The sequence below is a fragment of the Schistocerca serialis genome, chromosome 10 (assembly GCF_023864345.2).
Source record: "Schistocerca serialis cubense isolate TAMUIC-IGC-003099 chromosome 10, iqSchSeri2.2, whole genome shotgun sequence".
NCBI classification, from domain to species: domain Eukaryota; kingdom Metazoa; phylum Arthropoda; class Insecta; order Orthoptera; family Acrididae; genus Schistocerca; species Schistocerca serialis.
Genome location: NC_064647.1, coordinates 134,182,215 through 134,254,303, shown reverse-complemented (window position 1 = coordinate 134,254,303; position 72,089 = coordinate 134,182,215).

Here is a 72,089-nt window from a genome sequence, read left to right as displayed (position 1 = left end):
AATGAGTGCAAAATATCTGAAGCGTCACTAGGCAGTGCAAAAATGTGCAATATTGATCAAAAGTGCCTCCTGAGGTCCGTTAAGAAGCTTTTTGGTTCGGACGAGGCAAACTGCGTGCTTCCAGAGGGTAATGATCCGAAATATCGCAGTCGTCCCTGTACAGCGGGCCGGCCGTGTTGGCCGAGCGGTTCTAGGCGCTACAGTCTGGAACCGCGCGACCGCAACGGTCGCAGGTTCGAATCCTGCCTCGGGCGTGGGTGTTTAGGTTAGTTAGGTCTAAGTAGTTCTAAATTCTGGGGGACTGATGACCTCAGAAGTTAAGGCCCATAGTGCTCAGAGCCATTTGAACCAACCTGTACAGCGTGGAAACAAGACAACGCAGCGTCCACAATAGGTTGGTCTGCAATGTCTCCGGATGCAAATCCGGTCTAAAATTTTTGGTCCTATATTAAGATTATATATTAAGATGAAGCTTAAAGGAAAGCCAATATATACTTTGAAGGAGCGATATGCGTATATCAAAGAACTGAGAATAGGGAATTAGTCTTCAGTATATACATACTATCACTTCCACAATAAAGTGTAGGCTCACAAGCTGCGACATTGTCGCGAATAAATCAGTGACCCGTATATACAATAAGTTTTCTTTAATTTACGTCTGTGGTCACAAACTTTTTGCTAACAGATCACCGGTTTCGGTCTATAATGACCATCATCAGATCTTTTTTATAAAAACAAAGTCCTAATGTACTGTAGCCATTGTAGTCAAATATTTGACGATGCCACTATGGCTACAGTGCATTAGGACTTTGTTTTTATAAAACTGATCTGATGATAGTCATTATAGACCGAAACCGATAATCCGTTAACAAAACGTTTGTGACCATAGACGTAGCTGGACGAAGTGGCCGAGGGGTTCCATGTTATTACTAATTGCGCAATTACGTAATAGTTACTCCAATCGCCGCCATTATGGATATAGCTTGGCACCTTATTGGCATGCTTTTCACGAGATTTTCTGCATATTGTCTCGGTAACGATCTCCATATCGTCCTGATTTTATATGACAATAAAACCGTTCTGTGCTCTGTTTCCAGTTCAAAACAAATAAGAAAAATTCTTCTTGAAAATAGAGGAGTGACTTCTTTGGCAACTTGATGGTCTTGAGAAACGACATAAATAACTTCTTGGGCGAGACTATGCTCTGAAAAGTTCTCTTGAAAACAAAAACCACTATCTTCTAAGGTCTGCCCATCTCACGGGCAATAAAAGGAATTCCAGCTTCATAATCCACCGCCGGAGTAGCGAATCGCGATGCGTGGTGGTCGTGGGTGGTAAGGCCGTTGTCGGGTCCGGGCTGTGCGTGGTGCTGGCGAACTTCTGTTTCTGCTGGCGGAAACCGAAAACCACCTGCTGCTCGCCGGGCGAGGTATACGCTCGTGGCTTTGATGACTACTAGGTAGCTACAGCTATGTGGGCTCGAATTAGCTGAGGAAAATGGCGCGGTGGATGCACCAAAAGTGCCGTATATGTGGCGGCCTCAACTGCTTTTGTGCACGCCCTCCGAACTAGGCTACTTCCTGCAGGCCACCCGAAGTCCGGCCGATTTCGGCCGGTGCGCCTGCTGGGGGCGCAGCGATGACCCGCATAGCGGTGCGACGTTGCGGGTTCGTAGCGTTGTAGGTGACGCACAAATACACCAACGTGTCTGGCAAGACCGTAGAAAACTCATTAAAAAAAAAAAGGTTCAAATGGCTCTCAGCACAATGGGACTTAACTTCTGAGGTCTTAAGTCCCCTAGAACTTAGAACTAATTAAACCTAACTAACGCAAGGACATCACACACATCCATGCCCGAGGCAGGATTCGAACCTGCGACCGTAGCATCCCTAGCTGTCGAGCGGTTCCAGACTGTAACGCCTAGAACCGCTCGGCTACTCCGGCCGGCTAAACTCATTTTAAAGACACAACCAACATTTAAATGTGCGTAGCAGAATAGAAGGGGTAGATCTTGGGCACTGCTAAGCCAGAAAGTAAAGTAATTCAATCACAACGTGGCCGGGTTTCAACAGAAAAATAACTGCCAACAGCTTGGCATTTCGGTGCACGGAACTTAAAACGGCTCACCCGCGAGAAATGACGCCGCCTGTTAACTGCAGCATGAGCGGTGGAGATATTGCGTGATGCCACAGGACAGGACAGGCTGAACCTCTCACGGACAGCAACGGCTGGCTACCACTGCGGGCGCTGACAACCCCAGTTCCGCCACGACGTATTGGCCCACCTTTACCACTGATGACAGCTTCTACTCTCGCAGGCATACGTTCAATCAGGTGCTGGAAGATGGCAATGGCAGCCCATTCTTCGCGGTGTGCTGCACTGAGGAGAGGTATCGTCGGTCGGTGAAGTCTGGCACGAAGTCGCCGTTCCAAAACATCCCAAGGGTGTTCTGTAGGATTCAGGTCAGGACTCTGTGCAGGCCAGTCCATTACAGGGATGCTATTGTCTTGTAACCATTCCACCACAGGCCATGCCTTACGGAAAGGTGCTCGATCGTGTTTTAAGATGTAATCGCCATCCCCGAATGGCACTTCAACAATGGAAAGCAAGAAGGTGCTTCAAAGTAGGCCTTTGCTGTGATAGTGCCACGGAAAACAACAAGGGGTGCAAGCCACCTCTGTGAAAATCACGACCACACCATAACACCACCGCCTCCGAATTTTACTGTTGACACTACATCCGCTGCTAGAGGACGTTCACCGGGCATTCGCCATACCCACACCTTGCCACCGGATCGCCACATTGTTTACCGTGATTCGTCACTCCACACAACGCGTTTCCACTGTTCAGTTGTCCAATGTTTACGCTCCTCGCACCAAGCGAGGCGTCGTTTGGCATTTACCGGCGTGATCTGTGGGTTATGAGCAGCCGCTCAACCATGGTATCCAAGTTTTCTCACCTCCCACCTAACTGTCATAGTATTTGCTATGGATCCTGATGCAGTTTGGAATTCCTGTGTGATGATCTGGATTGATGTCTGCTTATTGCACATTACGACCCCCTTCAACTGTCGGCGGTCTCTGTCAGTCAACAGACGAGGTCGGCCTGTACGCTTTTGTGCTGTACGTGCCCCTTCACGTTTCCACTTCACTATCACACCGTAAACAGTGGATCTAGGGATGATTAGAAGAGTGGAAATCTCGAATACAGACGCATGACACAAGCGACACCCAATCACCCGACCATACTCGTCGTCCGTGAGTTCCGCGGAGCGCCCCATTCTGCTCTCTCACGATGTCTAATGACTACTGAGGCAGTACGTGGTAGCACAATGCACCTAATATGAAAGACGTATGTTTTTGGGGTTGTCAGGATACTTTTGATCACATAGTGTAATTAAGACGAAGTCGTTTTTCGTGGCTGCGGAATATTCTCAGGAAATTTCAGTCACCAATTTTCTCCTCCGCATGCGAAAATATTTTGCTGACGCAGACCTACGTAGAGATAACGGTCATCATAGTAAAAGAAGGGAAATAAGAGCTCGCACGGAAAGACATAGGTGTTCGTTTTTTCCGCGCGCTGTACAAGATTGAAATAATAGAGGATTATTATGAAGGTGGTTCGATGAACCCTCTGCCGGGCACTTAAATGTGATTTGCAGAGTAGCCATGTAGATGTAGACGTAGATGTAACTGAAGGCGCGACCGGTTAGTCCTTTTTGCTTCTTTCGTCTCCAGTTACCGTAAACCCTAAATAATTATATAATGCTGCTTGTTTTATTTTATTTCCTGTAATTTTAATATTCACGTCTTCAAATTCCTCGGAACACACGAGTATTTCTGCCCTCTTTTTAGCTGATTGCTATTTTGCACTTTTCTAAGTAGAGGCGAAATGCATGCAGCTTGAAATAGACATTGCTGTCAAGTGGGATCGGAAAACCCAGTACATTTAATGTATGTTAAACTCGTATGTATTCATATCGAGGCAGTTTCCTCCGCTGAACAGGTCGCCAAAGAGACACCTCAGTGACCCTGTCCATTCAGATTTTTGTTGTTTTAAATCCTATCGGCAGCTGTGTTAAATCGGTGTTTTTCATGTATGTAATCTGGAAATAGCTTTTAATATAAATTTATTAAGGTCAACAAATTTTAAATTATTAAAATTTCAAGATTTTTAATTAAACGCTTGGTTTAATATCCTTCGTAATAAATATCTAATTGTGCATTCATATTTATTCAAATACGTGGAGTGAAAGGATGGGACAGTAAAAATATTCTGCTCTCCAGTCACGTGAAACGTAATATTTTAGTTGCAAGATTTCTATTGAAAACATAATCTGTAATTGACGAAAGCTATTGCTCGTCTTCGGATGAGTCTTCCTGGGATGCATCTAAGGTAACATTTACGCATCGTTCTGTTTTATGGTGAGTTATCGGACAGATGGCTCTAGAAAAGCAGTTTCGTAACATTCATAATTAATAAAATGAAATGTAAGGTTAGACTATTATCGTATTGCTGATAGAAGCTTATAAATTTCATATGCAGCTGCTGTTTATCTCTAGCCCAACACGCTGCGTGGAAAAAGTTTCACTTAATTTGTAACACACGGAATAATGAGTGCTTTCGACAGAGGACGTCGAGTTCATTCCATATTTCTGGATTTCTAGAAGACTTTTGATGCTGGTTCTCAGAAGGGGTTGTTAATAAGATTGCGCGTCTGTGGAGTATCGTTTCAGGTGAGCGACTGGATTTGAGTCTTTCTGTCAGAAACATAACAGTTAATAGTAATACGCAGCTACGTCTCGGATTTCTTGAGAAAGCGTTATAAGTTGTAAATGGTTCAAATGGCTCTGAGCACTATGGGACTTAACTTCCGAGGTCATCAGTCCCCAAGAACTTAGAACTACTTAAACCTAACTAATCTAAGGACATCACACACATCCATGCCCGAGGCAGGATTCGAACCTGCGACCGTAGCGGTCGCGCGGATCCAGACTGTAGCGCCTAGAACCGCTCGGCCACTCCGGCCGGCTCGTTATAAGTGCTCTGCGGTTCTTGATCTACACAGTCTGATGGAAAGTAACCGGACACCGCTGTGTAATGAGAAATTGGCCATTAGACGTCACGATAGGCGGACCCTCCAGTATAAGAGGAGAATTGTGTTGCCAGTAGAGAAGGAGTATCAGCAAATGGGTTTGTTAGGAGAGCTCAGTCACTTCGAACATGGAGTGGTCACTAGATGTCATCTGAGTTACAGATTCTTCACGGACATTTCAACCATTGTAAAACTGTCAAAGTCGACTGTTGGTGATGTGATAGTGAAGTGGAAACGGGAAGGGAGAACGACAGATAAACCAAGACGTACCATACTTCATATTGTGACGGACAAGAAGCAGCGAGCATGGCGGATGGTGGTTGTAAAAGATTACTTGAAATCGGCAGAAAGAATAACTTGTGAGATTCAAATTGCTACGGGCAGACCAGCTAGCGCTAAGGCTGTGCGTATGGATTTAATAAGTATGGGGCACAATGGTCGAGCACTTCCTCGTAAGCCACGTACATTGAAGAGGCAAAGAAACTGGTACACCTGCCTAATATCGTGTAGGATCCCCGCGAGAGCGCAGAAGTGCCGCAACACGACTGGCATAGACTCCGATAATGTCTGTCGTAGTGCTGGAGGGAACTGACACCTTGAATCATGCATGGTTGTCCATAAGTACGTAAGAGCAGAAGGGAGTGGAGATCTCTTCTAAAAAACACGTTGCAAGGCATCCCAGAGATGCTCATTAATGTTCATGTGTGGGGAGTTCGGTGGCCAGCGGAAGCGTTTAAACTCAGAAAAGTGTTCCTGGAGCCACTCTGTAGCAATTGCCTCTGTGTAGCAACTCTGGCCGTTTTGGGTGTCGCATTGTCCTGCTGAAATTGCCCAAGTCCGTTGGAATGCACAGTGGACATGAATGTATGCAGGTGATCAGACAGGATGCTGTCACGTGTCAGATTCGTATCTGGGCGTATCAGGGATCCCATATGACACCAACTGCACACGCCCCACAGCATTACAGAGCCTCCACCATCCACCAGCTTGAACAGTCCCCCTGCTGACATGCAGAGTTCACGGATTCATGAGGCTGTCTCCATACCCGCATACGTCCATCCGCCCGATACAATTTGAAACGAGACTCGTCCGACCAGGCAACATGTTTCCAGCCATCAGCAGTCCTATGTCGGAGTTGACGGGTACACGTGTGGGCCTTCGGCTCCGAAAACCCATATCCAAGACGTTTCGTTGAATGGTTCGCACGCTGACACATGTTGATAGCCCAGCATTGAAATCTGCAGCAATTTGCGGAAGGGTTGCACTTCACGTTGAACGATTCTCTTCAGTCGTGATTGGTCACGTTCTTGCAGACTCTTTTTCCGGCCGCAGCGACGTCGGAGACTTGATGTTTTACCGGATTCCTCATATTCACGGTACACTCGTGAAATGTGTGGTGTCACCGCCAGACACCACACTTGCTAGGTGGTAGCCTTTAAATCGGCCGCGGTCCGTTAGTATACGTCGGACCCGCGTGTCGCCACTATCAGTGATTGCAGACCGAGCGCCGCCACACGGCAGGTCTAGAGAGACTTCCTAGCACTCGCCCCAGTTCTACAACCGACTTTGCTAGCAATGATTCACTGACAAAATACGCTCTCGTTTGCCGAAACGATAGTTAGCATAGCCTTCAGCTATGTCATTTGCTACGACCTAGCAAGGCGCCATTACCAGTTACTATCATGTACAGTCAAGAGCGACGTTCACCATTAATGGATTAAAGTTAAGTATTCCACCAGCTACGTCCGTTTTTTCTAAATTCTAATTTCCTTGTCCCGTTCCAGGCGTCACGCCAGCCTGCGTGAGCTAAAACGCGTGCCTTTCGGCTTCCTCTAGTAACACGGTGTTGGCTCTCCTGCCAACCACAACAAAATGGACGTACGGGAAAACCCCCACTTCATCGCTTCCTCGGAGATGCTGTGCCCCATCGCTCGTGCGCCGGCTATAACACGACGTAATCTTGAAAACCTGCCATTGTAGCACTAGTAACCGATGTAACAGCTACGCCATATAGGCGCTGCCGACCGCAGCGTCGTATTCTGACTGTAAAATATATCCATATTTAAATACGCATGTCTATACCATTTTCTTTGGCGCTTTAGCGTATTTGTATAGTCGTTCCTAAGCAACGCTTGAGGTTATGTAAAGAGCGACGCCACTGAGCAGTGGATGACTGGAAACGAGGTATTTGGAGTGATGAATCATGCTGTACCGTGTGTCAGTTCTGTGGAAAGCTTTAGAGTTTGGTAAATCTAGGGAGAACGTTAGCTGCCACCGTATGCAGTGTCAATACTGAAGTGCGGAGAAGGCAGCGTTACCGTATTTGAGTGATGTTTTGGTTAGGGCGTGGACCCCTAGCTGCGTTTAGGAAAACGCTAAATGCGGAAAGAGCTGTAACAGTTCACAACATTCTATACTGCGAACAGTAGTGAACGATTCGGGGACGATGGTTATTTGTATCAGCAAGGAAATGCATCCTGTCATAAAGCAACTTCTGTGAGGCTATGGATTGTCGACAATAACGTTCCTGAAATGGACTAGCCTGCTTACAGTCCGGACCTGAAACCATTGGAACACCTTTGGGATGATTTTCGCCCAAGGTCTTAGCGTTCAGCGTCATTGCCTTGTCTAGTTTCGGCTCTTGAGCAACAATGTGCTGATATTCATAGGCACAATTGAAAATGTATTGTGCAAAGTTCAAGCTGTCATAAAGGCGAAGAGTGCACACCCCATGTAGGGATTTGTCCAAATACTGTGTGTAAACAATGTTGGAGGCAGTTGTGGCAGCCGTCTTGGCTTTTTAGCTAACTTTTTACCGTCTAGTAAAACCATGAAAAGATTAAAACGAATCACAAAATGATGTAGACGAGGTAACTTCAAGGTTTAAAAGCAAACTAAAAGAGACTTAAATTACGTGCTTCTCAAGCCTATCCTGCTATTAGACAGTGGCCCTCTGGAGGACATCCGGTGTGTGAGGTGTGTTCCAAGCACAACTACCTTCCAATAGCATGCTAAACTGAGTTCGTGTCGGCGCAGAGGTGAAACGGATCACCAACGACAAAATTTCGCAAGTTTTCTCACGGATGTTGTCTGAGTATTTCTGCACCCGGAAAAGTTCGGCGCGTGAATTGTGAGTTTTTAAAGTCTTATTTCTACCGCGACCAGGCGGTAGTGAGCGGCCCGGCCGTGCTAACAAGTCAGCCACTGGACAGTATTGTTGACATTACTCTGGGCAGACGGGGGTTTGCAACACTGGTCAGCGGTCGACAACGTGAAACAACTAACATAGTGTGACCAGGAGCGAAGCAATATTTCGTAACTCGGGCACATGCGGCCTAGCGAGAAACTAGCACGTTGCAAATGTAACCGGGCGTAGCAACCTGGGCTCGGGGCAGAGCGAACTAGCAAAAAGTGACAGGACATGCCGTAATCCAGTAGGATTAGGTCAGAATCGCATGTATAAGCGTATAAATACTCGAGCTTAGGGGCAGCATTCAGTCGTGTCGCCGTTCTGTTTGTGTGTCTCCTCGGAATCTTCCGCGGCGGCTTGACTGAATAAAATCTGCCGAAGATACGAGGGCAGTTCAATAAGTAATGCAACACATTTTTTTTTTCTGAAACAGGCGTTGTTTTATTCAGCATTGAAATACACCAGGTTATTCCCCAATCTTTTAGCTACACAACACTATTTTTCAACGTAATCTCCATTCAATGCTACGGCCTTACGCCACCTTGAAATGAGGGCCTGTATGCCTGCACGGTACCATTCCACTGGTCGATGTCGGAGCCAACGTCGTACTGCATCAATAACTTCTTCATCATCCGCGTAGTGCCTCCCACGGATTGCGTCCTTCATTGGGCCAAACATATGGAAATCCGACGGTGCGAGATCGGGGCTGTAGGGTGCATGAGGAAGAACAGTCCACTGAAGTTTTGTGAGCTCCTCTCGGGTGCGAAGACTTGTGTGAGGTCTTGCGTTGTCATGAAGAAGGAGAAGTTCGTTCAGATTTTTGTGCCTACGAACACGCTGAAGTCGTTTCTTCAATTTCTGAAGAGTAGCACAATACACTTCAGAGTTGATCGTTTGACCATGGGGAAGGACATCGAACAGAATAACCCCTTCAGCGTCCCAGAAGACTGTAACCATGACTTTACCGGCTGAGGGTATGGCTTTAAACTTTTTCTTGGTAGGGGAGTGGGTATGGCGCCACTCCATTGATTGCCGTTTTGTTTCAGGTTCGAAGTGATGAACCCATGTTTCATCGCCTGTAACAATCTTTGACAAGAAATTGTCACCCTCAGCCACATGACGAGCAAGCAGTTCCGCACAGATGGTTCTCCTTTGGTCTTTATGGTGTTCGGTTAGACAACGAGGGACCCAGCGGGAACAAACCTTTGAATATCCCAACTGGTGAACAATTGTGACAGCACTACCAACAGAGATGTCAAGTTGAGCACTGAGTTGTTTGATGGTGATCCGTCGATCATCTCGAACGAGTGTGTTCGCACGCTCCGCCATTGCAGGAGTCACAGCTGTGCACGGCCGGCCCGCACGCGGGAGATCAGACAGTCTTGCTTGACCTTGCGGCAATGATGACACACGCTTTGCCCAACGACTCACCGTGCTTTTGTCCACTGCCAGATCACCGAAGACATTCTACAAGCGCCTATGAATATCTGAGATGCCCTGGTTTTCCGCCAAAAGAAACTCGATCACTGCCCGTTGTTTGCAACGCACATCCGTTACAGACGCCATTTTAACAGCTCCGTACAGCGCTGCCACCTGTCGGAAGTCAATGAAACTATACGAGACGAAGCGGGAATGTTTGAAAATATTCCACAAGAAATTTCCGGTTTTTTCAACCAAAATTGGCCGAGAAAAAAAATGTGTTGCATTACTTATTGAACTGCCCTCGTACATAAGGAAAACGTTCCTCTTAGCCCCATTGTTAGTACAATCAGCTCGCCCACCTACAGACTGAATTGCAGGGTTATTAGCCCTAAAACTGGATCATCGTGAGCACCATGTTATAAACTTGCACCATGTTATAAACTTGCGGACATTTGTTGAAAAGCCCAAGAAAATGAAAACAGGTCGAAACGACGTAACGGTTAGTGTGGACGTGGTGCCACTTTTTACGAGGGTACCAAACAGAACACGCTGACTCCTTTGGAGCGACAGTTTCCACCTAGAATCGTCAAGTTGTTCCGTCGTATTCTAACGACAACGTACTTCGTGTACCGCGGCGAATATTATGAAATAATGGATGGCACAGCAATGGGCTCGCCACTGTCTCCGGCAGTCGCGAATTTCTTCATGGGGCGGTTTGAGGAGCAGGCTCCGAACTCTGCGGTGTTGCGTCCGCCTTGCTTCCGCAGGTACGTCAGTGACACCTTCCTGATATGGCATCACGGTGAAAATGCACTGCAGCAGATCGTGGATCACATGAACGGCATCCATCCTAGCATCAAATTTTCCATCGAGATGGAGAAGGAGGGCAAGCTACCGTTGTCAGATGTTTTAGTTCGTAAGGCAGGAGGCCGGCTTGATCATTCAGTGTACAGGAAACCGACGCACACTGACCGATAATCGAGTGCCGGTAGTTTTCACCACTCTGTACACAAGAATGCGGTCCCGAACATGTTAATATACAAAGTTATTTCTCACCACGGCCACCTACAGTCTGAATTACAGCACTCGAGGCACGTGTTCAGGGAGAATGGCTGCAACAAAAGATAAACTGCAAACGCTTTCAGGTGTCACCGAAGAAGGACGCCTTTGTGAATCGGCAGAAGAAGCCAAGCCGGTGGCTTTCCTTCCATACTGTGAGGCAACGGGCAGGAAGTTAGGACCTGTAGTGCCGCGCGGGATTAGCCGAGCGGTCTAGGGCGCTGCAGTCATGGCAGTCATGGACTATGCGGCTGGTCCCGGCGGAGGTTCGAGTCCTCCCTCGGGCATGGGTGTGTGTGTTTGTCCTTAGGATAATTTAGGTTAAGTAGTGTGTAAGCTTAGAGCCTGATGACCTTAGCAGTTAAGTCCCATAAGATTTAAAAAAAAAAGACCTATAGTGCAGAGAGATGGATTGAGACGAGTGTTCTGGCCCGTCCCCAAGATACGAGATACGTTGCACCCTGTTAAAGACGATACAGCTCTTGGTGTGCCCTGTGTGTATGGTGTCTCTTGCGGGTGCGGCAGCATCTGTACAGGCCAGTCGGTTCGCACGGTTGCAGAGCGTTGTGCATGTTAAGCATAGGGAGCTCGAAAAGTTGGCCGCAGTTGCGCATTACCTCGAAAACGGTCACAAAATATAGTTTGAGAACAGAAGAATCTTGGCTCATGCGTCAACATACTGGGACTCCGTTATAAAAGAGGCGGCTGAGATTAGAATGATCAGCAGCGATTTCAACAGAGACTAGGGCTACACACTGAGTAGAGCGTGAGGGCGGGCTTTGGATGTCAAAAGGAAGCAACGACGGATGATTAATGCGGAGGGAGGCGGGAGCGGCAGTCTCAAATGTGGCGCTGGCTCTCGCGCCATCTGGAGTCATTTGGTCCCGCATCAGGCTGGAGCTGCTATGAGCTACCCGGTGCCAGCGACCGAAACCGTTGGTATATAAGCAGGAAATAGTGCCAGCCGTGGCAGTTTTACCTTGACGACGATGGCGGAGCTAGGCACGGAAAGCTTGAGAATTTTATTTGAATTGATGCGGCTTGAAAACTGAGAAGATTTTATTCAAACGTCCCGCCGCGAAAGACTCCGAGGACAAGCACTCATATTGTTCACAAATGAGCTATTAGAAAGAATCAACAGCTCCACATTTTAAAAATGAAAAGATGGATCCGATTCATTCTGTTATTGAAAACTGAAATATACATAAAAATAATAATTTAAAAAAATGTACATATTACCCTTTGACCATCTGGTGCACAGATACCTGTCCATATAGGATACAGAAGGCAAGTGCTATTGGTCTACTGTGCTATGCTGCATCAAATTTTTTTTTATTTTGTAATTGTGAGCTACACTACTGTTGTGTTGGCAGAAGAGCCAACACCGTGTTACTAGTGGAGGCCGAAATGCACGCGTTTTAGCTCACGCAGGCAGGCCTGAGGAGGGAAGGACTATACTGACGTGAGGTCTGGAACATGACAAGGAATTAGAATTCAGAAAGAGGACGTAATTAGTTTGATACTTAACTTTAATCCACTAATGATGAACATCGCCCTTGACGGTACATTTCACAATATTATCTGCTCAGAATAGTAACTGAATATGGCGCCTTGCTAGGTCGTAGCAAATGACGTAGCTGAAGGCTATGCTAAACTGTCGTCTCTGCAAATGTGAGCGTATGTAGACAGTGAAGCATCGCTAGCAAAGTCGGCTGTACAACTGGGGCGAGTGCTAGGGAGTCTCTCTAGACTAGACCTGCCGTGTGGCGGCGCTCAGGTCTGCAATCACTGATAGTGGCGACACGCGGGTCCGACGTATACTAACGGACCGCGGCCGATTTAAAGGCTACCACCTAGTAAGTGTGGTGTCTGGCTGTGACACCACAGCTACCATACACCACTACACTACACAGCACTACTCTTTACCACACTACTGTACTTTGTCTCAGAACCAGGCTAGATTTCCTCATTTGCCAGGAAAGTTAGCGGTTGTTGCGTCGAGGCACAACTCGGGATTCACAGGGTCTGTGCTGCTACGCCACCGAATGTGAAAAGAGTGGGGGACGGCTGTCAGGGTCTCAGGAAGTCCTTCCCGACGCTCATCTTCTCGCTGCGGCCGGAAGGTTGTTGAAGGTGGATGTTCAGCCGTGATGCGTCTCGTTGTCATGGTGTATGGCCTCTTCTTGTTTGTCTCTCAGCCATGTAGGCTTTCAGTTTGTAAACTGATATTTTGGCTGTCAGCGACTTCAGCTTGTGCTACAGTACCTCAATTCTTATTATGTTATATACCGTTGTATTGCCGAAGACGTTCCTGTCCTGGTCAGTAACGTCTAATGGCACACTCCCAGGCGATGTGGTCCGGGGATGTCCATTGCTCCACATTCACAAATGTCTATGGGGCGTTGTTCTATGAACAGCTATGATTGCTTCATTGTTTTGTGCACGAAGAGTAGCAGTGGCATTGATTGGTGTTATGTATATGCGATCCCCAGAAAAAAAAAAAGTTTAGTGGCACGAGATCGGGAGAGCACGGGGCCCTGCGATGGCACCATCGCTACCCACCCACCTCTCAGGAAATGTGTCATTCAGCACATCCTGCACGTTCCGCAGGACCGTTATCACCAATTTTGATTCTGCATACCAGATGATGATTTGTTTCTTATTGATTGGGTGGCTGGGGGGAGGGGGGGTCGCTCAACTGCGCGGTCTTCAGCGACCGTATTAAGTCCCAATTTTTACACAGTCCAATTTCTTTTTACATAGTCCAATCTAGCCACTGTCGCGAATGATGATGATGACAACACGAACACCCAGTTCCTGGGCAGAGAAAATCCCCAACCCAGCCGGGAATGGAACCCGGGACGTGTGATCCAGAGGCACCAACGCCAACCACTAGACCACGAGCTACGGACCTGCATACAAGACGACAGCTGCGCCTTCTCGTGGTGTTGTCGCCGTTTCGACGCACTGCTAGTCAAATCTGCAACAAAGGGTAAAGGAAAAGAAACATTGAGAGCTGCTAAACATTTTATAGCAAACCAAAATTTTCTGTCTCTCATAGTTTCCAAGTTATGATTTTTTGAAGTGATGAAGGGCTTTATGGACACACTGCATTTTGTCCACACTATATTAAGATGTCGTCGGTGTTTTTCCATTGTAAGGCGGACACGAAAAATGATGGCACTAAAATATCGGACAGCACATACGTACTCATTGGTGACAGTACAGGTCCTGCAGCGATGAGAATTGGTGTGAATTCCAGAAAGGGTTCATGGTTCGGACAGAAAGCAGTTACCGCCTTCATTTGAATCTTAAATTGTCTGCTGTCATAACACCGAGAGGCTATTAAGTGGTGAAAGCTGATTGATGTGGATGTAATTAACTCTCGATCGATGATGACGCATTCAGCGGTAATTAGATGGCGATGTCCGTGGCATGTATTGCGGCCATTGAACCGGGATGGACGCTGTATAATGGATTTCTACGAAGAATGAATGACTTGTGCAGCGATTTTTGATGTGCGTACCGTAATATCGTGAATAACAGGAAAACATATTGGGCCCATACATAATAAAAAAGTAAAAGACAACACTACTATCGCAAAACTCGTCGGGAGTGAGCCACGGTTTTTTACAAAGCAGTCATTCTTTCGTCTGTACTGCAGTAACATTTTACGTGATGCAACAACTCGGGTTGAGTGGCCGCACAAGAAACTAGGCCCAGCATTCTGCTGCGACGCTATGTAATATACCTGTAGACATTTCACCTGCGATCCAGGCAGAGAGCTGTTTCGGATACACACGAATACCCACGTGCCGAAATAGAACAACGGTGTCTGATTTCGGACTTACGCTTTGGTGGGGCGACTGACGAAGAAACGAGAATCAAATGAAACCTAATAGAAGCACATTCCGTAATGATACAATATGTGGTGAACTGTGGTGATATTTTGTGTAAAACAGAACGTCGCAGGAATAAATAGTCAATCTATATGTTTCAGAAGCGGGAGCGGTGTAGTCAGCAAAGTGCTGAAATGAAAAAAAAAATTGTTAGCATTTATTTCTGCTTGCCTCAATTTTATTGAAACATTGTATTGATACGTGGGATTCTACCTCGAAGAGGCCTTTTTAAAGCTGGCCGCTGTGGCCGAGCTGTTCTAGGCGCTTCAGTCCGGAACTACGCGGCTGCTACGGTCGCAGGTTCGAATCCTGCCTTGATGTTAAAATTTCGTTTCGTATCAACGAATGAATTCTGGCTTCACTATCGTTGTGGAATTTCGTACTCCGGAAAACGCAATATGCTATTTGTAAATTACATAGTTTCGTTCGAAAAGAAAAGATTATCTTCTCAAGGGAATTAGAAAATATTGAGTTCACTGTCTAAGTATTGCAGGTTGGATGTCGCGCCGTGTACTGTTTCTCGTGTGTATCAGTTTATCTTATTCGGCTGCTCTACCTGTTATGTATGTGCGTTATCTGCGACTATCAGGTGTGTAAGGCATATTTAGTATGAGTCTTATGAGCGTATTCTCAATGGTCTTGTCGTCGTTTGGGTCTTTTGGGGACTTCCAAAATTCGTACAGGATACAAGCAAGGAAGTCATTGGTATTCGCTTGTCTGTTTTCTGTTCGTATTCTGCTGTGTGTCCACTCGTTCATCTGGTAATGGTGTTTTTTGCCAATAGAAATCTGAGTTTGATCGAAGCATTTCCCGAGTGGTTATGTCGTCGCTGAACTACAGAAGTGGGCTACTGAAGTAACCACACATTCCCAGTTATCTCTCTAACGGCTCCACAGAACGACCCTGTTGACCGGATTGTTCTTGCTTCTGTCATCGTACAGTTTTCCCTAGTAATTATGCTACACCTTGAATAGGTCAACCTGTGAGACATGTGCCTGCTGCTTGCATTACTACGTCGCATAGCTGCCTGACGACGCCTCCGATGCTGAGTCTGTTGTTTGTTTTGTTGCAGAAGGTGTCCAGCCGTCGAGAAATGGAATGAAGGAGCCGGGACCCTTCGCTGACACGGTGAGTACAGCTGCCCGCATGTCACCCGTAATACCGACCACGGCACTTCATTCCTCAGGTCTGCCAAGGCATGTCACACAAGTCGTCTCATCATTAATGGAGGAGGACGGGAGGCGGATGTTATTAAGAACTAAAGCTGAGTTATCGTAAAAGTAATACCGATTTTACAGAATGCAGAGACGATCCGAATGGACGTTATTTGACTCTGGTAGTACGAGTGCACAAAATCCTATCGAACTGTGACTCTAGCAAACTGAGGGGGAGAAATTTTAAATATAGTCCTCTCGATAAAAGTATAAATGCATTTGCAGTAACAGATACGCTTTTCATGATCCGCATCTTAAATTACATGCACTGGTCTCGTTTTATACAGGAACAATTTCGATGTCTGCCTAACCGCTTCATGCATAGTTCAAGGCCAATATTTTTTTCTTCTACCAACTTACGTAATGATTTTGCTGGGCTCTGCTGCATCGAGTTACAGACATCCAAGAATTTCTCTTCTTGTACGTACTTGGCTACGTTGGTAGAAGACGAGTATTTTTGGGCAGGGGAAAAGAGAGAGAGGGAGAGAGATGGAATTAATTTGACATTTTATACATAAGGTTCCATTAATAATTTTGTGTATAAGTAAATACAAATCATACAGATAATTGAGATTTGAGTTTCAATGTGGGAAACTAATTTATCAATATCAGATTCGATCGAAGTGGGTGTAAATATCAGGTTGCTCATCTCACATTTTGGTTCGATTTTTATCCTTTGTGTGCTTTATCTTTGAAAGTAGGTGTTCACAAACGTACGTGCTTTCAACAAAAATACATGACCAAACTTTTCAATTGGATGTCAGACTGTAACTCTATGCGTTCCATCTGAAAATATTCTGGTAACTTATATGTATGGTTTGTAAAAGGTATCACATAAATTAAAAAAATTGATTATCTTATCGAAAATCCTGAAAACGACTGTCGAAAAGTATGACTGCGTATTTCATCCTGTTTCCAGGATTATGTTTGGGCAAAGTGCTGAAATGAAAAAAAAATTGTTAGCATTTATTTCTGCTTGCCTCAATTTTATTGAAACATTGTATTGATACGTGGGATTCTACCTCGAAGAGGCCTTTTTAAAGCTGGCCGCTGTGGCCGAGCGGTTCTAGGCGCTTCAGTCCGGAACCACGCGGCTGCTACGGTCGCAGGTTCGAATCCTGCCTCGGGCATGGATATGTGTAGTATCCTTAGGTTAGTTAGATTTAAATAATTCAAAGTCTAGGGGACTGATGACCTCAGATGTTAAGTCCCATGGTGCTCAGAGCCATTTGAACCATTTTGAACTATCGATGGTTCAGTCCGATATGAGGTCTGTGAGCCGTCGAATGAGGAAACTGAATTGAATTAAAGATCATTTCTTTGTATCGATCATTTCCGCACGATAGTAAAACAAATTCGTGAAAGTCGGTTATGGAGACGTACATGTTTAAACTTGGTTTTTATTTGTAGCAATGAATATGATATCAAATTAAACCGGTTGTAACAAAATTAAGGATGCGTTAGATAGCAAAAATTGAGAGTAATTGCTACCCACATTGAGGTTTTTAACTTCTACTAACTTATAGTGATTGGGACTATGTTTTTGGATGTTCACAGAAGATGACTTTCAAGCCCGTAACGTGACAGAAGTGGTATTCTGGAACTGACAGCAGCGTACGACACTGTCAACCACCAGTTACTACTAAACGAGGTCTATAACCTAACCAAGGATTTCAGCTTTATTAGGTACGTCGCCAATCTTCTGCAGAATCGAAGATTCTTCGCCAAGGACAACGCAGCCTGTTGAGGCTACAGAAAAATTGGCTTCTCCAGTGAAGTGTGTTGGCTCCAGTTCTGTTCAATATATACACTAACGACCAGCCTGTAGCCCCAACGCCGGCCGCTGTGACCGAGTGGTGATATTGTCGTGTACCAGTGTCCCACAGGTAAATTGAAGCCTTTTAATGATTTACAGAATTCTTATAATACAGATTGCACCTGCAGGTTATGCTGTCTTCGAGTTTCACTGTTAACGCTCCGCTCAGTACTGTCCCATCGAGCCGGCCGATGTGGCCGAGCGGTTCTAGGCGCTTCAGTCCGGAACCGTGCTGCTGCTACGGTCGCAGGTTCGAATCCTGCCTCGGGCATGGATGTGTGTGATGTCCTTAGGTTAGTTAGGTTTAAGTAGGTCTAAGTCTAGGGGACTGATGACCTCAGATGCTAAGTCCCATAGTGCTTAGAGCCATTTGAACCATTTTTTCGGAGCCCCTAACTGCAGGAGTTTCTTGTGTGATGATGACGTCGCTTTGGCAACCCAAAGCAAAAAGTTCGATTCAACAGAAATCACCCTAATGAGTGCTCTTGAAGATCTGTCAAAATTCTACTGAATAAACCAGCTTAAACTGAATCGTGTGCTTTCCATCTGAGAAATAGGGAAACCACCCGCAAGTTAGAGAGGGAATGGTCAGGCTAAATTGGAACACTGTGAGACTCCAAACTACCTATACACTCGACAGATCTCTAACGTTCAAAAAACACTGCATGAAGTTCAAATCAAAAGTCTCCACCAGGAACAGCCTACCGAGAAAGCTGGCCGGATCACAGTGGGGCAGCCAAGCTGAAACCATACGAACTTCTGCAATGGCATTATGATGCCACGCTGCAGAGTGTGTTTGTCCTGTGTGGTGTAAGTCAACAAATGCTACAAATACTATACTAACTTCATTAATTTGGAACAATTATTTATGTATATACCACATTGAATAAAGTACCATACTAGCTTGTTTTAGTGAAAACGAACTTTCCACAGAGGCATTTTAACGTGCTTCACACATTTTTCACCAACTCACCTGGTTATAATAAGTAAACGTGATTGTGGAAATCCTATTTCAAAATAAATATAAATAAATGAAACGTATATATTTTTGTTTCTTGTTGTCGCTTATTTGGAATGGTAACAGCACCAATACGGCAGTGTTATCCTTTGTCACATATACACGTTCTACTTGTGTCAAGAGAGTTATGCGACATGCTCTCGTATACCGAATTCCGGCTCTTGTACAAACACTGCCGTTCACATTGTGAAGAGGCACGCGTGTGTGTGTTGGGGTGTTGAGCCCGTCGCCAGATCTTCCTTGAGTGTATCCGCCCTCACTCCCGTTTCCGTCGTAATCTGCATGCCTTTGAAAAGCGCCGCAGGCAGCGGGAAGCCAGCGGTATTTCATAGCCGGGATCTCCTCACACCTGTTCCCCCATCCCTTTTCTGTTATCGGCTTACCGGCGAGAGGATTTGGCGGTCCCTCCGGCCGTACCATTAGCGGGCAGGCGGCTAAATTACAGGCCGACCCGCTAAAGGCGCCTCTGCCCGCCTTGGAACACTCGCGAGGAAACACCGGCTAAATGCCACTTCCATCGTTACGCCGAAGCACTGGCCCTGCGTGCGGCGAGCAACTCTGAGGGCCACGTCACGCCCACTGACCTTTGACCCCCATTTCGCCTCCGTTTGCATTGGCCAACTGCAGTGCTATTTATTTAGCATACAGAGCAGACAAAAGCTGGAAGAAATGTTTTTACGTGTCTACAATGTGGCTGAAACGTTCCTCTCTCTCTGCCTCTGCGTGAAATTAGACGCGCGACCGCCGCTGGAATGCATGCACTGTTTTACCGATTTGCGGCGCGCCAGACAAATTACACAAAATACCGCTCTACAGATTTAATCGGAAATATTGGTGAACCTGGATTGATTATGTACACTGGCAATAATTAATGCAACACACTTTTTTCTGTAAGCAGGTTGATTTTATTCAGGATTCCACTACACCGTATTGGTCCCCACTCATTTGGCTGCAAAATCATGTATTTCTTACGGAACTAGGTACCTATCGGGCACAAACCTGTGAGTATTCCAACTGGTGGACGAGTGTGTCAGCAGTACCAACAGAGACGTCCATTTCAGCAGAGAGGTGTTTGTGATCCGTCGATCACCTCGAACGAGAGTGTCCGCACGCTTCAACGTTGCAGGAGTCACAGCTGTACGCGGCCGTTCGGCGCGCGGGAGATCGGACAGGTTTGCGCGAACTTGTTGCGATGATGACACACGCCTCGCCCAACGACTCGCCGTGCTTTTGTTCAGTGCCAGCTCTCTGTAGACATTCTTCAAATGGTTCAAATGGCCTGAGCACTATGGGACTTAACATCTGTGGTCATCAGTCCCCTAGAACTTAGAACTACTTAAACCTAACTAACCTAAGGACATCACACACATCCATGCCCGAGGCAGGATTCGAACCTGCGACCGTAGCAGTCGCGCGGTTCCGGACTGTGTAGACATTATACAAGCGCCTGCGAATAGCTGCGATGCTCTAATTCTCCCCCAAAGGAAACTCATTAGCAGCTCTCTGTTTGGAACGCACTTTCGTTCCAGACGCCACTTTGAAGGCTATTTACAGCACCGCCTCCTATGAAACTGCAGGAGTTGAGGCGTAAATATTCCATGATGTGCCACAACAAATACTGAATTTTTCAACCGAAATTGGTCGAGAAAACAATGTATGCATTATTTTGACACGCGGGACAGCTGTTAAACTTCTGACCACTCTAATGTCAATAGTTGTGCCAGCCGGCCGGCCGCGGTGGCCGTGCGGTTCTGGCGCTGCAGTCCGGAACCGCGAGGCTGCTACGGTCGCAGGTTCGAATCCTGCCTCGGGCATGGGTGTGGGTGATGTCCTTAGGTTAGTTAGGTTTAAGTAGTTTTAAGTTCTAGGGGACTTATGACCTAAGATGTTGAGTCCCATAGTGCTCAGAGCCATTTGAACCATTTGTGCCAGCCCGGTTGGCCGTGCGGTCTAACGCACGGCTTTCCGGGCGGGAAGGAGCGCCTGGTCCCCGGCATGAATCCGCCCGGTGGATTTGTGTCGAGGTCCGGTGCACCGGCCAGTCAGTAGATGGTTTTTAGGCGGTTTTCCATCTGCCTCGGCGAATGCGGACTGGTTCCCCTTATTCCGCCTCAGCTACACTATGTCGGCGATTGCTGCGCAAGCACGTTCTCCACGTACGCATGCACCACCATTACTCTACCACGCAAACATAGGGGTTACACTCGTCTGGTGTGAGACGTTCGCTGGGAGGGAGGGGGGGGGGCTCCAGCGGGGGCCGAACCGCACAATAACCCTGGGTTCGGTGTGGGGCGGCGGAGGGGTGAAGTGGACTGCGGTAGTCGTCGTGGGGTTGTCGACCACTGCGGCTGCGGCGGGAACGGAGCCTCTCCGTCGTTTCTACGTCCCTGGTTAACATACAATACAAATGTCAATAGTTTATAGCTAAAGCTCCATTTACTATCCCTGTCGAGGCAGTCAATACCGACCGGGCGGCGTGTCATCTACCGTCATTGTCTTCATTACGATGGTGCGTGGAAGGGCATGGTGTCAGCACAGCGCTCTCCCGGCCGTTGTCAGCTTCGGAGACCCGGAACTTCTCAGTTACGCAGCTCTTCTATTGCCAACACGGAACTCACGCCACCATTTCCAGACTTCCCACTAGAGAAAAGTTCCTGGCACTGCCGTGAAACGAATCCGCATCTTCAACATAGCCGCCAGACACGCTGACCACTCTTCGCCCTCCTTCGCCATCTTCAGCCCTTCCTTGTGCTCGCCAATACTATCCCATGCTTCGGTGACAGTAGGGTACTTCCGTCGGACCACAAAACAGAAGGCGACTCTCTGAAATTAAAATTGAAATCTTGTTTTCTTAAAAAGGAATTGAAGTGGATACATTGTCCCGTCACTTTAATGTGACTCCAAAAATGTGAATAACCACTTTTTGCAGTGCAGACCACTGAGGTTCTTGGAGATATCGACACGGATGTGGAACCATGCTGTAGCCAGCAGCACTGTGTTTTTCGGTTGAGGATCCGTGGCGCGAACAATCCGATCGAGGTGGTCCCACAGATTGTCGATTGGGTTTACCGTAAATCAGGGGAGTTTGCTGGCCAGGGTAGGGTTAACTCATCATGCTGCTCTTCCAACCACGGGCGTACACTGCGAGCTGTGCGACACTTGGCAGTGTCCTGATGGTAGCGCCCTCGTTCCGAGGAAAAGCAAAATGGATGTAGGTGTGGACATGGTCCACGAGGATAGATGTAAAGTTTTGTTGATCCATTGTGACTTACTCAGTGACGATATCAAACAGGGAATGCCACGAAAACATTTCCGAGATCATAACGCTCCCTCCTTCGCCCTTGACCATTCCGACGACTGTTGCAGGGTGTTTGCATTCTGTGCGATGGAGCATTAAAAATGATTCATGTGAAGAGGCAACTTAGTGGATGTCCATTTGCGGTCCTGGGGTGAAAATTCCAGCCTTCGTCGCCGCTGAACAGCAGGCAACTTCGGTGTATGAACCAGGCAACTTTCGATTAACGGTCGTTGATGAGACGCTGTTGGTAGCCCCTTGGTTCATCTGGCCGGTCAGTTGCTCACAGGCTGCAGGCCTATTCGCCCTTACACATCTGCGCAGCCACCGTTCCTGTCATCTGTGGCCCATGGTGCGCCAGTTTTTGACAGCTCCATTTTGTTGTACTCTGTATCACGGCGGCACGCGAATAGTTAACAAAAATTAGCCGTTTCGGAAATGGTTCCGCACTTGGCCCGAAAGCCAATGATCATGCCCTTTTGGAAGTCAGATAAATCGCTCTGTTTCCACATTACGACAACGACTGCATTGTTTTTCCGCGTCTCTCTCAACACGCTTTATGAGCGCCCTACGATTGTTGCGTCACTTGTCGTCTTTCAGTGATTAGTGCACAGTCCAACACATTAAAGTGACAGTGTCTAGGAAAGGATATAGGTAATGTAATAAAGATCCCCGTTAGCTCCCATCAGGCCAATTGGATCCATCCGACCGCCGTGTCACCCTCATCCAGTGCCGTCATCAGTCGCTGTATAGAGGGACATGTGGTCAGCACACCGCCCTCGCTGTCGTCGGGTTTCTTGAAATTGGAACCGCTGCTTATATGTCTAGTAGCTCCTCAGTTAGTCTCTCGAGGCTCAGTGCACCCTGGACCTGTTCATCGCCGCGCGGTCTGAGGCGCCTTGCTACGGTTCTTGCGGCTCCCTGCCCCCTTCCCCCGTCGGAGATTCGAGCCCTCACTCTCGGGCATAGGTGTGTGTGTTTGTGTGTGTTGTCCTCAGCGTAAGTTAGATTAAATAACGTGTAAGCCTGGGGACCGATGACCCCAGCAGTTTGGTCCCATAGGAACTTACCACAAATTTCCAAATTTACCACTCCATCTAGCAAGGAAAAATTCCTGGCACTATCGGGAATCCTCCGCATGGCAGTCAGCAGCGCAGACCTACACAGCTACGCAGGCGGGCAGTAGAGGAGGTAGGTGATGAATTGATGAAAGATGAAAGAAAATTAATGCTATTTTGTCATTTGAACGCATTGTTGGAGACCACAAATTTGTTTCAGGTTACTTCATTCAAAAGTACCGTTACTGCGAAATTTTTACATCATCAGATGGGTGTTCATGCTTTTATCAATACATATTAAACAGTGGTTTCCTTGGAGTTGCAATAGGATAAATAATAATTTACAAATTACAAACGTGTAACCAAAATAACTGCGCTACATATTTGTGTAATAATGCAACAAGGGTCCATCTCGCGCATTTGTATTAGCAGTTTTCTTGCAATGAAATACATTTTCGAAGATGTTTGTATTTTCACAGTCAAAAACGTTGCACTGCATTATAAATCACTTTCGTTCGGCCACATAGAAAATTCGTTTTGTGGCCGAACTAAAGTGGTTTACAATGCAGCACAACGTTTTAGACTGTGAAAATACAAACATCCTTGAAAATGTATTTCATTGCAAGAAAACTGCTAATACAAATGCGCACGCAAGAAATTCGTGTATAAAATTATATAGTTTTATTAATTTCAAGTTTAGGACGTACACTTGCTGGGGTAATATTCATCATAAAATCAGGGGAATAAGTAATATTCTCGGCATGTTGCACACGTCATAATCACCCCATATTTACAGTTATATGGTTGTTGTAAAGTTTCTGTAGAAAAACAAATTTGGTTTAGGCCTATATTCATTAAAGATTCTGTCTAACCGCGCCAATTCACTCTACATTGGGGAGAATAGCTGGCGGTGTTCAGTGGAATGTATTTAAAGCAGTCTCCTCAGAGCGATTTCTTTCTCTCTGTGGATGAGATACGAGCTATTTTGAAGATTTTTGCTCAAATTCTTTACTTACTACTTTACTATTGTACGATGGCAATCGTCGTACGTCTTGCATATACAGTGGCCCCAATGGCTCTGAGCACTATGGGACTCAACATCTGTGGTCATCAGTCCCCTAGAACTTAGAACTACTTAAACCTAACTAACCTAAGGACATCACACACATCCAGGATTCGAACCTGCGACCGTAGCGGTCGTGCGGTTCCAGGCTAGAACCGCTCGGCCCATATACAATGTATTGCGTATTATATCGGCTTATGTGCATTGTAAGCAACGTAAAAATAGAAAAGAAAAATATCCTCATATGGACTCCATCACACGACCTTCAGATTACCATTCTTTACACTTTCCCACTACGCCAACCACTGCATGCAATCTGCGCTATCATAAATGGCCTATGCCTCACCCGACCAGCGCCAAAAATAATATATTTTTTTTTAGAATGCTTGGCCATTTAGATTTCCCATTTCTATCACTATCGTTTCTGGCTAACCCCTGCATGTGTACCGAGCGAGGTGGCGTAGTGGTTAAACATTGGACTCGCATTCGGGAGGACGACGGTTCAATCCCGCGTCCGGCCATCCTGATTTAGGTTTTCCGTGTTTTCGCTAAATCGCTCCAGGCAAATGCCGGGATGGTTTCTTTGAAAGGGCACGGCCGACTTCCTTCCCAGTCCTTCCGTAATCCGATGAGACCGATGACCTCGCTGTCTGGTCTCCTTCCCAAACAACCCAACCCCCCTGCATGTGTCACACATTTGGATGAAACCGGTGAGGACGAATAGGCGCGATCCTCTTTCCAGTCCACCAACGTCGAGCACATTAGAGGACTCATGTCACTTGGTCTAGTTGTGTTCGTTTACAGTAATGCAAACTTCAAGAAGTTTTGTTCAAATGGCTGTGAGCACAATGGGACTGAATATCTGAGGTCATCAGTCCCCTAGAACTTAGAACTACTTAAACCTAAAGACATCACACACATCCATGCCCCAGGCAGGATTTGAACCTGCGACCGTAGCGGTCACGCGGTTCCAGACTGAAGCGCCTAGAACCTCTCGGCCACTCCGGGGAGTTTTGTAAGCGGATGTTGTATCTGGGATGGTTTTTGCAGCTTTTCATACTCTCAGACACACGGACCTACAGAGGCGGACTCGATAATTGATGCCCTGTAACAGTCCAACCCCTTCGCGAAAGATTCCGTGACTCGCCCACTTCAATGAAAATGATCCGCCGCTGACAGTTCAGTAGGCCGCCTCTTGCTGGCTCCTAGCAACTCCCGCCGACAGTCATCACCACAACAAGAAAACACGAATACAGTTCACTGTCAGTAGGGAAATAGACACCATAGCCGAAACAACGCAGAAATGAATAAAATTTATTCACATCAAGTAACGCTGGCCAAGTCCGTCACCACCTCCAGCTAGGTAATCGGTCCGTGCTCTCCTCCGAGACATCTCTTTACCGAACAAATATACTCTCGCTAATGACGCAACCGTCACCGAGAATAACGGGGAAGTGCCTAAGTATAATTGGAAACCCACGCACAGTTACTCACTTTCCAGTGGTTTGTAGTCTTCCACTCGGTGATCAAGTATCACAAACCCCAGACTTCGATAATCACTTTAATATGCAAACTGCGCCGCATAGGGACCACGATTCGGTACCTCAAACCCACCATTTGATGCACATCCTTCAGGCTACGGCATTGTTGGCCTTTTTATCCAACTCTCGTATTTGTCTCACTGACATACACTGTTAACAGAATCGTTTACAAACCCGCTAAATGTAGCTTACGCGTTGCGGGAGTTATGTATTTCTGTGTAGGATTACGCTGTCGAACTGAAGATCTCCTGCAACAAACCCCTCCACCACAACCGTTCCTCTGTTCCCTCCCCTACCGAACGACGTGCGCAGGTACGGGCCAAGTTGTTTTGTGTGTAGTCTACATCATCACTCTGCAATTCACAATTAAGTGAAGGTTCATCGAACTACCTTCAAGCTATTTCTCTATCGTCCCGCTCTCAACAGTGCGTGGGAAAAACGAACACTTCAATGTTAACATGCGTGCTGTGATTTCTCCCTATGTAGGTTCTCGCCAACGAAATATTTTCGCAATCTGAGCAGAAAGTTGGTGACTGTAATTTCGTGAGACCAACCTGCCGCAATGGAAAGCGCTTTTGTTTTAATTATTGCCACCCCAATTCGAGTATCATCCGTGGCACTCACTCTTCCATTTCGCGAAAATACACTCCTGGAAATGGAAAAAAGAACACATTGACACCGGTGTGTCAGACCCACCATACTTGCTCCGGACACTGCGAGAGGGCTGTACAAGCAATGATCACACGCACGGCACAGCGGACACACCAGGAACCGCGGTGTTGGCCGTCGAATGGCGCTAGCTGCGCAGCATTTGTGCACCGCCGCCGTCAGTGTCAGCCAGTTTGCCGTGGCATACGGAGCTCCATCGCAGTCTTTAACACTGGTAGCATGCCGCGACAGCGTGGACGTGAACCGTATGTGCAGTTGACGGACTTTGAGCGAGGGCGTATAGTGGGCATGCGGGAGGCCGGGTGGACGTACCGCCGAATTGCTCAACACGTGGGGCGTGAGGTCTCCACAGTACATCGATGTTGTCGCCAGTGGTCGGCGGAAGGTGCACGTGCCCGTCGACCTGGGACCGGACCGCAGCGACGCACGGATGCACGCCAAGACCGTAGGATCCTACGCAGTGCCGTAGGGGACCGCACCGCCACTTCCCAGCAAATTAGGGACACTGTTGCTCCTGGGGTATCGGCGAGGACCATTCGCAACCGTCTCCATGAAGCTGGGCTACGGTCCCGCACACCGTTAGGCCGTCTTCCGCTCACGCCCCAACATCGTGCAGCCCGCCTCCAGTGGTGTCGCGACAGGCGTGAATGGAGGGACGAATGGAGACGTGTCGTCTTCAGCGATGAGAGTCGCTTCTGCCTTGGTGCCAATGATGGTCGTATGCGTGTTTGGCGCCGTGCAGGTGAGCGCCACAATCAGGACTGCATACGACCGAGGCACACAGGGCCAACACCCGGCATCATGGTGTGGGGAGCGATCTCCTACACTGGCCGTACACCACTGGTGATCGTCGAGGGGACACTGAATAGTGCACGGTACATCCAAACCGTCATCGAACCCATCGTTCTACCATTCCTCGACCGGCAAGGGAACTTGCTGTTCCAACAGGACAATGCACGTCCGCATGTATCCCGTGCCACCCAACGTGCTCTAGAAGGTGTAAGTCAACTACCCTGGCCAGCAAGATCTCCGGATCTGTCCCCCATTGAGCATGTTTGGGACTGGATGAAGCGTCGTCTCACGCGGTCTGCACGTCCAGCACGAACGCTGGTCCAACTGAGGCGCCAGGTGGAAATGGCATGGCAAGCCGTTCCACAGGACTACATCCAGCATCTCTACGATCGTCTCCATGGGAGAATAGCAGCCTGCATTGCTGCGAAAGGTGGATATACACTGTACTAGTGCCGACATTGTGCATGCTCTGTTGCCTGTGTCTATGTGCCTGTGGTTCTGTCAGTGTGATCATGTGATGTATCTGACCCCAGGAATGTGTCAATAAAGTTTCCCCTTCCTGGGACAATGAATTCACGGTGTTCTTATTTCAATTTCCAGGAGTGTACAAAACTACCTGCCCTTCTTTGGACTTTTTCGAAGTCCTCCGTCAATCCTAACTGATGCAGATCCCACATCACACAGCAATACTCCAGAAGAGGACGCGCAAGTGTAGTGTAGGCACTCTGTTTAATAGACCTGTTAAATTTTCTAAGCGTTCTACCAATAAATTCCATTCTTTGGTTTGCTTTCGCTACAACGCTATCTATTGCTGTTTTCAATTAAATTATTCGTGATTCTAATCCCAAGGTATTTAGTCGAATTTTCAGCGTTAACAGTTGTGTGATTTATCGTGTAACCGAAATGTAGTGGATTCCTTCTAGATATGATGATGATGGTGATGATATTTGGGTTGTGGGTTGCTCAGTTGCTTCGTTATCACCGCCCGTACAAATTTCTAATCTTTACACTGTACAGTCTCGGCACTTACCTGAATGATGATGAAATTGTGAGAACAAAAACACCGGCGGAGAAAATCCCCGACCCGGCCGGGAATCGAACCTGGGACCCCGTGATCCAGTGGCAGCAACACTAGCCACTAGGCGACTAGCTGCAGACGCGGATTCATTTTAGTATTAATGTGGATGACTTCTCACTTTTCGTTATTTAGAGCCACTTTCCACAGTGTACAAATATCTTACCTACATCATTTTACAAGTTGTTCATCTGATCACTTTATAAGGCGATAAATGACAGCATCATCTGGAAACAGTGTAAGAGGGCTACTCTGATTGTCTCGTTGATTCGGAATAGCAGAGAGTTTGTTGTATCCACGGACCCAACCAACCAACCAACCAACCAACTCGCGCACGCGCGCCCTGACCGTGACATGGCTGGCCACAGTTCCTGTCGCGGCCGTCGGCGTCTCAGGGCGTTACCGCCGACGGAAGAGGTCGCGCCACGGTTGAGAGCCCTCCCCCTTTTGCATATAAGGAGGAGCGCTGAGCGCTGGCCCCGAGACGCACAGTCTATTGTCTATTGCCTATTGCTAGCCTTTCGTGGAGTTTATAGCGCAGCCATTGCAGTGTGGTATTTGCTATCGTATTCGACTAGCCTCAGTACACGGATTACTCTCGGATATTACTCGGACTTTTGTATTGCTGGTGCACGTTTCGTCAGAAATAAAGATACGTTATCTCTTCATTCTAGCTGGCGCAATTCTTGTCATTAATTATTTTTCGGCCAACAGACATAGCTACATCCTGGTCACTACCCACGCTTTATACAATTTGTGGTGGCTGCCCCAAAAGTACCTCCGAGGACCTTGGGTTAGGGAGGCGTCACAAAAGAGTTTGCTTGGGAAACGCTAGGTATTACTTCTGTTTTACTCGATGGCTTTCCGTCAGATAGTACAGACTGTGGAGCCGGCCGCGGTGGCCGTGGGGTTCTAGGCGCTCCAGTCCGGAGCCGCGCTGCTGCTACGGTCGCAGGTTCGAATCCTGCCTCGGGCATGGATGTGTGTGCTGTCCTTAGGTTAGTTAGGTTTAAGTAGTTCTAAGTTCTAGGGGACTGATGACCACAGCAGTTGAGTCCCATAGTGCTCAGAGCCATTTGAACTACAGACTGTGGTCTTTCTTACAGGAAATGACGGATCCAATCGCACAAGTGGACGATACTGCATAGGCACGCACTGCAATTACAAGTCTCTTCTGAGGAATGATATTAGAAGCCTTCTGAAAATGTAAAACTATTAGTTTGGCATCCCCTGTCGATAGCACTGATTACTTTGTGAGAATAACGGGCTAATTGTGTTTGACAAGAACGATATTTTGTGGATCCGTATTGGCTGTTTGTCAATAAATCGTTTTCATCGAGATAATTCATACTGTTCGCATACAGTATACGTCCCAAAATGCTACTGCAAATCGACATCAGTGATACGGGTCTGTAATTCAGCGGATTACAACTATTTCCTTCCTCGGCTATTGGTGTGCCTGGTGCAACGTCCCTGTTCTTAGGTACGGATATTTTTCCGTGAGAACGGCTGTGTATAATTGCTAGATATGGGGCTATTATATCAGCATAGTCTTAAAGAAGCTGACTGGTAAACAATATGGGCTGTAGGAGGGTGGGGGAGGGGAAGAGTGGGGGAGGGGTGAGTAGTTGTAGCCCCTATGGCACAGTGGCCGCGATGTGCTACTCAGGGCGGTGGCGTTGCCGAGGCAGATGAAAGCGGCCAGCCTGTGGAGGTCCGCACGGCGCGTCCATCACGTGACTCGATTACGAGCCCGTGTGGGAAGCCCTTCTGGGAGGTAAGCAGCTCGTAGCTCAGGGAGCCGGTACCTGGCCGACCTCCCAGCGCATATCATTTGATGTTCTGACATGCAGGCCCTGAAGGCATCGCACTTGATGCTAACAACCGCCTGCTGCGGCTGTACAATCACGAAATATTCCAGAAACTCGATGCAGGTAAATAGCAAAGAAAAACGTAACAAATACATTGAAGCGCCAAAGCAACTGACATAGGCATTGGTATTACAATGAAATGAACACCCTTAACTGCTTACAGGCGTTGACATACGTCAACGGGGACAGATGAAAATGTGTGCCCCGACCGGCACTCGAACCCGGGATCTCCTGCTTACATGGCAGACACTCTATCCATCTGAGCCACCGAGGACACAGAGAATAACGCGACTGCAGGAATTATCTCTGTCACGCCTCCCGCGAAACCCACATTCTCAACGTATTGTCCCGCACTACATTCGTAGTGCCCCCGCCCAGTATACCCATTACTCGCGGCGCGTTGCCGATTCCCGTAAGAGTTCGGGCACTGTTTGTGCATTCGCACAGAAGAAGAAGATGGTCAAGTGGCCGTGAGCCTTAACTATATATATACTAAGATGGTATCTGTTCTTTCGGACATGTCCGAAAGAACAGATACCATCTTAGTATATACAGGGTGTTTCAAAAATGACCGGTATATTTGAAACGGCAATAAAAACTAAACGAGCAGCGATAGAAATACACCGTTTGTTGCAATATGCTTGGGACAACAGTACATTTTCAGGCAGACAAACTTTCGAAATTACAGTAGTTACAATTTTCAGCAACAGATGGCGCTGCGGTCTGGGAAACACTATAGTACGATATTTTCCACATATCCACCATGCGTAGCAATAATATGGCGTAGTCTCTGAATGAAATTACCCGAAACCTTTGACAACGTGTCTGGCGGAATGGCTTCACATGCAGATGAGATGTACTGCTGCAGCTGTTCAATTGTTTCTGGATTCTGGCGGTACACCTGGTCTTTCAAGTGTCCCCACAGAAAGAAGTCACAGGGGTTCATGTCTGGCGAATAGGGAAGCCAATCCATGCCACCTCCTGTATGTTTCGGATAGCTCAAAGCAATCACACGATCATCGAAATATTCATTCAGGAAATTAAAGACGTCGGCCGTGCGATGTGGCCGGGCACCATCTTGCATAAACCACGAGGTGTTCGCAGTGTCGTCTAAGGCAGTTTGTACCGCCACAAATTCACGAAGAATGTCCAGATAGCGTGATGCAGTAATCGTTTCGGATCTGAAAAATGGGCCAATGATTCCTTTGGAAGAAATGGCGGCCCAGACCAGTACTTTTTGAGGATGCAGGGACGATGGGACTGCAACATGGGGCTTTTCGGTTCCCCATATGCGCCAGTTCTGTTTATTGACGAAGCCGTCCAGGTAAAAATAAGCTTCGTCAGTAAACCAAATGCTGCCCACATGCATATCGCCGTCATCTATCCTGTGCACTATATCGTTAGCGAATGTCTCTCGTGCAGCAATGGTAGCGGCGCTGAGGGGTTGCCGCGTTTGAATTTTGTATGGATAGAGGTGTAAACTCTGGCGCATGAGACGATACGTGGACGTTGGCGTCATTTGGACCGCAGCTGCAACACGGCGAACGGAAACCCGAGGCCACTGTTGGATCACCTGCTGCACTAGCTGCGCGTTGCCCTCTGTGGTTGCCGTACGCGGTCGCCCTACCTTTCCAGCACGTTCATCCGTCACGTTCCCAGTCCGTTGAAATTTTTCAAACAGATCCTTTATTGTTTCGCTTTTCGGTCCTTTGGTTACATTAAACCTCCGTTGAAAACTTCGTCTTGTTGCAACAACACTGTGTTCTAGGCGGTGGAATTCCAACACCAGAAAAATCCTCTGTTCTAAGGAATAAACCATGTTGTCTACAGCACACTTGCACGTTGTGAACAGCACACGCTTACAGCAGAAAGACGACGTACAGAATGGCGCACCCACAGACCGCGTTGTCTTCTATATCTTTCACATCGCTTGCAGCACCATCTGTTGTTGAAAATTGTAACTACTGTAATTTCGAAAGTTTGTCCGCCTGAAAATGTACTGGTGTCCCAAGCATATTGCAACAAACGGTGTATTTCTATCGCTGCTCGTTTAGTTTTTATTGCCGTTTCAAATATACCGGTCATTTTTGAAACACCCTGTATATAAGCATTGGTATTCAAATACAGAGATAAGTAAACAGGCAGAATACGGCACTGCGGTCGGCTACGCCTATGTAAGACAAGTGTCTGACGCAGTTGTTTGATCGGTTACTGCTGCTACATTTAAGTGAGTTTGAACGTGGTGTTACAGTCGGCTCACGAGCGATGGGACACAGCATCTTCGAGGTAACGATGAAGTGGGGATTTTCCCGTACACTCAATGTAACAGAACTGCTGCGGATTCCAATGGAGGGCTAACAACAAGTGTCAGCGTGCGACACATTCAACATCATAGATATGGGCCTTCGAAGCGGAAGGCCCACTCGTGTACCCTTGATGACTGCACGACACAAAGCTTTACGTCTCGCCTGGATCCGTCAACACCGACATTGGTCTGTTTATGACTGGAAACATGTTGCCGGGTCGGACGAATCTCGTTTCAAATTGTATCGAGAGGATGGACGTGTACAGGGACGGACTCACGAATCTATGGACCCTGCATGTTAGCCGGTGAATGTTCAAGCTTGTGGAGGCTCTGTAATGATGTGGGGCCTGTGCAATTGGAGTGATATGGCACCCCTAATACGTCTCGATGTCCATTGTGTATTCCGACGGACTTGGGCAATTCCAGCAGGGGGACACCCCACACGTTCAGAATTGCTACAGGCTGGGTCCAGAAACACTCTTCTGAGCTTAAACACTTCCGCTGGCCTCCAAACTCCCAAGACATGAACATTACGGAGCATATCTGGGACGCCTTGCAACGTGTTCAGAAGAGATCTCCAACTCTTCGTACTCTTATGGATTTATGGACAGCCCTGTAAAACTCACGGTGTCAATTCTCTTCAGCACTACTTCAGAGATTAGTCGAGTCCATGCCACGTCGTGTTGCGGCACTCGTGGGGGCTCGTGGTGGCCCTACACGATATCAGGCAGGTGTACCAGTTTACTTTGCTCTTCAGTATAACATAGTATGTGAAAGACGTACTGTCACAGTTTTGTTTTGGAATGTTTACATGGGGGTTTCCAATGCAACTCCTCTTTTTCTAAAAGCAGGTTGCTTTTATTTACGATTCAGATACACAATATTATTGCCTACTCTTTTGATTGCAAAAGCCTTTTTTTCACCATAATCTCCGTTCATGGAAGAGGACGTAGAAGAAGAGGAAATGGGAGATATGATACTGCGTGAAGAGTTTGACAGAGCACTGAAAGACCTATGTCGAAACAAGGCCCCGGGAGTAGACAACATTCCATTAGAACTATGACAGCCGTGGGAGAGCCAGCCGTGACAAAACTCTACCATCTGGTGAGCAAGATGTATGAGACAGGCGAAATAGCCTCAGACTTCAAGAAGAATATAATAATTCCAATCCCAAAGAAAGGAGGTGTTGACAGATGTGAAAATTACCGAACTATCAGCTTAATAGGTCACAGCTGCAAAATACTAACGCGAATTCTTTACAGACGAATGGTGAAACTGGTAGAAGCGGACCTCGGGGAAGATCAGTTTGCATTCCGTAGAAATGTTGGAACACGTGAGGCAATACTGACCCTACGACGTACATTAGAAGATAGATTAAGGAGAGGCAAACCTACGTTTCTAGCATTTCTAGCCTTAGAGAAAGCTTTTGACAATGTTGACTGGAATACTCTCTTTCAAATTCATATGGTGGCAGGGGTCAAATATAGGGAGCGAGAGGCTATTTACAATTTGTACAGAAAACAGATGGCAGTTATAAGAGTCGAGGGACATGAAAGGGAAGCAGCGGTTGGGAAGGGAGTGAGACAGGGTTGTAGCCTATCCCCGATGTTATTTAATCTGTATATTGAGCAAGCAGTAAAGGAAACAAAAGAAAAATTCGGAGTAGGAATTAAAATGCGTGGAGAAGAAATAAAAACTTTGAGGTTTGCCGATGACATTGTAATTCTGTCAGAGACACCAGAGGACCTGAAAGAACAGTTGAACGAAATGGACAGTGTTTTGAAAGGAGGACACAAGATGAACACCAGCAAAAGCAAAATGAGGATAGTGGAATGTAGTCGAATTAAATCGGGTGATGCTGAGTGAATTAGATTGGGAAATGAGATACTTAAAGTTTTGCTATTTGGGAAGCAAAATAACTGATGGGGAGGTACTGAAAAGGAATTGGGTGCAACCAGACAAGAAGAAGGTATTGGTTGGTAGGACACAGTCTGAGGCATCAAGGGATCTCCAAGTTAGTACATGAGGAGTAAAAATCGTAGAGGGAGATCAAGAGATGAATAGAGTAAGCAGATTCAGAACGATATAGGTTGCAGTTGTTACTCGGAGCTGAAGAAGCTTGCACAAGGTAGAGTTACATGGAAATGTGCATCAAACTAGTCTTTGGACTGAAAACCACAACAACAACAACAAACGTAGAATATCACATCAAACACCGTGAGTAGTGTCACCACCTGTACAAAATTACGAGTATCTTGCGTGGTCTTACATTCCGCCGGCTAGGGTGGCCGAGCGGTTCTAGGCGCTACAGTCTGGAACCGCACGACCGCTACGGTCGCAGGTTCGAATCCTGCCTCGGGACTGGATGTGTTTGATGTCCTTAGGTTAGTTAGGTTTAAGAAGTTCTGTGTTCTAGGGGACTGATGACCTCAGATGTTAAGTCCCATAGTGCTCAGAGCCATTTGAACCATTTACATTCGCTCGTTGGTTATAAAGGGGAGACAGTGGATAAGAATAAGATAACTCGACAGTGTGTAAATTGAGTTTGTATGAGGAAGGAGGACTGTGTTGGTTCTCTGTGCTGCCTGACGCACCCCCTCTCGTTTGCGACCGGTCACCGCCATCGGCCTGGAAGCCTCGCAAGCACGCCTCAGTTGCGGTGCTTCCTGCACACTGGCAGGGCTGGCGGCGGAACTCGCTTCAGCTGCGGCTGCGGTTCCAGTCGGCACACCATCAACCTCTGCGGACGACGTTCCACCTGTTCTGGCAGGGATCGTTCTAGAGTCACAACAGCTCGTAGCCTGTCCCCAACACTGAATACACCTGCATGACAATATTCTGCCACTCTGGCTGCCAGTAGATGGGTTGGAACATTCCGTTATTATAGTTCCGTAACTCCGCTATTCCCGGCTGGGTCGGAGATTTTCTCCGCTCAGGGACTGGGTGTTATGTTGTCCTAATCATCATCATTTCATACCCATCGACGCGGAAGTCGCCGAAGTGGCGTCAAATCGAAAGATTTGCACCAGGCGAGCGGTCTACCCGACGGGAGGCCCTCGTCACACGCCATCATCATCATCTCAGAATGACGAAAAGATTTTCAGCGGACATAATACTAGTGTGCATAACGAAAGATCGAAAGCAAATTTCGCATAATGTGTCGCTGCCAAGTAACAGAGAACGATGAGGAGTGTCCGTGCGGTTCTAGGCGCTACAGTCTGGAACCGCGCGACCGCTACGGTCGCAGGTTCGAATCCTGCCTCGGGAATGGATGTGTGTCATGTCCTTAGGTTATTTAGGTTTAAAAAGTTCTAAGTTCTAGGGGACTGATGACTCCAGACGTTTAGTCCCATAGTGCTCAGAGCCATTTGAACCATTTTTTAGAGAACGATGGAACTTGGACAATACATTGAAAGAGTGTAGTAGGGGTACAGGGTGATTCAAAAAGATTAATAAAATGTTTAAATGTTTGTGAAATCTTATGGGTCTTAACTGCTAAGGTCATCAGTCCCTAAGCTTACACACTACTTAACCTAAATTATCCTAAGGACAAACACACGCACCCATGTCCGAGGGAGGAGAACCTCCTGCGGGATCAGCCGCACAGTCCATGATTGCAGCGCCTTAGATCGCTCGGCTAACCCCGCGCGGCTCAAAAAGATAGAACAGATTTGACTCGTTTATTACAGACAGACTATGAAATGTAGAAACAAATTACGCACGTCACAGGATCGAGGGAGGTTTAATGTTTTGTATTCACACAGGCGCTTTACCATAGACTCGACATCAGCACCATGCTTTGCTGGAGGAACATCGAAACTTCTTAAATAATAGAACCCAGTATGTTGTCCTCGAAGTAGAGTGTTTGTCAGAGACAAGGATATCGTCAGGAGTGCCCAGGGAAGTGTGACAGGACCGCTGTTGTTCTCTACATACATAAATAACTTGGCGCACAGAGTGGGCAGAAAACTGCGGCTGTTGGCTGATGGTGCTGTGGTGTGCGGTAAGGTGTTGAAGGTGAATGACTGTAGGAAGATACAAGAGGACTTCGACAAAATTTGGTCTGATGAAAAACTGCTAGTCCTGAATGTGGAAAAGTGTCCTCCTTGACACAGTCAAATCGTTTGAATATCTGACTCATGGTGCTATGGTTGCGACTCAGAAACAAAGCAACAATCAAGCCAGTGGAAGACGTCATTTTCACCCTATCCAAAAAAATGTCGTCAAGTCATATTAAAGAATGAGATTTTCACACTCTGCAGCGGAGTGTGCGCTGATATGAAACTTCCTGGCAGATTAAAACTGTGTGCCGGACCGATACTCGAATTCGGGACCTCTGGCTTTCGCGGGCAAGTGCTCTACCATCTGTGCTACCGAAGCACGACTCACGCCCCGTCCTCACAGCTTTACTTCTGCCAGTAACTCGTCTCCTACCTTCCAAACTTCACAAAGCTCTCCTGCGAACCTTGCAGAACTAGCGCTCCTGGTAGAGCACTTGCCCGCGAAAGGCAAAGGCCCCGAGTTCGAGTCTCGGTCCGGCACACAGTTTTAATCTGCCAGGAAGTTTCAAGTCATATTAAACATCAATACCTTGCTGATTTGCTTTTTTGATGACAAGGGCGCAGTTCATTCAGAGTTTGTTCCCCCAGGTGAGACCGTCAATCAGCCTTTTTATTTGGAAATTTTAGGAATATTGCGCAACCGTGTTCTTCAATCTAGACCCGATTTGTAGCAGACGGGAGACTGGTTCCTACACCACGACAACGCACCTGCACGCCCGGCCATCACTGTTAGTTTTGGGCTAAAAATGCCGTCGTTCCGCTGCCCCACGCACTTTACTCGCCTGACCTGGCTCCGTGAAACATCGACATGAAAGGACACTGATTTGACAACATTGAAGAAGTTAAGAAAAAAACGAGGGAGGAGCTGTCAGCCATTTCTAAAGACGACTACAATAAATGTTTCGAATAGTGGGAGCACTGGTGAGACAAATGTATTTACTGGCCATTAAAATTGCTAAACCACGAAGATGACGTGCTACAGACACGAAATTTAACCGACAGGAAGAAGATGCTGTGATATGCAAATGATTAGCTTTTCAGAGCATTCACACAAGGTTGGCGCCGGTGGCGACACCTACAGCGTGCTGACATGAGGAAAGTTTCCAACCGATTTCTCAAACACAAACAGCACTTGGCCAGCGTTGCCTGGTGAAACGTTGTTATGATGTCTCGTGTAAGGAGGAGAAATGCGTACCATCAAGTTTCCGACTTTGATAAAGGTCGGATTATAGCCTATCACGATTGCGGTTTATCGTATCGCGACATTGCTGCTCGCGTTGGTCGAGATCCAATGACTGTTAGCAGAATATGGAATCGGTGGGTTCAGGAGGGTAATACGGAATGCCGTACTGGATCCCAACGGCCTCGTATCACTAGCAGTCGAGGTGACAGGCATCTTATCCGCATGGCTATAATGGATCGTGCAGCCACGTCTCGATCCCTGAGTCAACAGATGGGGACGTTTGCAAGACAACAACCATCTGCACGAACAGTTCGACGACGTTTGCAGCAGCATGGACTATCAGCTCGGAGACCATGGCTGCGGTTAACCTCGACGCTGCATCACGTACAGGAGCGCCTGGGATGGTGTACTCAACGACGAACCTGGGTGCACGAATGGCAAAACGTCATTTTTTCGGATGAATTCAGGTTCTGTTTACAGCATCGTGATGGTCGCATCCGTGTTTGGTGACATCGCGGTGAACGCACATTGGAAGCCTGTATTCGTCATTGCCATACTGGCGTATCACGCGGAGTGATGGTATGGGGTGACATTGGGGTTACACGTCACGGTGCCCTCTTGTTTGCATTGACGGCACTTTGAACAATTTCGGCTGCTGCCCTGGCCAGCACATTCTCCAGATCTCTCACCAATTGAACACGTCTGGTCAATGGTGGCCGAGCAACTGGCTCGTCACAATACGCCAGTCACTACTCTTACTGAACTGTGGTATTGTGTTGAAGCTGCATGGGCAGCTGTACCTGTAAACGCCATCCAAGCTCTGTTTGACTCAATGCCTATGCGTATCAAGGCCGTTATTACGGCCAGAGGTGATTGTTCTGGGTACTGATTTCCCAGGATCTATGTAGCCAAATTGCGTGAAAATGTAATCACATGTCTAGTACAATATATTTGTCCAATGAATACACGTTTGTCATGTGCATTTCTTCTTGGTGTAGCAATTTTAATGGCCAGTAGTGTAGTTGTAATGGAGGGTGTTTTGAAGAGGATAAGGTTGTTTTGTAAAGAATTTGAAATAATTCCGAATTTTTTTGGTGTACTCCCTCGTATAATGTTGTTGTTGTGGTCTTCAGTCCTGAGACTGGTTTGATGCAGCTCTCCATGCTACTCTATCCTGTGCAAGCTTTTTCATCTCCCAGTACCTATTGCAACCTACATCCTTCTGAATCTGCTTAGTGTATTCATCTCTTGGTCTCCCTCTACGATTTTTACCCTCCACGCTGCCCTCCAATACTAAATTGGTGATCCCTTGATGCCTCAGAACATGTCCTACCAACCGATCCCTTCTTCTGGTCAAGTTGTGCCACAAACTTCTCTTCTCCCCAATCCTATTCAATACTTCCTCATTAGTTATGTGATCTACCCATCTAATCTTCAGCATTCTTCTGTAGCACCACATTTCGAAAGCTTCTATTCTCTTCTTGTCCAAACTATTTATCGTCCATGTTTCACTTCCATACATGGCTACACTCCATACAAATACTTTCAGAAATGACTTCCTGACACTTAAATCAATACTGGATGTTAACAAATTTCTCTTCTTCAGAAACGCTTTCCTTGCCATTGCCAGCCTACATTTTATATCCTCTCTACTTCGACCATCATCAGTTATTTTTCTCCCCAAATAGCAAAACTCCTTTACTACTTTAAGTGCCTCATTTCCTAATCTAGTTCCCTCAGCATCACCCGACTTAATTAGACTACATTCCATTATCCTTGTTTTGCTTTTGTTGATGTTCATCTTATACCCTCCTTTCAAGACACTGTCCATTCCATTCAACTGCTCTTCCAAGTCCTTTGCTGTCTCTGACAGAATTACAATGTCATCGGCGAACCTCAAAGTTTTTATTTCTTCTCCATGAATTTTAGTACCTACCCCGAATTTTTCTTTTGTTTCCTTTACTGCTTGCTCAATATACAGATTGAACAACATCGGGGAGAGGCTACAACCCTGTCTTACCCCCTTCCCAACCACTGCTTCCCTTTCATGTCCCTCGACTCTTATAACTGCCATCTGGTTTCTGTACAAATTGTAAATAGCCTTTCGCTCCCTGTATTTTACCCCTGCCACCTTCAGAATTTGAAAGAGAGTATTCCAGCCAACATTGTCAAAAGCTTTCTCTAAGTCTACAAATGCTAGAAACGTAGGTTTGCCTTTCCTTAATCTTTCTTCTAAGATAAGTCGTAAGGTCAGTATTGCCTCACGTGTTCCAGTGTTTCTACGGAATCCAAACTGATCTTCCCCGAGGTTGGCTTCTACTAGTTTTTCCATTCGTCTGTAAAGAATTCGTGTTAGTATTTTGCAGCTGTGGCTTATTAAACTGATTGTTCGGTAATTTTCACATCTGTCAACACCTGCTTTCTTTGGGATTGGAATTATTATATTCTTCTTGAAGTCTGAGGGTATTTCGCCTGTTTCATACATCTTGCTCACCAGATGGTAGAGTTTTGTCAGGACTGGCTCTCCCACGGCCGTCAGTAGTTCCAATGGAATATTGTCTACTCCGGGGGCCTTGTTTCGACTCAGGTCTTTCAGTGCTCTGTCAAACTCTTCACGCAGTATCGTATCTCCCATTTCATCTTCATCTACATCCTCTTCCATTTCCATAATATTGTCCTCAAGTACATCGCCCTTGTATAGACCCTCTATATACTCCTTCCACCTTTCTGCTTTCCCTTCTTTGCTTAGAACTGGGTTTCCATCTGAGCTCTTGATATTCATACAAGTCGTTCTCTTATCTCCAAAGGTCTCTTTAATTTTCCTGTAGGCGGTATCTATCTTACCCCTAGTGAGATAGGCCTCTACATCCTTACATTTGTCCTCTAGCCATCCCTGTTTAGCCATTTTGCACTTCCTGTCGATCTCGTTTTTGAGACGTTTGTATTCCTTTTTGCCTGTTTCACTTACCGCATTTTTATATTTTCTCCTTTCATCAATTAAATTCAATATTTCTTCTGTTACCCAAGGATTTCTACTAGCCCTCGTCTTTTTACCTACTTGATCCTCTGCTGCCTTCACTACTTCATCCCTCGTATAAGGGGAGTAATAATCGGTAGCGCCATAGGAAGAGTTGACGAATTCCAGAGACAATGCACTGTTATCTGGGCAGTATGCTAGGCAACGTAGGAGAAGGCTCGTGCTGTCTGATGATGCTAATCACGACCCACTCAGAAGCGCCTGTCGAGTGCCCCGTGCCGCTTCTGGCGGCGGAAATGTCAGATAAAGGCCTCGGCCGCGTGCACTCGCCGGCGGCTTCAAAGGCCTCGTGGCCGGTTCGTGTCGCGGGCGGGGGAACGCCAGATGGTCTGGCGATAAGCGAACCTTCTCACCAAATACGTTCCTTTCTTGGCGGAAGTGCTCCGCGGGAGATGTTTGTGGGTGCGGCTCGCTGCCAGTTGTCTGCACGTGTGCGAGTGCGATAGCGGACGGTGTGGAGCGAAAGCGCGGGCTCCCGGCTCCTTTATCCGCGCAGCGCGCGTTTTCCGGCATTCCGAGCCCGCCTCGAGGAGCACTCCGAATGCGGAGCGGCGGAGAAATATGTCGGAAACTTGGCCCGAGTAGGGAAATTACAGGAGAAGCCCGACGACTGATGTGCCGCAGTTATTACTTCTTCCGAGAGCGGGCGCTGCTGTTACCCTGTGAATGGAGTATTGGTACGGTATTCACTAGGAATGCAATAAGAAGAGATCGGTGGGAGGGGGTAAGACAGCTTCCGCGCAAGCTTCCTCTGCACTTCCGCTCGAGAGAGCGTGAGAAATGGGCTCGTTCTCCATCGCCCTCAGCGGCACTATCTTCCAATGCGTTGACCGTACGGCGGCACGGAGAAAGCTTCAAAGCCTCCTAAGAACTCCGAGCCCCTAAGTACCAAAAAGATGTCTGACTGAACCGTGAAGGACGCAGGGGGTTTCTTTCCGAGTAAAAAAATGTGGTCGACCCATTTTGCAGTTATGGCGTAACACCACAGACCGTCCATCACGTGGAGCATGAATGTACTGTAACGACATCGTGACAGTCACCACACGTGGATCGATCAGTTAAAAATTTAAACGTATGAATCATTGCTCGTCAGCTGCGACTGATTAAGTTAAATTATTATACGTGCAATAACGTTAGCTGCCCTCCCATCTCTGGCTGGGTAAGCACAGCTCACGGTGGGTGTCCCCCCACCCTACAGGCCCTACGCATGGCGGCGCATCACACACAGCGCCGCTACCGGGTGGTGTGTGCCGAGCGGCATGGGCGGGAGCGATTATCCCGTGAAGTACATACGTACAACACGTACACGATGCAGCAAATTTAATAAGTTTTGTTCACTGGTGTAAAGAAAAGTGTTCCATTTCCTACTTAACCGCGCGGTTAAAGGCGTCATGTCACTAACTGCGCGGCTCCTCCCGTCGGAAGTTCGAGTCCTCCCTCGGGCATGGGTGTGTGTGTTGTTCTTAGCATAAGTAAGCTTAAGTAGGTGTAAATCTAGGGATCGATGACCTCAGCAGTTTGGTCCCTTAGGAATTTACACACATTTGAACACATTCCTTACTTCTCCTTCTTATTCGTCAACTTTCCCCCATAAAATAGCCTATGTTCTTCCTCAGGCTTCAAGCTGTCTCCATACTAAATTTCTTCCAAATCATTTCACCAATGAGGTCGTGAGTAACGGAGCTACTTTCTTATTTATAATATTACTAGGGAAGTAGGGATTAAACGCATTGACTATTGTTTAAGCATTGTATTCATTGTTTGTTGTTGTTGTTGTGCTCTTCAGTCCTGAGAATGGTTTGATGCAGCTCTCCACGCTACTCTATCCTGTGCAAGCTCCTTCATCTCCCAGTACTTACTGCAACCTACATCCTTCTGAATCTACGTAGTGTATTCATCTCTTGGTCTCCCTCTACGATTTTTACCCTCCACGTTGCCCTCCAAAGCTAAATTTGTGATCCCTTGATGCCTCAGAACATGTTCTACCAACCGATCCCTTCTTCTAGTCAAGTTGTGCCACAAACTCCTCTTCTCCCCGATTCTATTCAGTACCTCTTCATTAGTTACTTGATCTACCCATCTAATCTTCAGCATTCTTCTGTAGCACCACATTTCGAAAGCTTCTATTCTCTTCTTGTCCAAACTATTTATCGTCCATGTTTCACTTCCATCCACTTCCCTCCATACAAATACTTTCAGAAACGACTTCCTGACACTTAAATCTGTACTCGATGTTAACAAATTCCTGTTTATCAGAAATGTTTTCCTGTAGAACATATCAACCAAAGTGAGCTTCCGACAAATATATTACAGTTCAAAAGCCAGAGAATAAATAGATTTTTCAAAGAGTAAAAACGTTTCCCTAACTTGCGTTATATTTTTCAAATCAGGGAAATCTTTCTCAAGTAACATACGTTTTTCTTCAAAGCACGACCTATCTTCATCCCACATTTCATTAAAATTGGTTCAGCGGTTTAGTCGTGAAAAGATAACAGGCAAACGTTCTTTCGAATTTTTAATGGTTGTATGGTGTGTGCCGTATACACCGACGGAAAAAACCGCAGCAGCAAAAAATAATTAATGTAGAGTAATGAAATTTCCTGAATATACACTCCTGGAAATTGAAATAAGAACACCGTGAATTCATTGTCCCAGGAAGGGGAAACTTTATTGACACATTCCTGGGGTCAGATACATCACAAGATGCACACTGACAGAACCACAGGCACATAGACACAGGCAACAGAGCATGCACAATGTCGGCACTAGTACAGTGTATATCCACCTTTCGCAGCAATGCAGGCTGCTATTCTCCCATGGAGACGATCGTAGAGATGCTGGATGTAGTCCTGTGGAACGGCTTGCCATGCCATTTCCACCTGGCGCCTCAGTTGGACCAGCGTTCGTGCTGGACGTGCAGACCGCGTGAGACGATGCTTCATCCAGTCCCAAACATGCTCAATGGGGGACAGATCCGGAGATCTTGCTGGCCAGGGTAGTTGACTTACACCTTCTAGAGCACGTTGGGTGGCACGGGATACATGCGGACGTGCATTGTCCTGTTGGAACAGCAAGTTCCCTTGCCGGTCTAGGAATGGTAGAACGATGGGTTCGATGACGGTATGGATGTACCGTGCACTGTTCAGTGTCCCCTCGACGATCACCAGTGGTGTACGGCCAGTGTAGGAGATCGCTCCCCACACCATGATGCCGGGTGTTGGCCCTGTGTGCCTCGGTCGTATGCAGTCCTGATTGTGGCGCTCACCTGCACGGCGCCAAACACGCATACGACCATCATTGGCACCAAGGCAGAAGCGACTCTCATCGCTGAAGACGACACGTCTCCATTCGTCCCTCCATTCACGCCTGTCGCGACACCACTGGAGGCGGGCTGCACGATGTTGGGGCGTGAGCGGAAGACGGCCTAACGGTGTGCGGGACCGTAGCCCAGCTTCATGGAGACGGTTGCGAATGGTCCTCGCCGATACCCCAGGAGCAACAGTGTCCCTAATTTGCTGGGAAGTGGCGGTGCGGTCCCCTACGGCACTGCGTAGGATCCTACGGTCTTGGCGTGCATCCGTGCGTCGCTGCGGTCCGGTCCCAGGCCGACTGGCACGTGCACCTTCCGCCGACCACTGGTGACAACATCGATGTACTGTGGAGACCTCACGCCCCACGTGTTGAGCAATTCGGCGGTACGTCAACCCGGCCTCCCGCATGCCCACTATACGCCCTCGCTCAAAGTCCGTCAACTGCACATACGGTTCACGTCCACGCTGTCGCGGCATGCTACCAGTGTTAAAGACTGCGATGGAGCTCCGTATGCCACGGCAAACTGGCTGACACTGACGGCGGCGGTGCACAAATGCTGCGCAGCTAGCGCCATTCGACGGCCAACACCGCGGTTCCTGGTGTGTCCGCTGTGCCGTGCGTGTGATCATTGCTTGTACAGCCCTCTCGCAGTGTCCGGAGCAAGTATGGTGGGTCTGACACACCGGTGTCAATGTGTTCTTTTTTCCATTTCCAGGAGTGTATTTGTCTAGGTAACAAATTTAAGTGATTAACATTGCAGGATCAAAGGGTGCGAGTTCAGCGATTACAAATGTGAAATGCCTGTACATTAATAATTCGTGTAAACGCCAGATTTCTGACTGTAAGCACGCAAAACGTGCTTCCATTCTGCCGTACAGGTGTGAGATGTCAGTTTGTGGGATGGAATTCCATGCCCGTTGCGCTTGGTCGGTCAGTACAGGGACCGTTAATGCTGTTTGCGGATGATGCTGGAGTTGTCGTCTTGTGATGTCCGATGTGTGTTCGACTGCAGACAGATCTGGTGATCGAGCAGGCCGAGGCAACATGTCGACACTCTGCAGAGAGTGTTGGATTACAACAGCGGTATGTGGTCGAGCGTTATCCTGCTGGAAAACACTTCCAGAATTGCTGTTTATGAATGGCACCATAACAGGTCGATTCGATTGACGTACAAATTAGCAGTCAGGGTGTGTGATATAACCATGAGAGTGCTCCTGCTGTCATACGAGGTGGCATCCCAGATTACAACTCCAGGTGTAGGTCGAGTGCTTCCAATACGTAGGCAGGTGTGTTGTGGGTCCTCAAACGGCCTCCCCCTAACCAACACACATCCATCGCTGGCATCGAGGCGCAACTAGCATTCATCAGAAAGCACAACCGGCCTTCACCCTGCCCTCCAATGAGCTCCCGTTTGAACCCGCCTAAGTCGTAAATGGCGGTGGCTTGGGATCACTGGAATGCATGATGCAGGGCGTCTGGATCGGAGCTGTCGGTGAAGTAACCGATTTATAACAGTTCGCTGTGCCACTGTGGTGCCACTACTGTTCAGGCTGTTGCTGCAGATGCAGTGCGATGCCCCAGGCCCATATGCCGAACATGATAGTCTTCCCTCTCGATAATCCGGGGTCCGGTCTTCTTATTGTGACCGTACATTCTCGTGACCATCACTGCCACTAATCATGTACAGTGGCTACATTCCTGCCAAGTCTTTTAGCAATTTGCATGCAGCTCCTATACAAAACCTCTTTCAAATTCTGTAAGATGTTGATAATGGCGTCTTGTCCCCTTTAAAGGCATTCTAGACTAACATCATTTCACCAAGTCCGATCTCAGATGTAACTAACGCTCACACCTGTTGCAGAGTGTGTTTACAGAAAACGTGATTTGCATCCTCATAGGGCGCTACTTAGCGTTATTCTTATGCGACTGCCGGCCGCGGTGGTCTCGCGGTTCTAGGCGCGCAGTCCGGAATCGCGCGACTGCTACGGTCGCGGGTTCGAATCCTGCCTCGGGCATGGATGTGTGTGATATCCTTAGGTTAGTTAGGTTTAAGAAGTTCTAAGTTCTAAGGGACTGATGACCACAGCTGTTAAGTCCCATAGTGCTCAGAGCCATTTGAACCATTTTCTTATGCGACTTCTTAGTGGAGCGATTCTTTCTCCGTCAGTGTATATAAGATTTTTCAGTCTACATTTTATCTATTTCTCCATATTACGATTGTTTTATACAGTGAGAGTGTAAATACTTAGAGCTGGAACTAGAACGCCACCAGAGTGCTTTAGCTGAAATTGGCAGGAATTAGATCAAAATATGTTCAAACCCGCGAAATTTGCAGGCCCAGAATTCACCAAATGGCATGCTGACCGAGAGGAGAAAGCAAAGAGGAAGACAACATGGCCTCAATATTGAAAGGAAGCCCACTGGAAGAGAATGAAAGAAGTACGGGTACAAATGAAGGCATTGGTCCAACTCTAAGAACTTGGCGTAGTCCTAGTGGTTTTAGTCGCAAATAATATTGTGTGTGTGTGAAATCTTATGGGACTTGACTGCTAAGGTCATCAGTCCCTAAGCTTACACACTACTTAACCTAAATTATCCTAAGGACAAACACACACTCCCATGCCCGTGGGAGTACTCGAACCTCCGCCGGGACCAGCCGCACCGTCCATGACTGCAGCGCCTAAGACCGCTCGGCTAATCCCGCGCGGCCGCAAATAATATTAATAATAATATTCATAATATGCTATAACATGATGAATGCCGATTGTAGCGACCATTGCGTGTGAGTTAAACTGTGTGTGCACGGTGTGGCTCTAAGCTACTGTGCAGTGCGGTGACGTGCGAGGGTCAGCGATGACATCTCCTCCTACAGCATATCTTCGCGTGATACCTACCGTGCATTATGCGAGGTCACTCCAAAAGAAATGCACATTATTTTTCTTAAATCCATCTTTTATTCTACATTTTTGAAAGTTTTACAGTGTGTAGATACATCCATTAGGAACAATATTTTCATTTCTGCACATAATTTCCATCCCTCTCAACTGCCTTACGCCATCTTGGAACCAGCGCCTGTATACCCGCACGGTAAAATTCTGTACCAACCTGTTGGAGCCACTGTTCGGCAGCGTGCACAAGGGAGTCATTATCTTCAAACCTTGTTCCACGAAGAGGGTCTGGAGTTTTGTGATCGCTTGCATGGTTTTTTGACTGACATGTGGCCGTGCATTGTCGTGCAGTAGCAAAACATGCTGCTTTTGCCGATATGGTCGAAAACCACTCAGTCGAGCTTGAAGTTTCTTCAGTGTCGTCACATATGCATCAGAATTTGTGGTGGTTCCACTTGGCATGATGTCCACAAGCAAGAGTCCTTCGGAATCGAAAACACCATAGCCAGAACTTTTCCAGCAGAAGGTGTGGTTTTGAATTTTTTTTTCTTGGGTGAATTTGCATGATGCCACTCCATTGATTGCCTCTTCGTCTCTGGTGAAAAATGATGGAGCCATGTTTCATCACCTGTCACAGTTCTTCCCAGAAATTCATCTCCACCATTCTCGTACTGTTCCAAAAGTTTGCTGCATACTGTTTTTTTTTTCTTTTTTTTTTTGCGCCACTGTCAATGTCTTGTGAACCCACCTGGCACAAACCTTTTTTAACGCCAACACTTTCAGTATTCTGCAAACACTTCCTTCCTCTATCCCGACGTAGCGTGACAATTCGTTCACTGTGATGCGTCTGTCAGCAGTCACCAATTCGTTAACTCTATGCACATTGTGTGGAGTGTGTGCAGTACGAGGCCTGCCGCTGCGAGGACAATCCTCAATATTGGCGTGCCCGCTTTCGCACATGCAGAATGAAAACTGTGTTTTTACAAAAATACTGTGCATTTCTTTTGGAGTGACCCTCGTAGTAACAGCGCGTCTTACCATCTGAGCTATCTGGTCATTCTTGACGTATCGCCAAACGATTCCAGTATACTAGTGCTCTTCTGCAGTCGCTAAACCCGTCCTTAGACGGGACGAGCGAGTTAACTTTAACTCGGAGTTGTACGAGTTTTGGGTCGTCACTTCCTGTTGTTTCACGTTCAGGAGCCGTTTCGAGATATTTGGGCAACGTGCTTCGAAAAGATGAACCAGCAAGAGGCAGTCATACTCGCTACGTCACAAGCAGAATGTGTGAGAAGTCATATTGTAATTGTTTCAGTTGACGTCCGTATTTCGAGAGTTTTACATTATAACTTACACCCTAGGAATAGATGCTGTTTCTAAGGTTCTGTACATTGAGGATCTTTCGACAACGCGTCGTCATTGGTGCGATTTGTGGTAATAAATGTGATACTGGGGATTAAACAATTTTCGTATTTTGTAGTTTTCGTGTTATAACCCGTTATAACTCCGTTTTAAGCAACGGTGCATTGAGGATTCGTCGACAGCGCATCGTTCTTGATAGAATTTCTTGTAGTTAAAAGTCAGTTGTCAGTTAATAAAACATCGGCGATTAAAGCCTTTAGCAGATATTAGCATAAAATAATTGGTCGCCGGCCGAAGTGGCCGTGCGGTTCTAGGCGCTACAGTATGGAGCCGAGCGACCGCTACGGTCGCAGGTTCGAATCCTGCCTCGGGCATGGGTGTGTGTGATGTTCTTAGGTTAGTTAGGTTTAATTTGTTCTAAGTTCTAGGGGATTGATAACCTTAGAAGTTAAGTCGCATAGTGCTCAGAACCATTTGAACCAATAATTGGCCGTTTATTTCAGAAGTTCGGCGTAGCGCTGAATTACGAAGCAGTGGGTAATGGATTCGTGTCTTGCTGCACCGAATTTTTTTTAAATCTTCACGTTTCTTAAAAGGTTATGGGAAAAGCTTATTAAATTAGTAGAAATATTTTCTATAGTATTCGATGCTATGAAAATATATTAGACGTACTGAAACCACATGTGAACTGAATGACATATCAAACGTCAAAATTTAATAAAAGTGTCGAAAAATATTTGTTTTCTGGCAAAAAATGCTGCAGTGATTTCATCAACTAGATCCGGAATTAATCACCTGAGGGAGTCACTTCATAAATATAGTGTAACCTGTATTGTCAACAAATATCACTCGACTGTAATGAATTACAATTTGATAATACTCTATCTACGCATATGAAATTGTGAGTGCCGTCGTATAATCTGATTAAGCCAGTGACGGCCAACATTACAAATTCAGTAAATAAAGAGTATTAAAACTGGCTGTAATCTGTTTGTGATATGGCCGGCTAAATGACGTCGCTTCGCCCGTGCGAGCCATTAACTTTGGATTGGGGCCCTGAATCATCTGCTTAGTTTAATACAGTTTGATTTAACATGTACAGATAAGCGACAGTCATTTATATTCATATGTTTTTAAAACGTTATCCCTCATAGGAAATGAAATTTTTTCCCCTTCTGCAGCGGCGAACTGCAAGTCTCTGCTCGGTTGTACTGCCGGACCCTGCTACGATCTACAGTCACTTCTTGCCACTGGTTCCATCTCCATCTCTTGAGAGATAGTATAAATGCAATCAATAATTATTTGAGAGTGATATCATATCGGATTTCCGGACGACTCATGTTGAATTTTTGACAGTTCTGGATACTGCTAGGGTATAAAAAGCTGATGCCTCAGCTACTGACTACTCAGTAGCACACCACCCCCGCCCTCTGCCTCCTCTGGTGTGGGGGTGTGGGACACGCATCAGGTAGGGTTGACAGAGAACATCGAAAAAGTTCAAAGAAGAGCAACACGTTTTGTATTATCGAGAAATAGGCAAGAGAGTGTCATGGACATGATACAGGATTTGAGGTGGACATCAGTAAAACGCAGGCGTTGCTCGTTCCGGCAGTATTTCAGTCAACAACTTTTTCCCCCAATGTGAAAATATTTTGATGACGCCGATCTACATAAGGAGAGACAATCATTATAATAAATTAAGGGCCGGCCGCGGTGGCCGTGCGGTTATAGGCGCTACAGTCCGGAACCGCGGGGCCGCTACGGTCGCAGGTTCGAATCCTGCCTCGGACATGGATGTGTGTGATGTCCTTAGGTTAGTTAGGTTTAAGTAGTTCTAAGTTCTAGGGGACTGATGACCTAAGATGTTAAGTCCCATAGTGCTCAGAGCCATTTGAACCATTTTGAATAAAATAAGGGAAATAAGAGCTCGCACGGAAAGATTTACGTATTCATTTTTCACACATGCCATGCGAGAGTGGAACGATAGAGAAATAGTATGAAGCTGGGTCGACTAACCCTCGGCGAGCACGGAATTGTGAATTACTATTGTGATTTATTATGTAGATGAAGAGACACTGAAATCGCCAAGTATTGATGTTGTCCGTGACGCTATAACTGTCAGTCCCACCGGCCAAAAATTTACAGGGGGGAGTATAGAGGTGTAGGAAAAAATTCTGTATTGGCTGGTGATTACAACCGCCATGTCATCCTCTGCATTGAGGTATCATGTGGATGCGGAATTGAGGGTCATGTACGAGCACACCACTTTCACGGTCGTTTTGGAACCGCTACTAATCGGTCAAGTAGCCCCTCAGTCGGCATCACGAGGCTGAGTGCATTCCGTACCAGTCCTCCCAACAAGGAAAAATCCTCGACAGCACCGGGAATCGAACTCGTGTCCTTCTCACGGCACCCATCTAAGCGGACGACTGCACCTATGGTGGCGCCCCAAAGTTAGGACTGGGGAAGGATAAACGCCTTGTCCTTTTCAAAGAAACCGTCCCGGCGTATTCGCCTTAAATGAGTTGGTGAAATCACAGAGCACGAATCTGAAATCTGGATGGCCGAATGGGAATTAAAACGTCCAATGCAGCACGTTACCATGAGGCTACCTCGCTTATTGAGTACTGATGAAACTGTTTAACCTTCCGTGACCGGAGCACCGTCTCACAGACGACCCCTCCAACATTATACATTATTTTTTCTGCCAGTAGACTGTGCCAGTTGTTCTGCCTTATATCCTTCTCTTTCACGTTGCTCTACGCGCCGAGATTTAGTCAGTTGGGTAGCGGCTGCTGTATAGTGAGGCCAAAAATGGCTCTGAGCACTATGGGACTTAACATCTATGGTCATCAGTCCCCTAGAACTTAGAACTACTTAAACCTAACTAACCTAAGGACAGCACACAACACCCAGTCATCACGAGGCAGAGAAAATCCCTGACCACGCCGGGAATCGAACCCGGGCGCGGGAAGCGAGAACGCTACCGCACGACCACGAGCTGCGGACATAGTGAGGCCAGTTTTATTGCTTTCCCCTAGACTAGCCACACTAACGTTTGCAGTGCTAACACATTGTTGTATGTTTATCTCAGTATCTTCGCAGTTTTTGAGAAATCACCTTCTTGATAGGGGAGCAATGACAGATAATCCACGTCTTCTGAGAGGATTTCCAAGATCTGCGAAGTAGAGCCAAAGATAACAACACCAAGCGCCAGTCGGCAGCTACGGCAGATGCCGTATAAGTACATCAAAACAAAACAGCAAAACGAAATAGCACTGTAGACAACGCAAAGAAATACTTCTGTCTTGAACGTATTGAAGTTTTGCGCAAGGACTGAGAATACGTGCAAGTCTGAATAATTGGCAGCTGTATACGAACCGTTACTGTTTTCTTCAAAATTCCTTAAATTTATTACTTACTCTGATGTATACTGCGTGTAAATGATTTCAAATATAGTTTGAATGGCCTTAATTTTTCGATTATGTGCTAGCATGTGGTACATACTGATTATTTGACCAAAGAGTTGTTTAATGTTTGTTTACGACCACATGTATTTATATTCAGTCCCCAAGGTAATGGGGAATGCGTGAAGAGGAGTTCTGTTCTTTTCCTAACCAAAATACTAATAAATACTATGCTTATCCAATTGTTTATTGTGCGAATATGAGCGACAAGCGTCACCAAACATGTAACATGAAGTTACTACACTGGCAAATAGTTAAAGATACTGCGCGCTACGTGCTGATGGGACGTCGTGTTTACGATGGCGCAGTACCGTGTTTGTCGCGTGGCGCTGTGTTCTCTGCTGTTGGCCGCCGCGCCGCCTATCTGTGCTTGGGAGGGTGCCAGCAGCGTTGTTCAACAGCGGAGGCCGTGTGAACAAGGGCACGGCGATCGCAGCACCTCTTCCCCACCACTCCCGTCCTCCGTAAAGTGTCGCTCATCTGGGTAGCGTCTTGTGTTCCGCATCGTACTGCGACACCGAGGCTAAAATAAACCGCGCAGAGTACACTACGTGCTTGACGAAAGGAGCCCCGCGTAAGGAACATGCACAGTAAGTAATAGAAACAAAAATACACTAAAGAGCCAAAATGTGGGGTGCGTACTGTAAGACCTTCAGTACACACATTATCAGATTATTTGACTTGTCGCTCTAACGAAGTAGGCGAGTGCCAGCAATATGTCTCGTGGTCTTATCGTGGCGTGTTTATCTTCTGCCGCTAGGTCAGACGATAGAAATGCCACTGGCACGCTTAGAGTAGCAGATTGACGATGACCAACTTTAAACAGAACTTGATGATTAATTTTCACACACATTTATTAAAATAATAACAAGCATAAAAATTACTTAACTTGGTTCTGGATGCTATTTACAATTGACAATCTGAAGTTCCTTTGGCATTGGTACGTTAATCTTATTCTCACATATATCTCTGATACTTGACAAAAGTGTCTATACATTTATCTTCATGGCTATGTACAGGAATATGGTAATATTATTAGGTGCAGACTGAAACTTGACTATAGACTGGTACAGACAAATGTAGAACTCGTACAGACTGGTACAGACTAATGCAGAATGGTACAGACTGGTGCAGACTGGTGCAGATTGACTAATTCGAGGTCTGTACACTCGTTATAATACCTCGCGCGTTCATGTATCACTGCGTGAGTGTGATCCGCGAGGAGAAAAGTTTCTACGTTAGCAGCAATCTCAGTGGCTGCGTTACATATTAATACGCGGATCGGCGGAAGCAGAATTTGGTCCGTCTCTAAGGCAGCGCCATCTCGTAGTGCGGAGACGGACGAGCGCTGCGCCTGCGCTGTTATGCTTAGCGGAGCGCGCCCTAGTGGGAAAGTTGTGTACGCCGCGCCTGCGCTGTTATGCTTAGCGGGGCGCGCTCTAGTGGGAAAGTTGTGTACGCGCTGACTACGCGGTACTATGTACACAACACAAAGGAACTGGTACACCTGCCTAATATCGTCTAGCGCCCCGGTGCACGCGTAAGTGCCGCAACACGACATGGCTTGGATTCGAATCACGTGTAAAGTAGTGCTGGAGGGAGTTCACACCATGAATCTTACAGGGCTGTCCATAGATCCGTAAGATTACCAGGGGCTGGAGATCTTTTCTGAACAGCACGTTGCAAGGCATCGCGGATACGCTCAATAATGTTCATATCTGGGAAGTGCCGTGGCATGCGGAAGTGCTTAAACTCAGAAGAGCGTTCTTGGAGCCACTCTGTAGCAATTCTGGACGTGTGGGGTGTCGCATTGTCCTCCTGGAATTGCCCAAGTCCGTCGGAATGCACAGTGGACATGAATGGATGCAGGTGATCAGAGAGGATGCTTATGTATGCGTCACCTGTCGGAGTCGTATCTAGACTTATCAGGGATCCCATATCACTCCAACTGCACACGCCCCAAGCCATTACAGAGCCTCTATCGGCTTGAAGAGTCCCCTGCTGACATGCAGAACCCATGGATTCATGAGGTTGTCTCCATACCCGTAAAAGTCCATCCGCTCGATAAAATTCGAAACGTGACTCGTCCGACTAGGCAACATGTTTCCAGTCATCAACAGTACAATGTCGATGTTGACGGGCCCATGCGAGGCGTAAAGCTTTGTGTCGTGCTGTCCTCAAGGGTACAAGAGTGGGCCTTCGGCTCCGAAAGCATGTGTCGATGATCTTGAATGATTTGCTCGCTGACACTTGTTGATGGCCCAGAATTGAAATCTGCAGAAATTTGCGGAAGGTTTGCAAAATGGTTCAAATGGCTCTAAGCACTATGGGACTTAACATCTGAGGTCATCAGACGTAGAACTACTGAAACCTGACTAACCTAAGGACACCACACACATCCATGCCCGAGGCAGGATTGGTTCCTGCAAACGTAGCAGCAGCGCGGTTCCGGACTGAAGCGCCTATAACCGTTCGGCCACAGCGGCCGGTGAAGGGTTGCACTTCTGTCACGTAGAACGATTGTCTTCAGTTGCCGTTGAGCCCGTTCTTGCAGGATCCTTCTGCGGCCGCAGAGATGTCGGAGATTTGATGTTTTACCGGATTCCTGATGTCCACGGCACACTCGCGAACTGGTCGTACGGAAAAATTCCCACGTCGTCGCTGCCTCGGAGATACTGTGTTTCATCGCTCATGTGCCGACTATAACACCACGTTCAGACTGACTTAAATCTTGATAACCTGCCATTGTAGCAGCAGTAATTGATCTAACAACTGCGCCAGACACTTGTCTTATATAGGCGTTGCCGACCGCAGCGGCGTGTTCTGTCTGTTTACGTATGTCTGCATTTGAATACGCATGCCTATACCAATTTCTTTGGTGGTTCAGTGTATAAACACGTATGAATATCCTATACTTCGGGAAAAACATGGTGGACAGTTCTGCGCTCAGGTTATAGGAGTCTTAGCCTTCCGCATAATCTCATTTACAACCAATGGTTACAGAGCATAACATAATTTCGTAATAAGATTGCGGTAAAGTGTAATTATTACAGCTGTAATAGCAAAAGATATAAATATGAGACGATATATAAATTATGCAACGAAAAAGAAATTTTATGTACGATCGAGGATCGAAAGGCTGTAATGTGCCGTAACATACGGTATTTCAACTTGGCCTGCCTACTGTAAGAGGTTGCAATACTTACACGTTGTCCAAAGATGGCTGACACGACGCCAGATGGATACCTATGGATGTAACCTGAATCGATACATAGTGTTACCGATCAACATTGTTATAGAATCAGCGATGACCAGACGCAAGCTAAAATAAATAGCAAAATGCGTGGCTATCGTTTATGAAAAAATGCCATTACTAATAACAAACTTTAAGCTTCAATTGTTCGTCAAAATACGTGATGTATGTAAAATGATAGTGAATTTCCGTAAGTTAAATGTAAGCTATAACTTATAAGGTAAAGTTCAGGTTACATATTCCTCTGTCAATTTAACAAAATATGTATAATGAAGTATACATGAGTATTTGGTATTTGACAATAATATAATGTGTGACAATAACAGAAATCACGAAGAGGTCAATGGTTATTTAGGAAGGAAGAACGGAATCGATGTATTGTTTCTTGTCAATTGACAGAACGTATACGTGAAATATCCATAATATTTGTAATAATGAATAGAGCATGGTGTCGTATGAACGCCACTTAATCGTCTGGACAACAACGCATAATTTAACTGTGTTATCTACAAATAAATTAGAAAGTTTTGTCATCTCTAATTGATAGGGGCAGAAAGCAACACGACACCGAGAGATGATGATGGTGATGATGATGATGATGATGACTGATGTAGGATGGGCTCACAACCGTCACGTAGTCATTAAACTTGGTGGTCACGGATGTCAAAAATCACTGAATATTTTATTTTGTAACCGCTATTTCAAACTCCAAGCAAGGTCAAACGTTCTCCCATTCATACGTTACACAAGAAAACATAACACGGACAAAAGCTACTACAGTATTTTCTCACACTCGTATGGTTCTGCTTTAGAGTTGGATTAAAAATCGTTGTCGTGGTTTTTGTCCAGTTTCTTTTTTCATTTGTTTATTGTAGGACCCGAACAGCGTTCGTACTCTATTGGTTTTTGGAATGGTAGTTGAATTTATACCTGTGCGCGTATTTTCATTTGTAGTTTCCGTCTAAAGCAGATGAATAACGATCGAAATTTCAATCTCAAAAGATAAACAATTAGAATTAAATACTCGCAGGTGTAAACGGCTGTAATTGACGAGTACGGTAAAGGCGGTGGTTATACTACTTTAAACGAGGTATAATACATCCGTAAAACCCCAGTGACTAGGCGCCTTCATGGCAGCGTGTGATGATGCCAGTTTGGGTATTACAGAGTGTCCCATGAATCATCCTCACTTTCCCCTCCCCCCCCCCCCCTCCTCCATAACTTTTTGTCCAGAAGCAAACTAAAAAGCATATCAAGCAAAAGTCGTTCAGGTACCAGGGGGCATTAACCAGCAGGACAGCAGTTGTATTTTTGTTTGGTACGATGATACGAAGAGCAATACGTCTGTTTTAAATAGCAACCGAAAAACTATTTTTTATTCGATAATCCACTTTTTCTGCTCAAGATCTATTGAGAGACGTATCATAGTGCAGCACTCGCGTAAACATGACGATGTTAAAAACGTAACACAAAACTGATTGTGACTGCGCTGTTTTATCACAGAGTGCATGCACTCAGGGTAGCGTATCTCCTCTGATTGAAGTTGACTCTGATCAAAAGGAAACACAAGAATAGTACACAACGGCCATTCAGTCAGCGGCCTTCGTTTGAAGCTCGCGTATAATGTATGCCAGTGAAGGATTGCCTTTACTGCACACAACATCGTTAAATCGTTTAATTACAGCCGGCCGGGGCTACAGTCTCGAACCGCGCGACCGCTACGGTCGCAGGTTCGAATCCTGCCTCGGGAATGGAGGTGTGTGATGTCCTTAGATTAGTTATGTTTAAGTAGTTCTAAGTTCTAGGGGACTGATGACCTTAGAAGTTAAGTCCCATAGTGCTCAGAGCCATTTGAACCGATTAATTACATGAGCCAAAATGCTTTTAGGTGTATAGTTTATAAAATAAAAAGAAATGATCAGGAAGAAAATTTACATTAAACACCACTATTATGATCGTGGACTTTTTATAATGTGTCTAATGTGTGTGTGTGTGTGTGTGTGTTTGTTTGTTTGTGAGTGTGTGTTATAGTAGACGTTTGCCGTGGGCGCCAGTGTCGTGAATACCTAATTGGTGGGCATTTCTCCTTTTCCGCATCGTCTTATTGTCTGTTCCTTAGTACTATAGTAGCACGCTGCACTTTCACAACAGACATCTTAGAGAGACAAATCTCCCGTGGCGCGCTGGGCTACAGCTGTAATTTGTTGCTGCTAAAATTTTGACAAATGTTTCTGTGTGTGACTCAGGTTATCCACCTCCCCTGGACGCATATCTTTTCTTCTCCCGGCAACGAAGATCATATCTACACCTACATCTACATGGATACTCTGCAAATCACTCTTAGCGCCTCGCAAAGGGTTCATCGTACCACCTTCACAATAATTCTCTATTATTTCACTTTAATTGCGCGCAGAAAAAACGAACACCTATATCTTTCTGTGCGAGCTGTGATTTCCCTTGTTCTATTACGATGACTGTTTCTCCCTAAGTAGGTCGGCGTCAAGAAAATATTTCCGCATTCGGAAGAGAAAGTTGGTGGTAGAAGTTTCGTGACAATATTCCGCCGCAACGATAAGAACCTTTGTTCCTAAATGTTCATCCCAAATCCTTTTGTACCATGTCCGCCGGCCGCTGTGGCCGAGCGGTTCTAGGCGCTTCATTCCGGAACCACGTGACAGGTTCGAATCCTGCCTCGGGCATGGATGTGTGTGATGTCCTTAGGTTAGTTAGGTTTAAGTAGTTCTACGTTCTAGGGGACTGATGACCTCAGATGTCCTCAGAGCCATTAGTATCGTGTCCGTGACACCGTCTCCCCCAATTCGCGACAGCACAAAACGTGCTGCTCTTCTTTGAACTTTCTCGATGTACTCCGTTAGTCCTATCTGTCAAGGATCCCAGACTGCGCAACAGTACTCCAAAAGAGGACGGACAAGCGTAGTGTAGGCTGTCTCTTTAGTAGATCTGTTGCATCTTCTAAGTATTCTACCAATAAAATGCAGGCTGGTTTGCCTTCCCCACATTTTCTGTGTGTTCTTTGCAATTTAAATCGTTTGTAATTGTAATTCCAAAGTATTTAGTTGAATTTACTGCCTTTAGACATGACTGATTTATCGTGTAACCGAAGGTTAACGGATTCCTTTTAGCCTCATGTGAATGATCTCATACTGTTCATTATTTAGGGTCAGTTGCCAATTTTCGCATCATTCAGATATCTTTTCTAAATCGTTTTGCAGTTTGTTTTGATCTTCTCATTACTAGACGATAAACGGTAGCATCATCTGCAAACAACCGAAGACGGCTGCTCATATTGTCTCCTACATCGTTTATATAGATAAGGAACAACAGAGGTCCTGTTAGACTACCTTGGGGAACGCCAGTAATGACTTACTCGATGACTTTCAGTCGATTACTATGAACTGTGGCCTCTCTGAAAGGAAATCACGAATCCACTCACATAACTGAGACCGGTCATCCATAAGCACGCAATTTCACTACGAGCACGTTGTGTGGTACAGTAGCACCTTGTGTGGTATAGTGTCAAAAGCCTATTGGAAATCTAGAAATATGGAATAAATTTGAACTCCCTTGTCAATAGCACTCAACACGACCAGAATCTCTTTGGGTTTCCTGTCAGGTTTCGGGGCAAAGTTTCACTGTGGAAACTATTATAAGCCTCTCGCATTGAAGTCCGCGCTAAATTTCGAGCTTGTGTAAAAGATCGCCAATCTTGGAGATTTTGCGTTCTTTTAAATTTGGCATGCTTTTTCCGTTGTTTCTGTGACTGTGTTCTGGCCCTTTTTGTGTACCAAGGGGGATCAGCTCCGTCGTTTGTTAATTCATTTGGTATAAATCTCTTAGATGCTGTCGATACTATTTCTTTGAATTCAAACCACATATGGTCTACACTTATGTTGTGTATTTGGAAGGAGCGGAGATTGTCTCTCAGTAAGCCGTCAAGTGAATTTTTATCTGCTTTTTTTGAATAGGTATATTTTTCGTTTATTTTTGTGGGGTTTGGGGATTACAGTATTCAGTATCTCTACGGCAACCCTGTGTTCACTAATCCGTATATTCGTTTTGATGCTCGTTATTAGCTCAAGATTATTTTTTGCTACGAGGTCAAGTGTGTTTTCACAACCGTTTACTATTCGCGAAGGCTCATGAATTAACTGCTCGCAATAATTTTCGGAGAATGCATTTAGCGAACACTAAATACAAAAGTCCTATGTTAACATAATTGTTATTTATACAGCAGAACAGTTGAAAGAGTTCGATGGACAAACGTAAGTTCCGAATATAAAAGAAGAACACTAAAAAGACAAACTCGAAGCAGTCAGCAGTAGTTACAACTGTGCCAAGTTAAAATTAGTGTGATTTTCACAATAGAACAATGATTACAGAGAAGTACAAGTTCGTTGTATAAATTAAAAAGCACAAAATTACAACTCACGTTCCAGCCGGGCCGGTTCCAGAGGACTATGACATCGCCAGCAACTTGTAATTGAAAGCCGGCTAATGGCGTGTTTACAAAGACAAGTTCTTAATGCAAAGTAGAAACACAAACAGATGTTCGAGTTCTCGTACTAGTCTGGTTCAGCAGGAGGACAATATCCACACAGTTTGTAAGTGAAAGCTGGATACCGGGGCCTTTTAAATAGTTCGACGGCAAGTGGTACCTGTATATATCGAACCGGTGTAGTAAAGCAGCTATACTTTTAGGAAGGAGGTAGCCCCTCGCAGCCAATTTTTTATTCAAGATAGCTTGTGCGAGCGTGTACTCGGTACCGCCAACATGGCGTAGTTCATATCCGTCACCGCCGTAGTGTCGTGATCAGTGTCCAGAAGCGGTATAGGTAGGCGGCGTAACACCCGCGTTCCAACTTCTTGCGGGTGAGAGAGGTCACATGACGCACTCTAACCTTCACCAAGGTGAACCATGGTCGAGAAGAGCCGTTCGGTTGTTTGGCCGCCCTTATAGTGCTGGGATACGAGCATTCACAGTTGCAATCGTGATAATCAGCTTTCTTGGCCTCTATTTGAAATCCGTGTAGGTGATTGGTGTTCGGCGGAACTTCAGTAATGCTCCTCTTAGCGCGCACCGTTTTAGCCTTTCACTGAAACGAATTTCAGGCGCTATTTCGCTCTCCCTTCAGAAAACGAGTCACAGCAATTTCTTGTTGTCGCCCCACGGTGTTTTGACGGCCGGCACCTGAAGGCCTTCATCGTTCGGGGTAAGCAGCGGCAGCTCGTATCTACTGGGCCACCTTGCCATCGACAGCTCCGCCCGCGTCTCGACAAAAGGGTAATCTGGCAGGAGCAGGAGAAGGAAAAGGAGCAGGAGCCGACCTTTTCCTGCTGCGCGCCGTTTTATCGCCAGCACGCCATTCCACCCACTCCGCTCACAGTAACAGCCGCGCCGCCACTGAAAAGCGCGTGTATCGCCGCCGATAAAAGGCACGCGTGCGACGGCTGCTGCGCTTTCAACTTGGTACCACTGGGCGGGTTTAACGCGGTGATTCCCCGCTGCGGCCAAACCGACGCACCCTACATCCTGAGCTGAATGGCATATTAAACATTCGTAACGAAACCCCCTCGTGAACAGGTGGCACGAGATACTGTATCCCGTTGCTCCTCCCCCTTCATAGTTCTTGATCAAGCGTCTGCCACATTTTAGTGGTAGCGGACCGCATCGTCAAAACCCCTGTGTCTGGTTTGCTGCACGTTCTTCAAATTTTATTCTTTCAAAACAGGCGCACATCCACCATACTTAAACAGAGCAGTCTATTCTTAATACAGATTAGTCATACTGCCTTAGGAGAACGCATGGTCCCTTTGTAAACGAAATTATGTGGCTGGATTTTTCAGACTCCGGTCATAAAAAATGCTGCAGTTACAGGTTTCGACTTAGCAGGTAGTCATCATTGGATGGAGTGTTTAAATATGAATAAAAGTGGGAAAATGAATTAAATTACGAAGTAACTTACATGAACTTCACGCACCTCAGTATATTTTGTAGTAAATCTTGAGTACAACTTGAAACGTCTCTGTGGAGTCGTTTCATAAGACTCTTGTCTCACTGGATTCTGTGCATCCCATTCTGTCCACCGCCTGATTGCGGTTTAATTTATTAACTCTTCCAGAAAGACTGAGCAATCAAACTAAGGCTTATTAAATGATATTATGTTTGATTTTTTTGTGTTCACTGGAAATCATGGCGTGTATTTATTATGTTTTTCCCTTCACCCTACCCTATGTGTGCGTGAATGTGACTGAATGAGTGTTTTTACTAGTGGTTTCGGTTTTTTTTTTATGTGGGAAACTCTGAGTTGGTTGGCGTCTGCTAGGAGCAGGTGATGTTTGCTTCTCGTTTGGAGGGTAGCACAGGATGACCAACTTAGGATCCCAGTACCTGGACAGAGAGGTTTACATCTTTCAGTCTGAGATTGGTTTGTCTGTCAGGTTGGTGGCGGAAACCTACCCTTCTGGTAGCTTCCGTTGCACCGGTAATTAGGCGAAGCTCGGTGGAGAAAGGACACTCCGCAGCTAGCGGTTGGTGAGCGCAGTTCGTAGCTCCTAGAGAGGGTTTCTGCTGATAGGAAGTAGGTCGAATTAGAAATTCCCTATGTTAAATTCATGGCATATTTAAGTACTTCAGCTTAACTGAAGCATGTGTAGTTATGTATTTTCTGAATGTGGCATGATTATTTTGCTAAAAATCGGCCATGATGGTGGTTGAAATTAAAAGTGTGGAAGTTGCTTTGTTCCTTTCGGGCTGTCGTGGGTATGTAGATGAAATGATTGAATTACTGTGTTCCAATTCCCTTTTGTGTGTTTTTCCTTTTTCAATTGCGCTATTCTGCCATTTTTGGCGAATTATTTAGTTAAATTTTTCATTCAGGCACCAGTCAGGTGTATTCATAGGATGTGCTTCAAATTCAGTAATGAAATAAATGTGCTACGTAAAAGATAAACTCTGCGTCCTTTATCTTTCTCATTGATGCCAGTTTTCAAATTAATTTTCTATTCCATGATTTTTTTAAGTTAACCTGCTTGCTTGTGATGGACAAAAATGGGAGGGTAAAATCAATTTAATTAAACAAGCTCATTGATATGCGACGTACAATGCTGTTCATCTTGTTAGTGTCTTTAAAAATTGCCGTGAGCATTTAGGCTATCATCCCACCGACGCACCACGTGAAGAAGTCCGTAGCTGCCTGCTGCACGTCCTCGTCCGACAGAACTCGCCACTTAAGGGATCGAAGGCGTGACAGACGTATGGGGAGAGATCACTACTATATGGCGGGTGCTCGAGTGTCTCCCACTTGTCTGTAATGGATAAGGCTGACCTTCCAGATTGGCCAGAGTTTTGTATCGGATCGCTACCAGCTGCTTGGTGCGTCATTCCACAGTGGTGGCTATCAAAACACATGCAGCCCCATACACGCTCTTCTTTCTCCAATGGATATCTACGGGTGTTCGTCCTTAGTCAGCCAAGAAAAGAATTAATTACGTTGCTCCCGTTTAGACGAGTTTGTTAATGACGTCGCAGTAGTTTACGTATCGACATTTACCGCGTGCGTGTCGGAAAGACACGAATTTCACACTAGTCTCTTGCCTACGTGTCAGTGCTTATATACACGCACCACAGTCGCTCTACGTTGCATATACACTGCACCAACGCTCTCAAACGGAAACTTTTTGATCGCTCCTTATAAGTGTAGAAGTTAGACCGGTTTGTAATTTAGTTTAGTACTATTGTACTATCCGCCATTTTCTATTTTTTTAAACAGATCACTTGCTAAGAAGTTCCAACCGGTTATGATATCATCTACGTGACCTTGAGGCTAAATTATGTTATAAAGCAAATTCCTATTATTATGGTCTATACCTTTGCCCAGTGTTCTTCAAAAGTCCCCCTCTCGTTTTCATTTTCATGGTACGCTTTTGACAGAGACTATACTATTTTGCAGATCCAGATGAAGGAATCGAGACTGAATCTCTTGAAAACACACCATGATAACCAGAAACAAGCTAATAGTGACTGGCTATTGGTGTATAAAACGGTATGAAACTACAGTTATAGGCCAGGTGTAACCATCCTGGATTTGTTTAAACGTTCACATTATTTGTTCTTGAGGTTCAAATGGCTCTGAGCACTATGCGACTTAACTTCTGAGGTCATCAGTCGCCTAGAACTTAGACCTAATTAAACCTAACTAACCTAAGGACATCACACACATCCATGCCCGAGGCAGGGTTCGAACCTACGACCGTAGCGGTCGCTCGGCTCCAGACTGTAGCGCCTAGAACCGCACGGCCACTCCGGCAGGCTGTTCTTGAGGATAACAGTTATTTGGCTATTACGGAAGTACTGATATTTCTCGATTTTGTGAGATAACTACCTCTAAATGTCTTATTATTCTGCGTAGTCCGTACCCATATTCTCATTCTGTAACCATCCTCGATTCTTCTATTATCACTGTTGCGGGCTAGGTATCTCTATCGTCTAAAGTTAACTTACAATTCAAAGAAATGCATGAGACACTCCTATATACATATATTTATTTCGACTAGGTTTGGTCGTTGACCTTCATCACAGTATCTGTATAAACAAAAAGGGAAAAAATGGCTCTAAGCACTATGGGACTTAACATCTGAGGTCATCAGTCCCCTAGACTTAGAACTACTTACACCGAACTAACCTAAGGACATCACACACTTACATGCCCGAAGCAGGATTAGAACCTGCGACAGTAGCAGCAGCGCGGTTCCGGACTGAAGCGCCTAGAACCGCTCGGCCACTGCGGCCGGCAAACAAAGACAAAAATCAAATTATATGAGCTTGTTTACACTTACAGGGGTGGGGATACGTCAGTCATGCATCAGATTTTCGAGAGTGAAAACTTGTTACATTTCTTCGTTGTGCATCCTATGCGTTCTAAAAGCAATTGTAATAGGAATAACATTTGGAAAAGAAAACAATGATGAAATGTGATAGGTTTTAACACTTTAAAATTGTTCTGCCGTGGAACTGATTTATCACTCTTCCCCTTGTGCCTACTCCAATGCTCGGACGAAAGTTTCGCCACAGTATGCATTGGCAAAAAACATTGTGCTACATTTGTGTACGTTTAGTGTTCTGTTTGTTTGTGCAGGTACAGTATGATGCTCAGTGACGCGAAGCAGTTGTAAAAATGAATTTTCTTAAATATTTAACGGCTGTCCGCAGCAGCCTAGTAAAATCGTCAAACCGTTCTATGTTTGTAGACATTAGTCATGGAGACCTGCATCCAGGTATGGCAGCAACCGATATCTGCCTTCATAGATACGTAATTGCACACGTATAACTGGGAGAGATTACAGTACATATTAACTTCCCGGTGGAAACAGCATTAGCCACGCAGGGGGTTCGGATTGCGCTGATATACCAGTGGCGGTAGCGGGCACTGCATACTGCAGTGCGCTTTGAGCACCGGCGTAGTGCCTTCTGTGCTGCAGACAGGTCGCCATCCCATTAGAATTGCAGTGAAACCTCAGTAATCCAGTAATTGGGACAAGTCCCAATCCGAATTAGGGAAAGTCCAAATTATATAAGAGGCGATCAAAAAGTTTCCGTTCGACGGCGTTACTGTAGCGTATATGCAACGTAGCACGATTTCGATGCGGGTATATAAGCACCGACATGTAGCAAAGGGATTAGTGTGGCATTCGTGTCGTTTCGACGCGCGTGCGATAAATGCGCAAACGAAAACTGTTGGCGGCGTCATTACCAAATGCGATCAAACAAGACCATCGTGCTGTTATTCCTTACTCTCCTGCCGAAGGACAAACACCGGCAGACCTCCATCGAAGAATAAAGAATGTTTATGGGACAGCATGTATGTTGAGATCCACCGATGTGGAATGGTGCTCCAAGGGGGGCTGCTGCTTTATGATGACGCACGTCCCCATATCGCAAATGTCGTAACGCAGAAGTTACGCCACTTAAGTGGGAGACACTCGAGCACCGTCCCTATAGTTCTGACCTCTCCCCATGCGATTATCTCGCCTTCGGTCCTTTAAAGAGGCCCTGAAGGATCGACAATTCCTGTAGGAGGACAATGTGCGGCAGCCAGTGACGAACATATTCACGCATCAGGACACGATATTTTACCAAACGGGTGTCTTCAGCCTGGTGAGTCAATGGGATGATTGCGTCAATGATCACGGTGATTTTTCGTGATTGGCACACCGATTCTGGACTGTACGGCCACCGAACGGGAACTTTTTGATTGGCTCTCATAGAACCATTTCCTAAAGTAGCCTACTAATCTGAAGCTATAATTAGGAATATATAATACGAGGATTGTTCGGAAAGTAAGGAACGACCGGTCGCGAAATGGAAACCACAGTGAAAATGAAAACTGTTTTCTTTGCACATTTATCTACACCTTCCAGGTACTTCTCTACATAGTCGCCGCGTTATACCAAATTTCCAACACAATCGTCATAGGAGGCAGCCACCTGTTCTTTCTGATAATTCTCTACGCTGGCCTATAGTTCGTAGCCTGCGCGCAAGTGTTGTTTTCGTATTCAGCGTTTCGTGTCAACAGGGATGATACTCAGGACGAGCCAATTAGGGCTGTGTTGTGGGTGATCGAACACTTCCCATCGAAGAGGCTTCAGGAGCGTCTTCACTGCCCCTGCAGAGAGCGGCTGAGAATTGCCAAGAAGAAGGAAGTGCGTGGCAGTTGTGTTAGGTGGGCTGCATTCATTAAGGCGAAGCCTCTCAGCGGGGCCTCCTACCTGGCGGGAGACATCGTTGTTCTAGGCACCTTTACCCGCTCACAGTGCGCTCACATCTGAAAAGAGCATCTTGATGCGATCGACGGGAATACTAGTGACACTGCCCAAAACGTCTGTGAAAAGCCTCGTCGGATTTTCACAGCGGTTTCCATTTCGCCACCGATCGTTCCTCACTTTGCGAATAGCCCTCGTATAAGTGTGTGTGTGTGTGTGTGTGTGTGTGTGTGTGTGTGTGTGTTGGGATATTGCTCTTGTTGTTATTCCTGTGTGTTCCTATGGTTTCTAGCTGGGAGTATGCAATGACCCTGGCTTTGGCCTTACTGCTGGAGCAAACCACCATAAAACCCCAGCAAGGATTGTTGTGTTGAGTACGTGCTTCTTTGCGGTTTTGCCTTTCTTCCCCTATCACTGGTTATTGTTGTTCTGTGTTTCTCTTGAGTTTCTCAGGTGATTAAGAACTGCATTTCGGGTGTGGTATTGTTAGTGTTTGGTTCCTGTATAATGTTAGGCGGGTAGACGTTTGTATTACGGAAAGTTAAATTCTGTTGGTCGAAATTTCAACAGTCCAGGGCTGAGTGTATTGGTTCTTGTTCTACTGCTTCCTATTTTCGCTGTTAGCTAGATCCAACGTTGTTTCATTGAGGAATTTACCGTATGTTGATATATCCAATCTCTCCTTGTCTGTCTATTTAGTCTTCCTGCAATTCTGAGAACTTATGTATGTAGTGATTACACGAAAACTAGGTGAACTGCAATATTATGTGAAATGTAGTACAGAGTGTTTAATTTAAAAATCAAACAATGTAACAAGGCAATAACGAAAATAGGATTAAAAACCATTAAACATGATACTGCACCCAACATACATTACTGTATGTACTCTAAAATGGAAGTTTACACTCTACGCCCCTATTAGAAATTTATGCTACCTTTACTGTAGAATGGTACTTGGTTTACCGGCAATTTGTTGTCATCCTGATCTACAATTATATCGTTCGCAGCAGCTAAAGATGCACTGTTAAACCAGCTGTTTCAAAATGAACATACGCGTTTTCGGCTTTCTAGTTTTTATTACTTTCAGCTTACAGTCATAAATAGTACATTATTGTAAATTACATAGCAAATGAAAGAGCAACTCAAACGGCTTCTCTTACAAGTGTTCAATGTGAGCATCATTCGTAACACGCCACATTCCGAGTCCATAGGTAAGTTTTTCCCATATCTTTGATCGGTTGTCTGGACTAATTATTGCAACAACTGTTTCTTAAGTTGGGTAGATCAGCGTGTAGCGGAGGCACGTACTCTTGATGGTTTCTGCATCTCCAAGCTGAAAATCCCATGGAGGCCATGCGAAAGAAGCTCTACCATCTGGCCAATCCAGAGGTCGGATACAACGTCGTTTAACCAATCGCGTACTGAGTTAATGGCAACGAATCGGAGCACTATCCTGCTGCCCAATGAAGTTCTGCGATTGAGCTTCTTCCGATTGAGGAGAGAGCCATAATTCTAGCGCATCAAGATAGATTTAAAAAAAAAATGTTCAAAGGTGTGTGAAATCTTATGCGACTTAACTGTTAAGGTCATCAGTCCCTAAGCTTACAAACTACTTAACCTAAATTATCCTAAGGACAAACACACACACACAAACACACACCCATGTCTGAGAGAGGACTCGAACCTCCGCCGGGACCAGCCGCACAGTCCATGACTGCAGCGCCTTAGACCACTCGGCTAATCCAACGCGGCAAGATAAGATTTCACCGAAAAAGAAAGGAAAGGTCCATAAAGCTTCCTCCGAGATTTTTCTTTTTGATGCTGCCCGCCACGAATTCCTCTCCTGTGCCAACCTCTTCATCTCAGAGTAGCACTTGCAACCCACGTCCTCAATTATTTGCTTGACGTATTCCAATCTCTGTCTTCCTTTACAGTTTTTGCCCTCTACTAATCCCTCTAGGACTACGGAAGTCATGCCCTCACGTCCTACCGTTCTGTCCCTTCTCCTTGTCAGTGTCTTCCACATATTCCTTTTCGATTCTGCGCCCGAACCTCATCATTCCTTACCTTATCAGTCCACCTAATTTTCAATATTCGTCTGTAGCACCACATCTCAAGTGCTTCGATTCTCTTCTGTTCAGGTTTCCCCACAATCCATGTTTCAGACGTACATTCTCAGAATTTTTTTCCACAAATTAAGGCCTATATTTAATACCAGTAGACTTCTCTTGACCAGGAGTGCCCTTTTTGCCAGTGCTAGTCTGCGTTTAATGTCCTTCTTGCTCCGTCCATCATTGGTTATTTTGCTGCTTATGCAGCAGAATTCCTTAACTTCGTCTACTTCGTGGCCATCAATCCTGATGTTAAGTTTCTCGCTGTTCTTATTTCTGCTGCTTCTCATTACTTTCATCTTTCTTCGATTTGCCCCTCCGAGATATGGCACTAAAAACATGTGATTTTGGGGTGTCTCGTGGCAACTGTGCCATCTCTGGGGGATTTATTGACCCCCATATACGCACGTTATGTATGTTCACATTTCCATTTAGGTGAAATGTCGATTCATCACTGAAGACAGCACGATCCAGGATATCTTCACCGTCATGCAGCAGCATTTCTTCTGCAAAGTTAGCACGTAAACCGTAGTCTGTAGGCTTCAGAGCTGGTAACAACTGCAAAACATAAGGCTGTAGTTGTAAATGTCTCCTTGAAAGTCTCCACACAGACGTCACTGGAGTTGCTAGTTCACGAGTAACCTTCATGGGCCTACGCGTGGAACACTCTCTCACTCGTTCAATACATTCTTCACTCATTCTTGGTCGTCCTGCAGCCTTCCCTTTGCAAAGACAGTCGGTTCGTAGGTAGATAAACAAAATTGTTTGAGTTCTTTCATACTAACCTTTCTTCACATTACGTTAGATACCACCAGAATTTTATTTTAAATTTTCAATAAGCCATGCCTTTTTTCCTATTTCAATTCATGTTTGCTCTTAATTTTGGAAGCCTATGTGCTGCTAAATTGCCTCTATTCCTTAGTATATATTTCCACACACTTTTCAGCCACTAAATCCTTGTCCTCTTTCAAAATATTTATAGAGTGAGGAAACTGCTGGTCATATTTACAAGCATGTCATAGCATACTCAAGGTTCCCGAATGAGTGTTTCGTAAATTTTTACACAGTTTGCATTGCGAGACACCTATCGATTTATTTGGAAGCTGCCTCATAAACACACTCCGCTGGTGGGTTTGGGCTTTGTTTCGTCAGTGATATATATTCCTCAATTCTTAATTTCTCCTCAGCCTCCTTTACGTTTGGTTTGTTCATTTAGCTGTTTCCATAGTTATGATAATGTGCTGCAGTGGAACGTCCTACATAAACATGTACCTGTGTAGTCACGTTGGATTGACAGCCAACTTATTGTCAGGTGCAGTAGGCTGAACGGGTCTCGTGAAACTTGACAGGCTTGCGGAAACCAAAGGTAGCCTGCTCTAACGCAGGGATGGTCGTTATCGCTGAAACAGTTGGTTTTCGATTGTATCGGATTTTTCTAAAGTGATAAAACTACTGAAATTACCCGGTTTCTGAAATAACCGATTTCCGGTTTTTCCTATTTTATTATTTCCTGTAATGAACGTAGAAATCGAAGAAAGATTGAAAACTTTTGCCTCCCTCTGTTTCAAGACACACAGAATCAAAATATTAAATTAAATAGTCAAATAAAACAAAACTCAGTCCTGTATGTGACTGTAGGCTTTCCCGGCGTAAACTATTGATGAAGGTTTCTCGGGTCTCAACCCCAGAAGATGGGTAGTATGACACTTCCCGAAACGTTGCGAGATATCAACGCTACCACCCGGCTGGAGACCCGAGAAACCTTCATCAAAACTCAGTCCGTCCACTGTTCGTTGCTTTTCTCGAAAAATGATAAGTGATTGAATTCTACAAAGAATTTTTTGTAGCTCTGCTCAACAATCTTGTAATCGAGGATCCTACCTCTATCTGGGCGTGCTAAAGTGTGAAAACTGAGGTTGGGAACCCTATTTTTCGTCTGAATTTGTCGTTTTCAAGGGCTACAAGCCGATAAAGGCATACCATGTAGACACAGGCAACAGGTCAGTTGCTTTCTATTTTTACTGGAAAATGTGAATGAATTTTTATGTTTTCTCTTCATTTGATGTCGCAAGTTTGTTGTGTCTCCTACCATTCTTAATTTTTTAAATCAAATCGAGCGTTATACTCATTGATAGCCGCACTTCGTAACATGCTTTCAGACTATGGATGGTGCCATTCTGTAATACAACTGATGTTCGACAACAGCGGGAAAATACCATACAGACCAGATGGGGCAATCTGTCACACTGCGTGTACACACGTACCTTACATTAGGCCATTCCGCAGGGTAACAGGTCCTTTATTGTTTCAGCAATGCTGTACCGATTCTTATACCATGTGTATGTTACTCGTTTCTGTCACGTTGCTATTAAGACAGCTCTGATTGCATTTTCCATTTTCTATAATAATGCAATATTTCAAAGCAATAGAAATTTTTCAAATAAGAATTACTCGATTTAAAAAAAATGTTTATTTTGAAACTAAAAGTTTACTACAGTTGCTGTGGCTAATTGATCTTCCGGGTTTTTACCAATTATCAGTAAAAAATAAAATACACCTGTTATAACCGAGACCAAACAAATTCCGGTAATTCAGAATTAGGGTACTGATATCTGTGTTAACCGGTGGTTTTTCCCATTCCTTCTTTAACCACTGTGCTTCAGTATACATGCATTCTTATGTCTCCGTAGCGGTAAGATGAGCTGCCGTAATGTTTGTGGCGGAGCTAGTCACAGGCAGGCTGGAAAGAGAATTTGTTCACCTTTACATGAAGAGACAGATTAGCATGGTGAGCTGAATCAAACGGAGTGAGGACAACAACAACAACAACAGTGTTCATAACAGAACAGTTTCGGCGTCATGTGTGGACAGTAGGAGATGTCGATAAATGGCAAAAACCTCTTGCCACATTTCGCTAGGGTTTCCCTGCGATCGTAGAGGTGGTGGTACTGGCTTGTCAACTCGCTTGAATACCCCTACAGAGAGTTTCACTTGGTTTTGTCGCCAAATGCCTGTTTCCCCTCCTGTCAGTGCGGGCTTTCTCCCGCATTCTTCGAGGCGCAGTGAAAGCGGAGATTCGCCCCCCCCCCCCCCCCAGCCTCTCCTCCACGTCCTCCCACCACGGCCGTACCGCGCAATAGATTAGTTTCCATTAATGCCGGATTCGGCGGTAATTGCACGAGTGCAGCTGTGTTCAGCCGTGGCATGATGGAAGCGCGGCGGCTGCGATGCCTTATGCATGTCATCCTGAGCGATGCGGGCACATTAAACTAACACGAGCCGCCGGCAGCTGGGAGCTGGCGGCGGCGAATATTGCGGGCACGCGCTTCTCGCCTTGCGCGTGTTGCAGCAGGCAGAGGAGACTGCAATATGCGCGGCAGCTTGCTCGTGGGCGTGGCAGCTGACGCCGACGCTACTACCCGGACTACCAACGTTGGCCGAGGGTGTGGTTATTATTTATTCAAGATATCGATATTAGCGAAACAAATATCGATATTTTGAAATATCGATATTTTTTGCCATTCATTAATTAAAACTTCCGGGCTGAATTGCCGTTGTCCATATATAAAACTGCTTTTCCTTCCTGACGTTTCGTTGCCTACTGCGGGCAACATCTTCTGAGTCGGCGACTGGCTGCTAGGCGCTGGAGGTCCGCTTATATACAGCGCTTAGATGGCGCCACCACTCATCACGTGGTTTCGACTTAAAAACTATCTCTGGCTAGTGCCATCTCTCTCGATTATAGGTAATCGATAGTCAACAGATAAAAGGAGTGTTAATACCCGCCTAACGGAACACAAAAGGAATTGTACATTGGGACAAACTGACAAATCAGCTGTAGCGGAACACGTTTTCAAAGACGGTGATAACGAAATAAAATTTTGTGAGACAAACGTGATAGCTAGGACCTCACATTATTATACCCGCATGTATAGAGAATCTATAGAGATCTACAAGCACGAAAATAATTTTAATAAAAAAGGAGGAGGATTAAAACTAGACAAGATATGGCTGTCGACTCTGTACCAACGAAGTGACTATCGATCACCTATAATCGAGAGAGATGGCACTAGCCAGAGATAGTGTTAAAGTCGAAAGCACGTGATGAGTGGTGGCGCCATCTAAGCGCTCTATATAAACGTAACCTCCAGCGCCTAGCAGCCAGTCACCGACTCACCTCTGAAGATGTTGCCCGCAGTAGGCAACGAAACGTCAGGAAGGAAAAGCAGTTTTATATATGGACCACGGCAATTC